This window comes from Saccostrea cucullata, unplaced genomic scaffold, assembly GCF_032062105.1.
Source record: "Saccostrea cucullata isolate Sc308-1 unplaced genomic scaffold, CSIRO_AGI_Scuc_v1 ctg1948, whole genome shotgun sequence".
Classification (NCBI taxonomy): domain Eukaryota; kingdom Metazoa; phylum Mollusca; class Bivalvia; order Ostreida; family Ostreidae; genus Saccostrea; species Saccostrea cuccullata.
This window is the reverse complement of record NW_026920396.1, coordinates 7,136-79,224: the sequence shown is the minus strand read 5'-3', so window position 1 is coordinate 79,224 and position 72,089 is coordinate 7,136. Positions and strand designations below refer to the sequence as shown.

General features: G+C 32.5%; 1 protein-coding gene across 1 annotated transcript; it reads left to right on the top strand.

Moving 5' to 3' along the window:
* Window positions 1-15,290: 15,290 nt before the first annotated feature.
* On the top strand, window positions 15,291-69,406 carry LOC134248198 (uncharacterized). Its single transcript, XM_062730622.1, is given in 8 exon segments — window positions 15,291-15,393; window positions 17,151-17,248; window positions 29,489-29,872; window positions 30,327-31,639; window positions 31,859-31,922; window positions 31,999-32,401; window positions 67,566-67,744; window positions 68,136-69,406. Coding segments are annotated over 8 exon segments (3,750 nt in total). The 3' UTR covers window positions 69,342-69,406.
* The last annotated feature ends 2,683 nt before the right edge of the window (window positions 69,407-72,089 follow it).

The window sequence follows — 72,089 nt, the reverse complement described above, 5'->3', positions numbered from 1 at the left end:
AGGTATATTTTCTTTGTTGAAATAAAGAGATGAATCATATCCTTCAAAAAATGTGAATTACAACATTTTCACACGAAGACTTTTTTAAATATTACCTGTTCTGGATGTTGGAATTGTATAAGATACGACAAAAAAAACGGGGTGATACTTATATTGTGCTCAAAGATAATTTTTCATGCAAGATGATTACAATGAATTCACATTCATTTTAAAGATACAAGTCATTTAAATTAAGGATGTACAACACAGCTACCCCAAAAATTCCTGTTGTTTAATTTTCGTTATTTTTGTATATTTAGTACATGACTATATCTACTGCATGTATGCATATTTTGGACAAAATCGTTAGAGTGGTTTTTGGACAGGAAATTCCAAAAGTTACCCCCCTTTAGTTGTTTACAAGGAGAGAAAAATTCTAATCAATGAACAACTTAAACCTTGATTTTCAAAAAGGCCAGGTAAGATATAACTGTCAAATTTCATTGACTTAATCGTTTAACCATTTAACAAAAAACAAAGTCATCTTTTTCATAAACATATGATCAAAACAATTTTTGAAGACCTTAAAATGAAAAACTATGAATTATTTAAGCCTTGAAAATTGTGTGTTTTTCAAATTCAAAATTTTTTTGTGAAAGAACCTATCATTTAATCTTTGGTAAAAAACTTTCTTTAGGTAGCTGGTAGTAGAAATAATCTTCATAAATTTTTCTGTAATTTTTGTACGACCAGTTTTGATTTAAAAGCGGAAAATTACCCCCTCCCCCTTTCTCAATAGATCACGTTCCCGTGCGTCTTTCAGACGTGGGTCGCTCACTTTGCTATAAATCTACAAATACACATTTTAATAAAAACAAATTGGAATATTGCTTTTGCTTCAAAAATATATTAACTAACATATTTAAAAGTTCTCATATGTAAAGCGTATTTGAATTACATTTTAGGCAATTTTTTAATACCCCTACCAACCCCACCCCTTCCTTTTTTGCTTGACAGTCTATTAGCAGTTGACGAAAAGTCGTTTATATGCAGTGTATTTTGTCATTTGAATCCCAGAGGAATGCATTAGTGTTTGAATTCATGAATGCAGAATAAATATTGACTACTGGTTTTATATGTACATGTATCAGGAAAAAAATAATGAAGGATTTTATTGTTTAGCCCATATATGTATGCGTTATGCATTCCATATCACATGAAACCTGGATTCGAATTCAAGTTATGTTGCATAATATGTTGAAATTTCACACGAAGACATTTCGGACATAGGACCACCCTTAATAGGAACAAAATGCAACCTTGATCTATACCTCACCAAGGTAAACTCACTAAGTGTAACCAGCTCAATACTCGAAGCGTATAAAAAAGTAAGGAACCTTGTACAAATTCAATCAAAATATTATTGAAAATACGCCTGGGTTTGCAACGCATCAAGAAACTACTCATACAGAATTAAGATCCGCTCAATGTCTGCATGTAAAAACAAAAAGGAGTGCTAAAAACCGATTAGATCAGACTGACATACACTCAAATGGAAAGACAGACAGAAAGACAGGCATAAATAGACAACTAGGCAGATTGATGAGCATACAGACAATAGAGAAATTAAGGCAACCTCCATTAGTAAAATATCTATGTTGCACTGCACAATAATACAGGTAATATACTTATGATCAACTTTTGATTTAGAGTTAATGTATAAAATCCAGTTGATCATGTTTTGTTTTTTATTATCTCTAATAGAAAAAGAGTGTTATTGCTGTTCCACCCCCGTCGTTTTTTTTTTTATTTTTTGTCTTCAAACAACTTTTACTTTTTGATTATTTGAATGTAACGTGTAGCCAGAGATAAAATGGAATGTATCGGCTATAAATGCATGTAACATGTAACGTGCATATTACATAATAATAAATATATTTAAAACGCACGATACATTCCGTCAAGGTGATCAGGTCTTTAAACTATCACTTGAATTTCACGCATTTCCCAGTAATATGTTTATAAAGAATTCTTATGTCGTTTTGCAAAAAAAAAAAATCAGTTTCCAATACATGTATACTTAAAAAAGAAAATGATGTGATCAGTCAATTAACAAGAATTGTATGTTTCCGTCACACTGACAGATGGTAGGACGCTGACTGAGATGTACCATCGATTCTACATTTCTGACGAAGCGGAAAATTATCAACTATTTCTAAAAGCAAACGTACTTTAAAGAAATAAATGCAAAATTTCTAGAGGGTATAATAAATTATATTAATTTTAAGTGTAACATTTTTGCAACTTAAAAGAAATAATATTTACAGCTTTGCAATGTTACTTGTGTCACACTTGTTTGTGTATTTTAATTTTATATCAAACCCTCATTCAATTTATTAAATACCTAATAGACCCACAGGTCCCCCAAGAAAGAGTTTAAAAACCTTTTAATTTTGTATTTAGCGACTTGGAATTTGAGCCATTCTTTGTAACTAAGTATTCGCTATGGGATCTGAAACCTGTAGCCCAAAACTTTAACCAGATATGTCAAGAATTTCCGTGTCAAGGATTACATTGCAACATGTCCTAAAATTTGAAATATTGCGTTTTTAAACATGTTTAGAACACAATAGCTAACGTTTGCAGCAATTTAATTTTCAAAATTTGGATTTATTTTTTAACAAGAAAATAGATGGTTGAAGTGGAAATTATATTATGGAAAATATTTATGAAATGCTAAAATGTTTGTTTCCTTTGATATGTATCTATAAAATTTTGTAGATCCTATTTTTTTCAATTGATATATATTAATGAATCACCTTACTCTATTAAGGCTCAATAATAATTCAGAGGAACTAAAAAGCTCCAATTGTCCAACTTTTTTTTGTCTGTTACCATAGCACAAACGACACATAGCTACAAAACTTTGTTTGATTTATGCTTTTGATGTAAAGTTGCAAAAATGGTATAATCAAAATCATTGACCATGTGTGACAATGATATTTAAGTGCTTACAAGAAATGAATCGTAACTATCTTTATCGACTCTTTTAATTTATCTTATTTTCATATGTTTATGTTGTAATGCTCTTGAGGCATTCATAAATTAGAGCCTGACTTCCAAAAAACGTAACTTTTTTATTATACAGTGCCCACTGTCCAATCCGACAACTGTGCAATCCGGCACACTGGCACTTCCGACGTAAATCTTTATTCCCAAAAAAATCTTTATATAACTTATATAGAAAAATACTTTACAATCCGACCACTGTACATTCCGAATTCCGACACCTCTTTGTAAACATAGCCTATTAATTGCATTGCAGTTTAACCTGTGTTATCCGACATAATTTCACGGCTGGTTAAACCCCAGTGGTGAAGCCTTTGTTTACACTGTATGACACATTGAGTATGATAATGAGGGGATTAATTACGGCTGAACTCACGCAGTCACCTTACCTGTGTTAATAATTGACCCACTAGATTGATATGTTTTGATACAGTTATGATGATCAGCTTGGTTTTAAATTACTTTTCAGTGATATAATCGATAATTATGATAATTGTTTGCAATTTTTTCAAAGGTTAGATTTTTAGATAAGCTTGTGTGTGACAATTTGTTAGGACATTGAAATGAATCAAAGTAACAGGACCATTGACTTGAGAATTGTAACAAACAATATGAAATACATAACCATATCAAAGAAACAAATAAAGCAAAACAATTTTTTTTTGTTTAATATTACATACTATTTATCCGGGGGGAAATAAATTACGGAATAAAGTCAGGCTTTTAGTCTACTTCCGTTTTCAAAATGGCGGCCATCGAAGAAGGAATGTAAACATGTGCTGATTAAAAATGGCAATAACTAATAAAAAACAATTTTTATAAGTCATTTTATTAGAAAAATGTTATCACATTAAATTCATAAGTAAATTCAACAATTTAATTTAGGAGAATAGCCAGGTAAAGTGATCAAACGAAACGAAAGTGTAAGTTTGAAATTTGCTACGATGTATTGTCAATACATGTAGCTCTATACATCTTTGTTTGGACTTGAAATGTGACAGAAATAGCCAACACTGAGTAATCCGACACACTGTTTAATCCGACATAAATTTAATTTCCCATGGCATGTCGGATAAGACAGGTTTCACTGTAATACTAAAGCGTTCAAAGGTTGCATATTGAATAACAATATGTTGGTGATGAAGTAGATTATATTATAGTTTACAACTGAAAATAAGGAGTATGACGTAAAACAAGAAAGATATTGAGACTTTAGTTTCAGCCATTCAGAGCGAAGTGCACGTGCATGTATTTGGAAGATAATGTAATTTTGATACTCATACATTTGATTCGCAGGGCATAAGATTAATAAAGCCTGATATTCTTCTAAGCCGAAAAAAAACTTAGGCCTTGGCGATCAGATGACTTTAATTTTTTTGGTTTCACAAAGACAAAATATTAGTACATGATTGTGTATGTATGTCCATAACCCGGAACTCCATCAACAATTTCTAGAATGTATTGTCTTGTCGGTTTATATCATATTTGTTGCAATTTACAGTTCATAAAGTGTGAAAATTTCAGATTTTAAATTCTGATGCTTTTTTGGATGAAACCTCAAGAACAGAGGTTTTCGTAATATTTACAATAAGCTGTTGTTATCAAAGCCTGAACTACTCACTGAACCTAAGTTCTAGGTTTAAAGTTCTAGGTCTTCTTCGGTAGATGGTGATTTCTTATCAGCAGTATGTGTAAAAACTTTTCGACTGGTTGTTTATCATTTCATCAATTAATATATTACAGAATATGTAGCTGCCTTGCTTTTCTACATTTACGAATAATTCTTTTTCGATATCTACATTCTTTGACTTAGAGAATAAGAAAATTTGAACCATCATGAAATATTTCTGAAAGGTTTGTAAGAGGTTCAAGAATGACTTAATTGGTTATCCATAACAATGACGACAAACTAAAAAAATAAGAAGCATGACGTCATATACTGTAAACGTATTTTATCCTGTAACTACCCCTTGCGTTGACCTAATAAAGGTAACCTAATTAACCAAAGTTTTATCCGGTCACTGCCCTAATAAAGCCTCGTGCATGTATTCCGACGTTCTAAATGCATTATGATGTCGCGTATATTCAGCGTTAACGCCATGGCGTCATAGTTTCAACTGCAGCGATGTGCCTAAATCTGTCTGAAATAGCTTGATTTGGACCTTCAAATCTAAAATTTTGTTGCAGGATAAACAAAATACATGATAACTGTCTCGAAATATAAGCGATATTTGGGCTCGGGTCGAAAACGTAAGAGGGCTCGGCAAGCCTCGCCCTCTATCACGTTTACTTACCCTCGCCCAAATATCGCTTTTATTTCAAGACAGTAACCATGTATTTTATATATATTTGGCTGTGTATTCTTTTTAGCGCCTTTCGCGGAAAGCAGCCTCCGCTAAATCAAGTTCATCGCTAAATGCTTTGTGTATAAAGGTTTATGTAACGCATATTCAAAAAACGCTAACTCAAATCTACGCCAACTTGTTGAAGATTCAATTTCCGCCAAATATCGTACACGCCAAATATAATACATTTGAGGTATACATACAGCCTTCCCTAGAAAAATATTATCAGGCCAATAAAAGGAGCACAATTTTGATGGAAGCGATAGATTCTTCTCAGACCAAAGCGTTCCAATACTTGTAAAACAAATCTTCGGGCTTTTTTTATAATTTGAGCACTCCATGAAAGAACAGTAACGAAATTTTAAATTCAGAAATATTTTGTTTTCTTTTTTATTCTTTCTTGTATCTTAAATAGTTTAAATTCTGTATCATATTTATAAATGTCCTCCAAAATGTTCGAAGTGTTTTCCACAGGACACGTCAAGGGTTTCTAACATTTCATACATGAAAACAGATAAGCAACCCAACTATTGTTTGGCTGCATTCCATGCAAATTACATGCAGGTACCATGACCGTTCTTGGAAATAACTGTTGGCTCTGTCTCTCAACACACAAGTATAATTGCCGGAATCCTCTGCAGTCACAGCTGATACAAACAAAAATAGAAAACAATTTATGTTTTACTGAGCATGACATTCATATTTAAATCGAAATATACTTAAGACCTCATTTATAATCATTTTCTTTTTTCATTAAAAAATATACTCCAAATATACTCCAAATTCTACAAAAAGTTGATAAAAATCTCCAACTGATTATTGAGCAAAGTTATGAAGTTTCAGAACCTACTATATGTATGGTTCTTTGGGATTTCAAAAATATTAAAAACTGACAGTCTTGATGTTATTATATAATTATGCCTTTTATCATATTCGCACTAAACTGTTCTCTGTTCTTTGAAAACTTTAAGAAGTCTATCTGTAAAAGTCAATATTGTCAATATTTTGAATATAAGACATCAGAATACAAGATCGGATCTGTAATTATGGATATCGCATATTATAAACTCTTTAGTCCACCATGTTAGGTTAAACATTCTGTGTTTTTTTTAATTTCAATTTACAACCAGGAAATTAGACTAGTTAATATAAGAAATATCTATCATCAATATCTTGTATTCTATCAAATTTCAAGTTAAAATCGTCTACCTTTTTTGATTTATGATAAAAATAACCAATTGTTGCAATTTTTTTAAATCATTAAACAATATAAAATACCCAGATATCGAGCATTTGAACATCATCCTTCAGGACGTTAATAGTAACATGCCAACTTTTCAATTGTCACATTCCTTTGCTTATCTTATCTACGATGTATACCCTATCATCTGCAATTGTTTATGTCTCTTACTTAAAAAAGAACGAAACAGGTTTTTGCCCAAAAAATTAATGAAACAAAGATATCAACAGTCCCTTTTGATGTCAATGTTCCACTATATTTATTTTTGTCGTTTTTTAAGCGAATATAACCTGATATTATAAAAAATGATAACTGCATGACTTTTACTTACAAAATGTTAAAATATTTTTACCCGTAAACAAAATTGTGTAGACACCACCCCCTCTGTTTTCGTCAGATCTTGACAAAAACATGTAACACACAGCTAATGCAACCTGTTAGCATTGCAATTGGATGCCTACTTCTCCGTGGGACCTGATCCCTCCTGTTGTGATTGTTCGACCTGCCTTGGTCCTGATCCCGATTTATTTTGTCTTAAAGACTTCAATCGTCATTCCTTGGCTGACTCCACTACGCTCCGTTCAAACCTCGGATGTGATTAGTGGAGGAATATGCAACAGATCTTTACATTTCTCAGCCTGAAACTGTCTTATCACTTATTTCATATTTCGCTCTGCATAACGTTCTTGGAAAATGTATCTTAATTTGTACTTTATCGTTAACAGGTTTTAATTATATCCTCATGTTAACAGGCTTAGAAAGCAAGAAAAAACTGTTGGGTGCGCAACAAAATTACTTTGATTTCAAAAAAAAAAATTCAAATAAGATCACATGACTGAATCATCAAAATAGTAGATCACCGTTGACGTCCCAGATGATATAGTCGGGATTTCAATAGATAAGAAATTGAAGGTTGTTTGAGACACCATTTTCATTTGCGATCTTCCATTGTTAAAAGTAAAAAAAAATCTCCACATTACTGTTTGGTACCTCCGTGTTTTCCTTTCCGAGTTTCGCTATGTGTAAGACGTCCAGATGTTAAAAAATAATCCTGAAATAGGTTTGAATAATTGTTTTCCTGCTCAGATACGTAGCTCGCTGCGGCCGTTGCAACCATTGTTTACAACGTTGTTCGATGTTTTGATTGTGACGTCACAATGCCGTTGCACGCGCATTGAATCTCCGGCCTAAAATCCGAGGCCTGTTCAGCAGAGCGAGCGTTCGCGAGCGCTCGCCAAATTTCCTTATACCTCCAATAGTAATTTTCGCGAGCGCTAGCGAACGCTTGCTCTGCTGAACAGGTCTCCGGTGAATATGTAGTGTTATGAAATTTTTGCGTTTGTATAGATTATTAAGGGACTATAAATAGACTATATAATAATGTTTGATATCTTCGTACATGTATTTCTGATTTTAATACTCGCATCGCTATTTTTGACAAACAAAAAGGTAAGATTTGAAACATGCACAATACTTAGGGAAGGATAAACAAAATTTTGCTAAAATCAATTATATCAACGAACGCATGGAAAGTTCATACGTGGTTAGAGAATTTGATCTTTACATTGGGGATTGAAACCCTCCATGGGGCATAGAGATTGGTCCTTTTATGAGACCGTAAAATCAAGGCTTTGGAAATATAAATGAATGTTCTTGCATACATTTTTTTTTCGAAAAAAGATTCTGTTTTTACACACAATAACTTTGATTTTCATATTTTCAAAAAAAGATATGCCTTAAATCAAAAGTATGTCTCCTTCTCAATGCTTGACAATAAAAACAGGACATACACCTTTTTCGTAAAAAAAAAGCTATTTGTATTTTATTCCTTCATTTATTAATCATTGTTTATTTAGTTACGTTTTGCAAGTTATGTTCAAATCATCAACATTGATCGAACATATTAAACAAGTTAAAATATGAATTCAGGTCTATTGATTACGTTAAATAATCAATAAAATTTGGTTGGAAGGTAAACATTTTTGTTCGTTTTCGGGTTAATAAATTTCATATTCAATTTGTGCAGGATATGGTATACACCTAAAGAAGATAAAGTACGGATAACGCATTACAGCTAAAAATACGTTTTAGGTTTGGTTTCTTGTTATCATTTTTTATTTGTTCATGCTTGCAGATGTTGAATAATATACAATTATGGACTCTTTTGGCTTCGCCTCGGTCAATATGAATATTTTTCTGGTGAATAACAAACCATAATCAACACCAAAGGAGTCCATAATTGTTTTATTATATAGTCCGAATTCGAATAGATAAGACATTGAATGCTGAATGACGACGCCACTTTAATTTACGAACTTCCATTGTTGAAAATAAAAAAAGTCTCCATATTACTGTTTCTAACCTCCGTATTTTCCTTTCTGAGTTTTGCTATGCGTAACTCAGTCTAGATGTCAAAAAATAATCCTGAAATAGGTTTGAATAATTGTTTTCCTGCTCAGATACGTAGCTCGCTGCGGCCGTTGCAACCATTGTTTACAACGTTGTTTGATATTTTGATTGTGACGTCACAATGCCGTTGCACGCACATTGCCCCTCTGGTGAATACGGCCTAAAATCCGGTGAATATGTAGTGTTATGAACTGTTTGCGTTTGTATAGATTATATAGGGAATATAAATAGACTATATAATAAAGTCCTTTATTGACTGGCTAAGACGTTTGCTAGCTGTTATTTTAGGATAATATTTTAAAGAGATATTTTTTTCTTATCCTTCTTCCTTATTTTGATAAAGCGTGTTTAGTTTTGGTAAAAACAATGTCTGCACTCTATTCAATGTGACTCCTGAACGTTCATTAAATGACTAAAACCAAAAGGTATCTGCATAACAAGTACGTGTGTTGCATTACTATATTACATTTGTACTTAATTTCATCAATCTTTCTGTTTTTATTTCTTGTTTCTGTTTGAATGTTTTTAGAAAAGTTTAAGCCTGCAAAGAACGGAAGTAGCATTAGCTGTATTGGCTTAATAAATCATGATTAAGTGCACCCTTGCTAACAAATATATATACACTAGTTTTGGGGATTGGATCCCTTTTTTGCACACAAATATCAATTTGGTAATGGAGTTTCTGTACATTTATGTATTTTAAATTGAACCTGAAAACGTCAAACAAATTACGATTTCGTACAATTTAAATTCATATTTGGAATAAAAGTTCATCCATTTACTTTGCTTTTCAGTTTAACTTACTTACTGCAAATATCAATTAGCTTTTGTTTGGTGAATCATATACACGTCTTCTGATTTCCAGTTGCGTGTACCCTATTCCCGGTTTCGGTTTCATACCCTATTGCAAAATTTCACATAATTGCTCATTCAGCATTTTTTGTGAAATGTGATTGGATAGAATGAAAAGGGTAACCATAACAATCATTGATCCATACGAAAAATTACGGCTTAAAATACATTAAAAGAAGTTACGAGGGTGATTTAACGCAAAGGGTACATTTTGATAGGTAGGTCAACATCTTTAAATATAAAATTGTGCTTTACGCTCAAGAATTTTGAATATTTTATTTATTTATTATATATAAGACATTTCTTTCAATTTCTTCTTTTTAATAGGTTAAATATTTTGCATTGATAGATAGCCTATTAATAAATGCACTTGATAACGTTTTTGAAAGAGTGCAGAAATACTTTAATTTGTGAGGGCATATATAGTATGTATATAAAGAATTGAAACAAAGAAATGATTAAGAAGAATACTGATGCATATGCATAAAATTTAAAATGTTTGAATTCTACGTATTTCACATTAACGTTTTTTATTTGATATCCTACATGAAAACTTTTTTATTGTGGTAAAATATGATGATTTTTTTTCAAGAAAGATTGATTGTTTATTTGTTTAAGTCTTAGGTCATCGAGGAACGAATGTTTGAAATTAAAACAGAGAAAAAGTATCAATAGAGTAAATGATAAATTAATTGAAATGTGGAGTTATAAAAAGAAATCAAATATTAGGAGAATGTAATTTATGTGTTCGATTTTATATTTATTAAAATCGATATTTAAAAAAAGTTTTGCAATAATAAATAAATTTATTGTTTTGAAATTACTTAATAAATTAATAAACTCATTTATTTTTTTATTCATATATTTATCAATTTATTTATTTTTTATTTATTGAATATATCTTTTTATTATAAATACGCTTACGTTACTTGTACTGTATGAAGTATTAGTTTATTCTTCACATTTTTACCTTATTTTTTGCATCAAATATATTGTTTTCAAAAACAATAAAAGATAACAAAATATAAATAATTTTATATTTAAAAAGATGGTATTTTTATTTCATGAATTAAAGCAACATTCCGCTACAAAATTCACAGGAATATAATGTCCTGTTCTAATGAAACAAAAAAATCGCTGTCTTTTTTCTTCGGGGGAGGGGGGAAAAATTTTTAGTTTTCAAAGATTGACTTTTACATTATTAATAATTTGAATTAATTCATGGTAAATTGTCAGTATTTTTTTTTCTAAATGCAGCGGTAAGTATATATATATCTCAGTGTCAAACTTAATATTCGGTCTTCAATGATTGTTATTTTAAAATTGATTTTCAGAAGAAAAGCCGATCAGCCAACCAGATTTATACACAAATTAACAGTGTCCACCACTCCCGGGTTAACTTAAACAGGAAACTATACATACATAACGTATACTGACAGATTTTGATGATCAATTATTTTTACAAAAGTTAAATTAGACGGAACCATATAACATATTAAAAATTATAATTCATTGTAAAAGGACAATTAATTTGATACCCGTTATGATACAAAAATAATTTTAACTGAATATGATATTCTAAAAAAAATTTTTGTAAACGCAACCAGGTAACTCTTACCGTATGCAAGGATTGTCAATAAATTTTAGACACAAAAACCGTTAATAACCGCAGCATATTTAAAAATAGTAGGATCTGGGTTTTTTTATCTTTCTCCTTCAATGATAGATTTTTGTGTTTTATTGCACCCCAGAGGACCGGGCTGCTCTATACATATAAGTTTAAGTGTTGGTGTATGGGGATTTGGGTTGGAGTAGTTATTAAGAATTAAAGGTTTTCTAAACATTGAAAAAAATGTTAATCAGAATGTACTTTCCGTTTATAAATTACGAGATTCATTATAAATTTACTTCTATAAAATGAATCTGCGAAAATATATGTTTTCCATATTGAACATATTAAGTTGCTTATCATTTACTGTCAAAAAAAAACGACAGGTCCCTTTTTTTAGAACATCGAATTTAACTTATCCCAAAAAACGTACTCTGCACACGCAGTTCGTGTTTTATATTCTAAAATTAAAAATTAATACATTTTTGAATATAGGTGGTGCATGTGTCAAACTTCAATTTATATTTCATATTTTATGCAGCCAACATTTACTTGAGGAATTGATCAAGTTAAAAATGGTATGGTTTTTTTTTTAATTTATATCCGACTATAATTTTTGAAAATATTCGCGATTTTTGTCTCCATCAATTAGACGCATGCCTTTTCACACATATCGAAGCGGGTTGATGATCATGTTTACTTTATATTTTTCCCGGGCGACAATTGATGGTTACATCAATGTTTTCTTGTCTATAATTAATTTAGTTCCGATCATAATTCAAAGCATAAATCTTCGAATAACAGGGAGAAAAATTCATTTCATCGATATAAATGCGGAACTGAACGGTTTAGAAATATCAATGTAATATAAAAGCCTTTTAAAAAGATCTATAAACAAAATTATTTATCTTTTGATTAATAAATGAATTCAAAACTTTGGTAACGTACAACAAAAGAAATACTTTTAAAAGTCCAATGTCCAAATTTTGGAAAATAAAGGTTTAATATTTTCATATAAAAATATAAGCGCTGATATCTCAATGGTTAAGGCGTTCGCCACCTACTCTGAAGGTCAAGGATTCGCGCCTTGCTTGTGGCTATTTATTTTTTTAATTTTGTTATTTTTTTCTTTATTTTTACCAAATCAGAATGTGCGTAAACTGTACATTTATAATTTTGATAATATATCACTATGAAAATAATTTTTCACCCATACAAACAATATAATCGACTGCGTAATGGTTGCTTAATGTTAGCTTAATGGTAGCTTAATGAAGTTTGACACCTGTAAGTTTGGCTTAATAGTAGCTTAATGGTGACTAAATGGTGGTCTAAATGCTACCATTAAGGACCTGTTAGCCACCATTAAGCTACCATTAAGTTACATTTAAGCACCCATTAAGGAGTTTGAGATGACTTAGTGGTAACTTAATGGTGGTGTAAATGTTACTTAAAGGTGCTTAATGGTGACTTAAAGACAACCATTAAACCATCATTAAGGACCAGGCTTAAAGGCTGTGTTTCATCTTGTGTAAACTGCGTGGTATTGTAGTTCTGTTAGCGTTTTTATTAATGGAAATTTCGCTATTAATAGAAGTCACTTGATGCCGTGGTGGTGGTGCACGTCGTTGCTTTAGACACCCTTTTAGCTTATTCAATAGATAATGATACTTTACGTTTATCAGCGGTTTTTGTCAATTATCAAACTTAATTTTCTATAGAAAGTCTAAAGACCTAAAGCCACGATGTACCTAAATCCGCCCTGCCACAAAAATAATGAAATTTTATTCCGTGAAAATTTAGAATTTGTGGGTTATGACACAATTTATTTTTTAATCATAATTTTTTAATAATAGCTTTCCACATTGCAATGCATAAAAGAAAGGGAGGTCAACATTACCGCTACATTGCCAAAAATTTCAACTTCATCAGATGATGAAGGTTAATTGCTGAATAAGTAAGGGAAGTAAGGGAAGTTGACGATGAAAAAGTTAAAGCGATCACGTTTGTCATAGAACTTATTTGTTAGATTACCATTAACGTCTTTTCCCAGTAAAAATATTTATACACTGTAAAGAAGGAGGACGACGAACAATTTAATTTTACATATTACAATTCTTATTAAATAAAAAAACACGCGCCCACTACAGCTGTAATGCTTGAATTAAACTTCCTTTTGAGTCTGGTAATTTCATACATGAATGAGAGTTTGTTCCACGTAATAGTAAGATCATATGAAAAAAAATCTTCGTCATGAAGAATGGGCGGAGAAGATTTCTCTTCATATGATCTAAATGACTTTGAACAGAACCTCAGCCAAACAAATGAATGGATTAAAAATAAACTCCTCCACAACTTGCCCGCTCATTGTACATATCGAGCACGCTATCACTATCGAACACACTCGGTTTCAGAATGGACTCCAACCCATTCAGGTTAGCACGGGATTATATGAAATAGCTTGATTCAGGAACGTAGCGGAGGGGGGGGGGGGGTCCAGACATAACTTTTAAATTTACTATCGAAAATGTTCTTTGAATGTTCATTGAAAGGCTGACCTGCCCCCCCCCCCCCACACACACACACACAAACACACACACACACACACTTTTTACTACAGTACATGTATATGAATATGAAGGCATTGTTTTGTACGGGGGAAAATGGAACTGGAAAAAATTGGTATTGAAAAAAAGTCCAAAAACGATGGTATGGGGAAGATATTAAAGCTACTGAACTAATGAATACTCTTGTAACAAGAACCTATATTTTTGAAAAATAATTGTATTAAGATGACAAGACCCTTGTCAGCAGGAGTGGGTATCGCTGTTTAGGGTCAAATACAAATTTGATAAAAATTGTGACTTAAATCTGCAATCAAAGACAAGGTTCATCTTTGATGTACATGACGATGGTTGTATTTTCTGTATGTACCGAAATGTGAAAAAAAAAATAATATTCAGAAAGACAACAAAAGATTACACTGGAAAAATATTGTAGAAATGCCTAGAAAGTTTAAATATCATTGTAAACAGCACGTGGCTTTGAATAATTTCTTTTTGTGTGCTAAACAAAAACCAATGAAAGCACACCCATATAACTGTCAACGTAACCAATCAGACACCGTTAAATATTTCAGAAATAGAAGAATTCTTCACCATGAAGAATCGATTCTTCAAGAGAAATGGAAGCATTTGATTGGCTGAATAAGTAGGTTATGTTCTAACTGGATTATGAACCGGTTTTGTAGGCCTTTTGTTAACTTCAAAACAAGGTCGCATAAGGTCAGTCAAACGTGTTGTAAACAAATCGATCGATACATCTATACTTGACTTTGACTCCGACGGATTTTTTTGTAAGCATGATGCAAGATCTTCAGAATTCTCAATTAAAGCTGACCTGGCTTGGGAAAACAAATTCTGGTTCCAGACGAACTGCAAAGAAATTTGGTTTTCACTCTCACTATGCACAATCGAGTTACATATAATATTTTTTTATTTAAATCTAAGATGAAGAGGCGCATGATCTGAATACATGTTAAAATTTGCAACAATAAACTGATCAATTTGTGGAAATACATCAGGAGTAGTTATAACATAATCTACAACACTAAACACGCCCAATCAAAATTCTCAGCCCACTACTTTTACAAAGTGATAATAATTTGTTACCCAAATCATTAACGACCAAATCAGGGTTTGTTCTACTTTGAATACGTGTGTCTACGCCATAAAATAAAACTTCGCTTACTTCTTTCAAAACATCATTATGTAATTTATCATGCATTATGGAATCATTTGCGCTTGCTGTCCTTGCATTACTGTCAGAATCAGAAGCGGCCAGAAGAAGTTGTAAAAATAAAGAACAGTTAGGGTTAGAACAGATTGGAAGTAATCCTTTTGAATTCTTGGTGTAGTAAATCTAAAGAAAATTGGGAGACCGGGTTATAATATTTCTTTACCTTGGCCAGAAACTTTAGCGAACGCCTATGACAAAGCAAAATGCAGTGGGACGACCATTTACATATCTTTTAAATAGGCATGTGGAATAATATTATGTGAACATGATATAAATATAATATAAATTGCATATACGAGGGGCATTTCAAAAGTTCTGGCAACTGTTTAATAAAAGATTTACCCTTTTACGGAAATTATTGAGTTTGATATCATTGGAAAGATCAGAAAAATATACACATATTGTGACGTCAATTTATAATTTTTATGACGTAATAAATCCGAAAATGACTTCAGAATATAGAATGTTTACCATACTGACAATAAAAATGACGTAACAAAAGACACAATTTGATCAAATCAAAATTTTCAAGAAAACTTTTGCTCATTACTCGGACGCAAGCCGAACGCAAGTGCCAGTTGGTGGAATGTTTACATAGACTACAATTTATCATATGGTATTCTACTTCGGAGATCTTCTTGTTCTGAAATGGTTTTAGCGAGTGTCAAAATTAGCATGGTTTTATCGAATCTCGCTCAAACTTTTGCGTAAAGGCGACCTAAATGTGAGAAAAAGACAAAGTTGACAATCAAAGAAAAATAGGCGATCGTGTTACAAACTTAGATGGCATAAATTCGTCAGGTGTTTTAACCAGATTTGTGGGATCGATGAAGGCTCAAGAGAAGTTAAGTTTAGTGTGCCCAATATTTTCTCGTAAAATCCAAAATGGCGGCGGCGCCGTTGTAACCCCACCGTACCTCCACATATTCGCAAATTTTAATGCATGGAAAAGAAACCAGACTTTACATGTCTGAGTAACTTATATTCATTTTTTGGATTCAAAAGTCAAAAGCAGTAGTGAGTTTTGGGCCGCCGAAGTTGAATTTATATGAAAAAATACGCACAGAATCCAGTCGGGGACAAGATTTAGTACAGTTTATTCGTAAACGATAAGAGTCCTGTAACTCAAAATATATTTGATGAAAACTGCATTAATATACTTCAGTTTAATACAGAACATGTTTTATTTCAAACAATGGAGAGCTATATAAAAGACCGAAAAGTCAGCTGTATCATGTAAATAAAAATTTTTAATGAATGTCTATGATAGCAAAACCGGACATAAACTGTGCTCGTAAACAAACCATACAATGAATAATGGAATTGCTGATAAACAATATCATAGTCCTACTCTACCTCTTTTCAAATTAAAATTTTCTTTGAAATATTTTTTCAAATAAGCCTTTGACAGAATTTTTACGATCGTCTCATGTGGATAAAAACGCGACTTTTCAGTATGCTTTACATTCTATATTCTGACGTCATTTTCGGAGTTATTACGTCATAAAAATTATAAAGTGACGTCACAATAAGTGTATATTTTTCTGATCTTTTCAATGACATCAAAATCAATAATTTCCGTAAAACGGTTAATCTTTTATTAAACAGTTGCCAGAACTTTTGAAATGCCCCTCGTATGTTTGAAATGGTAATTTTGATTTAATAATTTCTGAAATATATTATTAGTTAGAAGTCCTTGTTTTTCTTTGACTACTATAGTAAATGTACTTAAAGAATTTATTTAGAAAATATTTATTGTTGTTTATTTTCGTTTTCTTAGATAAATCACCGACATATATGTATGCCATTTAAACAGAGATTGTAATTGATATGCTCATTTTTTTTACAGGAAAACTTTTACATCTCCGAATTAGAATGGATGAAGTGATTTGTGACAACCCTCTTGATAAAGATACAAGCGATGACAGTGATGTACAAAAAGAAAAGGTAAAATTTAATTGTAATCATTAAAAAAATACTGCAAGGTTTCATGGGTAACATGTTTCAATTCTCTAAATTAAAATCACAGCGATACTTCATTTAGCACAAAACATAGTTTTCCCTTAAACATTAATGTCAGGATAAAATATAACCTAGCCTGCTACATAGCTGCTACACGAGTCGCATATCACAGTGATAAAGTTTTCTTTAAGAAATGACAAAATATATTTTATAAATGCCTTACTATTTGAACTGAAACGGAAAGTATCATTGAAAAGAACGATAATCTTAAAATAAAAACAAAAAACACTCTGCCCATTGAACGAGGGCATTACATTCATGAATAATAAACTTCATATTTATTTGTTTCATGATACACGTAGATGTATTATTTAGCGATAGTTACATTGTTTGACATCTTTTTGGTTAACGTTAGTTACATATGTAAGTTTTTCGCTGATTTGTAAGCTAAATGAATGATGTAAGTATTCTTTAAGGTATTCAATGTGTAATGAAGAGATTTTGAACGATTTTAAATAATTGTAATCAAGTTAAGGACGTTGGATCTTGGATTTTTAAGTGAATTTTGGTCATGTCCATTATTTATAAAATTCTGCATCATTTTTAAGTTCTAACATTTAATATGAATTCTACAATGTTAATTGAACAATATTCAATGAAAAAACTGCGGTTAAATCCATTTAAGTAGAATTAAACTAGGGACTATATTTTGTGGCGGAAGTGATCAGTTTTTTCCCCTTTTGAACTACAACAGTACTTTTAATTTTGGATTCCTATTGCTCCATGCTGGTTGCACACAAAGCTGTTTTTTGCAAGGAAATGTGTTAAGCTAGTTCTGAAATAGCTATTGAATTATTTCGTATGAATTCTTTCAACAAAGTGTGACATATATAGTAAATACATTCTGAAAACCCGGGAAAAAAATTAGTCAATTTTAACGTAAAATTGACACTTTTTTAGTAATATCTGAAAATTTACATCATATAACCCTACTTTTGACGTTCTTTTCTAAATATTCAAGATACCTTCGACCTATTTGCTTAAATTCAGAAAAAAGTTTAAGACTTCAAAATAATTTTCTTGATTATTAAATTTTCAATGCCGGAAAAATCACATTTAATTACTGCAGAAAGGTAAAATAATTGATTATGCAAAGCAATTTAAAACTTTTTCTTACTCACAATTTTAAAGTGTCTTTTTTTAAACAAAATAAAGTTCATTTTGTTCATGCTTTAACTGGATCAAAAAATGGAGGGAAAACATCAAAAAATTAATTTTTAATTACGACACAAATTTCAGTGCAAAAAGGGTCATTTAAACGCCAAAAGAAGCGTATTGACCCCCCCATTTTTTGATTTAAATTTTAATTAAGCTATTTATGTAGAAACTAAGAATATACTTGGCAAAAAAAAGGTTTAGACTTTAAATATCAGGATCGAACGTCGTCTAAAACACATAGCTAGATTACCATAAAATTGAAATGAAACACATTCGCAAAACTGATAATATGTAGAAAGACATTAAAAGTTTTGCACGTTAAAAGGTTTTGAAGAATTATCTACCCTTGATGAAAAGAAAGCAATTTTTAATTTTTCCTTAGTAAATAATTTATTTTATTTCATATTTGAATAAAGACGGAATTAATGCATAATTTCACAATGAGATTATTTTGAAAAATTCAAATTACATTTTAGCTCACCTGAGCCGAAGGCTCAAGTGAGCTTTTCTGATCACATTTTGTCCGGCGTCCGTGTGTCCGTCTGGTCTGTCTGTCTGTAAACTTTTCACACTTTCGACTTCTTCTCAAGAACCCCTGGGCCAGTTTCAACCAAACTTGCCACAAAGCACCCTTAGAGGAAGGAAATTCAACTTTGTTCAAATGAAGGGCCATGCCCTCATTCAAAGGGAGAAAGTTTGGAATTTATCAAAATTTGGTGGTATGTTTTAAAAATCTTCTTTTGAAGAACCGCTGTGCCAGGAAAGATAAAACTTATGGTGAAACATCCTCATTGTAGATTCAAGTTTGTTCAAATCAGGACCCCTGGATGTACGGCGGGGTCACAATGGCGGACCAATGTTAAACAAAGAAATATATAGGAAAATTCTTAAAAAATCTTCTCAAGAATAACAAAGCCATGATTGATCATATTTATATGGAAGCATCCTCAGGTAGTTGTTATTCAAGTTTGTTCAAATCATGACCCCCGGGGGTAGGGCGGGGCCACAATGGCCGACTAAAGTTTTACATAGAAATATATAGGAATATTCTTTAAAAATCTTCTTCTCGAGAATAATAAAGCCATGATTGATCATATTTATATGGAAGCATCTTCAGGTAGTTGTGATTCAAGTTTGTTCAAATCATGACCCCCGGGGGTGGGGGGGGGGCACAATGGCCGACCAAAGTTTTACATAGAAATATATAGGAATATTCTTTAAAAATCTTCTTCTCAAGAATAACAAAGTCATGATTGATCATATTTATATGGAAGCATCCTCAGATAGTTGTGATTCAAGTTTGTTCAAATCATAACCCCCCGTGGGTAGAGCGGGGCCACAATGGCCGACCAAATTTTTACATAGAAATATATAGGAAAATTCTTTAAAAATCATCTTGACAAGAATAGCCAAAACAATAACAGTTCAAAGGTTTACTTTTGGATTTAAAATTATCAATAATAAACCAATTTCTACTTTTTCCTAGCCATAGTGCTCAGGTGAGTGATTTGGCCCATGGGCCTCTTGTTACAATATATGATAAAAGTATACGCTGCCTATAGATGTCAATATAAAATTCAAGGTGCAATAAATTGGACAATAATCACAATCTTGTAAATTCCTTTCGTAGAGACGTTTTATTTGATAACATATTCAAAATGCTACCATGATTAACAATATCGGATCATTCATTTATTTGATACAAATATGGTTGTTATAAATTGAATACCTTAACCTGGGATAATCTCACATTTCAATCGTTTTGTAAATATTTCACGAAGACGCCAAGATATTTAATTTTCTTATTTAAAATACCTTTCCATGGAAAAACCACGACAGAACTTGGATCCGAATGCACTCAATATAATTATCCTTGGCTTTGTAAACTTAGACAATGTATTTTTCCACAAGAGAAATCAAATACTCGTAGGTTTAAAAGTGTTTATTCATGCAAAAGTGCTTTGTATGAGTTATATGTGTAATTCTAGATGCCCCAAAGAAGTAACAAAAGCGAAAAAAAAATATCTGTCCAGTTTAAATTCCACTTACTTAAAATTACAAACAAGTACATGTAAGACAAAGATCAGTTATAAAATAAAGTTTCAATAACATAATTTTAAATTTCGTATCCAATGCAGATTATCTAGTCCATTTTTTGACCACTGAGAATATTTTCCACTCCTTCCATTCGGAAGTGAACAATAAAGTGTTTGCTTTCATAATTTAAGTACGGGTCTCTGTAAGAATCAGACAATATGTGTATAAAAGTGAATCATGAGGGTTCTTAGAATTCGATGATTTTACACACATAGGTTTCTCTTACCCTATGAACCACGTATGTAAAATGAAAATTATTTTGGGTCCTGGTTACTATGGAAACATGGCCAAAGAAATTTTCCCTAGCAACCGGTCAATTTTCCATGTTTATGGACAAATATATCACTAAACTTAGAGGCTTGAAATTGAATGTGAATATTACCAGAGGAGTTCTTAAATAATGTTATCATAAAGATAAACATTTCAAGTGATAAAATCATGTAATACATACAATTTTTATTTTAAGATATTTCTTTTACGGGAAATGGAAGATATGCATGTTTTGCATTTTTTGCTGATTCAGCATTTTTGTTAATTTGGGCAATTTTCAAGGCCATATATCTCAAACTTCTTGCACAATACAAGAGTATGGTATATTTTACATAACGGCAGAGGAATATCCTTTTTGGAATTTAAATTCAAAAACGTGTGTTTTTTAATATTTACAATCGGTTGCCTAGCAACAAAAATGGATGTTTTGATTAAGAGAAAGAGACAAATTGACAAATATGCGAGCTATTTATGGAATTAAATCTTATCGGTGGATACCAAAATCAATTTTTAAAGTAAAAACATATTCCTGAGACTTCTATATGAATCCAGGAATATTTTGCAAGTACTTATCGCCATAGTAACAGAAAATTCCCCATAGCAACAAAGAAAATAAATCCACTTTTGACATGCACTCATATATGTTAGTAAAGATTATTCAGTGTTTGACAGACCACAGAGATTTAAGAGCATCAGTACATTTTTTGTACTTTATTAGTCCCCAACCCGTGAAACTGGAGGGGGCTAAAGGTTTCCTCTGAGTCTGTCCGCCGGTCTAGCTGTACCTATGTCTGTCTGTAAGTCTGTTCTACTTGGGTTTCCACACTTATTTTCTAAATGCTTGCAGATATTGAGCTGAATTTCGGCATGTTAGTGTATCTTGGTGAGTCACAGATCAAGTTTGAATGTCGTTACGCTTCATTGATTTTTGATAGATTTAAGGCGTTTTAATTTTTTTTTCATAATGGTTTAAGATCGGGTTCGTGCTGCGCTAAATTCCAAAGGTCAACATGGTAAACATGAACTATGATGAAGCCAAAAGAAGATGTTAAAAAAATGAGTTGAATTTCCGTCTTTATATTTTTTAGATTAAAGGCATGCATAACCTCAAAATTTTAACATCAGACACTTTTACCATGGTCATAACTTTTGCATATTATAAAATGACATTCTAGAGAAAAGGGGGAAACAGGTAGGGGGCATGCCACAGGCACCTGAAGTATGGATAATACCCCCCCCCCCCCTTTTTTAATGAAAAAAAAATGTAAGAGTGTATAATACCTCAAAAATATAAAATTTCCCCGTCAAACACATCTATATGTCGTTATATGCAAGCAGATTGTACTTTTTCTCACGTTTAAAGAATGGCCCTATTCGGTATAATAAAGAAACAAAAGTTGTAAACAAACGGGGGTTCCCCACTTCGAGACAAGATTTCCAAGGTAATAACAGTGTTACCTATCATAATTTTGCAAACACTTTGTCTGGGAGATGTTCTTTTACTAGTCTCATAAAACTAAACCCCGCCATTGATGGTTAATATGCCGTAATCATACGATTTATTAATCGGATACATAAAATATTCTCCATTGGCAGCGTTGGAGGAGGTTTTGGAGCTGCTTTTCTGTTTCGCCTTATCTGATTGGTTAATTGTAATAGAGTTTAAATATCTAACCAATCAGATAAGGCGAAACAGAAAAGCAGCTTCAAAACCTCCTCCAACGCTGCCAATGGAGAAAAGTTTATGTATCCGATTAATAAATCGTATGATTACGGCATATTAACCATCAATGGCGAGGTTTAGTTTTAAGAGACTAGTAAAAGAACATCTCCCAGACAAAGTGTTTGCAAAATTATGATAGGTAACACTGTTATTACCTTGGAAATCTTGTCTCGAAGTGGGGAACCCCCGTTTGTTTACAACTTTTGTTTCTTACCTTGTGTATTTTTATTATACCGAATAGGGCCATTCTTTAAACGTGAGAAAAAGTACAATCTGCTTGCATATAACGACATATAGATGTGTTTGACGGGGAAATTTTATATTTTTGAGGTATTATACACTCTTACATTTTTTTTTCATTAAAAAAAGGGGGGGGTATTATCCATACTTCAGGTGCCTGTGGGGCATGCATTGCTTTAGTCCGAAAAATCTGACGTTTTCCTGGCATGTAAAATATCAAAATCGTAAAAAAAGCCAAGAAAACGTCAGATTTTTCGGACTAGCATTGCTTATGCAATAATTTCAGAATGTTTTTAACGTTTACCCATGGCAATAACAATGAGCATGTAGCAATCATGAAAAGTTATTAAGCGCCATATGGCATTTTTTAACATGTTTAGAGTGTACACGTTATAGTTAACATTTGTACCTATAAACAAACAAGTGGCAAGGTTCCAGGCCATAAAAGTTAGACGAGTTTTCTTTCGATCTCACAGTTACATGTAAAGGGGTTGAAATAAATGTACAACAAAATATTAGAGAAAAGAGCCTTGAAACATTTTCCAGGGACGAAACCAAAGCAAGCCTTCAACTGTAAAATAATATAAAGACATTGTTTTGGTCATAATTAATATAGATTTTCACATCTCAAAATTTTCAAACTTTATTCTTCCAAAAAGAGCAGTGCTAGGGAATTAAGCAGAAAAAAATATGCATTAATTAAAATTTGAAACATAAGGCCCAGGGACCACATCTCTCACCTGAGCACCGTAGCAGGGATCAAAGCAAAAATCAGTTCAGCCTTGGAAAGATTAAATGTATTTGTGGTCCCGACCTACCCCTAAAAGGGAAAGGGTACAATGTCTTATTTCTTAAGTGATACATGTATCCAATGTAACTTAAGTTCTTCCAGAAAAGTACTATTTAAGGTGAGTCAAATAACAAGTTTCTTGATTAAAGCTGAACACTACTCGTAAAAAAGGCATAGTCTGCAATATTTCCTATTCTTCAACGCTCTCCCTACAACCCATATATAAGGAGCACATCGCTTATCAGTTCAATGTATTTTACTGTAGAGGACGTACATCTTACAAAGTTACATAGCCGTGCTACTCGGTCGCGATGAAATTATCAAAGTTAACGTACTTTTTCCAAAATAGGACAAAAGTATCATGAAAAATATAGGTCGATACATCATTTACAAACAGAAAATGCACATAAAAACAAGGAATAAAGTAACGCAAAAAATCTAAGACCACGCAAGGAGTACTACACGTTGGCCACGAATTTTGAGTGTGCAATCGGGTGTCACAAAATCGAACTGTTTATATACCCTTCTGACAGTGCCTATTTATGAGAACATGTAAATAGTACTCACGAAAGCAAATTCCAAAAGCAGCAAGATATTACTTTAAACCACTGGTACTTTGTTTCCGTGGTTACACGGAAAAGAAGAAAATGATCAAATTTTCTTATATTGTTGGTGTTGTGATGTTGCAAGGTCCTAGGGATGTATACATGTCAGAAATGCGGATCCAGTGCCGGTGTGCCGGTCATCCCCCCCCCCCTCCCGTTTGAAGATTTTGTACATGTACACTGATGTATATAAAATTTATTTGTCCACTATCCTAAAATCAAGGAAAAAACATCTTTCATTTGTGGACCCCCACTAGTCCCATGCCCTAAACCCAATGGGGACTTCAGTGCAGCCTTGGACCCCCTGCCTTCTACTGCCCCCCACCCCCAACCCAACCCCACCCCATAACAAAATTGCTTGATCGACTTTCTTGAATTTTCCTGTTTTTTTTTCTCTCAAGATAGGAGCACTAGCCCAATTTCAGTAATTAAAAGTAAACAGATAGCTAATGAAACATGCAAATTTATGCTGAAGTCTAGTCGGTACTTGTATTCTAAATACTGCACGAAGTAGAAATCAGATTTTGCAAATATAAAAAAAAAACATTTTTATTTTATTAAATTCAAACATTTGAAAATGAATGTATTCTTTGAAAATTAAGGTACATTGATGGCATTAGGAATTCTATTTATTCTATCTCAGCTTAGTTCAGTTTATTGAAGATAAAGAGACATATATCTCACAATTATACATTTTTATAACAAATATAATGATGAGCTTAACATGCAACATGTACAGTACATATTATATTTTCTATAATGTATAAACAAGTGAAAGGCACTATTCTTGATGCACTCGCTAGTTGCACAAATTTTCCTAGATTACATAATTATTTTTTATTCTGTGTAATAACATGACTACGGTAAGTAACTGTACTAATTTGAGGACACTTGGTCTTCGGGAGTATAGTACATATATACACTGTGTTACAGTTTCTATCGAACATGTACAATTTTGCAAAGCCTAGCCAATGAAATTCATTTGTAATATTTACAATGCAGTCATCATTATTTTCTGTCCTTTTTTGGAGACATGCTTGAAGAATACAATTATCACTACTTTAAAAGAAAAAAAAACCAACATTTAAGGATTTTCTTTTCCCTGACCAGTTTAAGAGGAAATTCACCTAATTCACAATATATTACCATAATGTTATATGTATTCTGAAAAGGGTACATAGTGCGGGGTGCAGATATAATTATGTTTTGTTGTACAATTTTTAGTGTATTGATGTATACGGGTATACCTATTGAATACATCAAAACATCCCTCCTTTTAATTAATATTATATATCATTGTAAGTTACAAAAACAATTTGAATAATCTTTTGAAATTAATGTTTTTCAAGTTTAAAAAAAATACCACACAAAATTAAAGAGAATTTGTACACTTCGATTGATTGATTGTGTATATTGTTAAACGTCTCTCTCTCTCTCGAGAATTTTTCACTCACATGGAGACGCCACCACTTGCCGGTGGAGAGCTGGAAATTTTGTCATATACTTGGCACTGAGGGCCATTGAGCAGGGAGGGATCTTTTTTCGTGCATGTATCTACTGCGACACGGGACCTTGATTTATACGGTCTCATCCGAAGTACCGGTCTCCACGTCCCACAGTGGGATTCGAACCCTGGACGTAAGGATTGACTCCTTTGCGACTCTCGAGCAGACGCTTTAACCACTGCGCCACGCGGGCGACTGTAGACTTCGAAAGATGTATGTTGATTTTCGAAATCCATTGCTTGGTAAAAATATATCATCTCATGCAAAGTGATCAATAATGCTATGAACGCTAGGGATAGAAATTTACAGTACAAAATTTTAGGCTATAATTTTTTTTGTCCAACATTTATATGGCAAGTATTGACTTTGGACAATTGCAGGCACTTTTTCTGTATTTGTCCTGCTTAGGGCATTGATTCCCTATTGATGTATTGTAGTTTTATTAAACCCAATTTTGACAATTGTTTCTAACAAGGGATGTAGCAACAGGGGGCCCAAGGGGTGGGGGCTGCCCCCCCCCCCCAGTTTTTTCGAACGCAACTTATCACTGTAGGAAATGTTTATTAGAAGACACCCCCCCTAAATTTACAGTTACAGTTAAGGGAAATAAAAGAAATGTATTATCGCATTAAAATAAAATTTGGTGCTAGCTGAAGGTGTGCTTTTATTGTAAAAAAAAATTAAATAAAAATATCATATACCAATTATACAAACAATGCTATTTCAATAAATATTTTTTAAACTCCGGGAGCGAGCCCCTGCGCACCAAGATTCATTTTTTAACTTCATAAAAAGATTGCTCATGAGGAAAACTTAGTGTGGTAAAAATTGTAAATCATGCTAGTTTGAACGTCTAACCGTCTAAGCAAGCTACTCTAAGTATATATACACTGTACAGTGTTACATAGAGACTGTTTCTGTCACTGTCTGACCTGACATATATCTACATTGTCTCTCATCAACGTGTTTTTACATGTAATGTAATATTCTTATTGCGAAATGTACCGGGGTCGGGGGAGAGTCAGGGCAGAGGCCCCCTCAGGTGTCACAATTTTCAAAGCAGAGGAATATCGGTTAAATGCATGAAAGCCAAAAAACGGAAAGAAAAAAGCACAGGGGCTTGCTCCCGGCGTGTAATAATTATTTATTTAAAAATCATTTAAGAGAGTAATCCAAGGGAAGTAATTGGGAAGTAAAAATGCTTCAAAATGCAGAAAAAATTAATATTCACCTTTAAAATTCTTTTATGCATATCATTTGCCCACCGAATTAAATGCTTAATATAATAAAATGTTGACCTTCCTTTTTCTATGCTTAATTTGTAAATGATTGTATTTTTTTGTCTTAATTGTCTTAAGCATTTAACCAGAAGTCTCTGTCGAGACTGAAGCTCTACTGGTTTGTACTTATAGCAAAGGAAGAGAAAAGTACTTAAGCAGTTGGGAATTGAAACTTTACAACAGCAATAAATAGAATAATGATCCTTGATAAAGTCTCTTTATGTTCCTAGTGTAGTCTACTTGTGTGACAAGTTATATTGAAATCAGACGAAAACTGTAGGAGGAGTAGCATTTTGAAACAATTCTATAAACATTTTTATTTTCAGTAACCACCATTCCTGGAAATCAAAAACCGATAAATCTAATTATGTATCCTAGTGCAGTCTACTTGCGTGCCAAGTTATATTGAAATCAGACCAAAACTATAGGAGGAGTAGCATTTTGAAACCATTTTAATGAAATTTCTATTTTTAGTAACCACGACAACACCGTTTATCGAAATCAAAAACCGATACACAGAATTATGTATCTTAGTGTAGTCTACTTGTTTGCCAAGTTATATTGAAATCAGACCAAAACTGTAGGAGGAGTAGCATTTTGAAAAATTGTTTCAAGACAGACGGACAGACAGTCAGACAGACAGACAGCTAGACGGACGGACGGACACCGGACGCATTACTATCGCATAAGCTCTTCTGGTCTCTGACCAGTAGAGCTAAAAACAGCAAGATTTACCATATTTTGATATTTTCGAGTACCTAGCATGACCACTAACAAGTGTGAAATTAAAATTGAACCGTAAACATTGTTGTTTGAATCTCTAGCATTGGTTTAAAAAAATTATACACAAATTTAATTATCTCCTTTCATTTCTGAACATCTTCATGAAAAGAGCAGATTTTCATGATTTACAGAAATGAGAAAGTCTGTATCCCGTTTCCATGGCAACGGTTAACCGAGGTTATAATTCAAAAATACTTCTACATTTCACAATCAATCACACATTTGTTTATAATTATGACAGAAAAAATTCAAATCTGTAATTACGCGTTGCCAACCAATTTTGATAATTACGGAGAATTGGTCTTAAAATGCTTATGTACAGAGACTTTAGAGAATAACTTTAGCTCCTTGTAATATATAATTTTATTAACGTTATAAGCTCAGTAATATTGCTATGCATTAATTAAGATAAAAAATTACTATTGTTAAAGTTCAACACTATTTTTTAATATTTAACAAATCATCATTACTAGACAAAAATAATCAAATCTGTGAATGAGTGCATGTCAAAAGTGGATTTATTTTCTTTGTTGCTATGGGGAATTTTCTGTTGCTATGGCAATTAGTATATGCAAAATATTCCTGGATTCATGAAGAAGTCTCAGAAACATGTTTTTATTTTAAAAATTGATTTTGGTATCCACCGATAAGATTTAATTCCATAAATAACTCGCATATTTGACAATTTGTCTCTTTCTCTTAATCAAAACATCCATTTTTGTTGCTAGGCAACCGATTGTAAATATTAAAAAACACACGTTTTTGAATTTAAATTCCAAAAAGGATATTCCTCTGCCTTTATGTAAAATATACCATACTCTTGTATTGTGCAAGAAGTTTGAGATATATGGCCTTGAAAATTGCCCAAATTAACAAAAATGCTGAATCAGCAAAAAATGCAAAACATACTTATCTTCCTTTGCCCATAAAAGAAATATCTTAAAATAAAAATTGTATGTATTACATGGTTTTATCACTTGAAATGTTTATCTTTATGATAACATTATTTAAGAACTCCTCTGGTAATATTCACATTCAATTTCAAGCCTCTAAGTTTAGTGATATATTTGTCCATAAACATGGAAAATTGACCGGTTGCTAGGGAAAATTTCTTTGGCCATGTTTCCATAGTAACCAGGACCCAAAATAATTTTCATTTTACATACGTGGTTCATAGGGTAAGAGAAACCTATGTGTGTAAAATCATCGAATTCTGAGAACCCTCATGATTCACCTTTTGTCTGATTCTTACAGAGACCTGTACTTAATAATGATCAATTTTGTATTTAAAAAAATGGGTTCTTTGTTATTATAAAATGATGTCTACACTCATCACCATGAATTACGTTTTTGTCTATATTACCCGGTCAAACAAATTTAAGGTCAGACGATACGTTCCTCAAAAATATATGATTTTTAAAATTTAAGAATTTTGTTATTGATGTAAAGGTATTTAAGCAATTTTTTCACAAAAATTTAGGGTAACTTACAGGCGTTTGGACAAGATGCCACAGGGTCATATTTCCTGAGATAACCCTTATGGGTAATATATTGAATAGACAATATCACAATTTTGGGTGCACCTATATTTAAATAATTTTTGATATAATACCAAGAGAAACAGGACATGTATTTGAGGAACGTCTGATCTTAAAACGTGACAAATGTATTAAAAAGATAAAAAAAAATGTGCGTTAAATTATCATTTTTACAGTTAAAAACTGATGATAGTTGCCCAGCAAGGCATTGCGATCTTTGCCATGATATAGGGGAATCAGCATATGCCACTTTGGTTTGTAAGCAGGAACAGCTATACCTTTGTAAGCCTTGCGGAAAGCGTCATAACATTCAGCGTTCGACCCAGTCACATGTTGTCATTGATATTAAAGATTATGAAGAGAACAAGTTATTCTGCGAAATTTGTGAGAGTCAAAATGAAAAGGTACCAGTCTATGGATTCTGTGAAACATGCGAAGATCCAGAATATCTGTGCCAACCTTGTTCAAGAAGACATACAGCATCGAAATTTTTCAAAAATCACTCAATCTGCACCAACCTAGATAAACTGAATTATGTTCTGAACTCAAAATCTGCACAGGTATGTCCTATCTTTATTTATTAAGCTTTATATTTTGGATGATTAATCCTCCAAGTTAGCAATCTCATCTATGTTTTGGAGGTCCATGTTGCATTTGGTTATAATATGTAATGTTTAAATTGACTTCTGAGGTTGCCAATTTTTCGTTCATAAAACGAACATCATTTCTTCATAAAAGATATCTCTGACTCTTTACAAGATCAAAAAATTTCCTACAATTTATCGCATTTTTGTCTTTTTAAGAGGTATTTTGTTTATTTAATAAATGACATTAAAGCTGAAGCAGTTGATAAAAAAATATCTAAACAACGAATTTTGCAAATTGTGGCAGTACAAGTGCCATCTGCAGTTTCGTACATTATGAACATAATTTTGAAAACAAATCTGAGCAATAGATAAATAACGCTAACAAATATGATCATTACACGCCGAAACAAGATGAATTTTTTTCCAGGACGCAAAGAATGACAAGGATAGAGATACGAAAACAATGAATTGTAGCCTTTGCACTGATATCGGGGAATATCGAGTAGCATCCTGCTTCTGTTCATCTTGTGACATACCTGAACCATTGTGTGATGAATGCAGTCGACATCACACCCGACAAAGGAATATGCGCGACCATTCACTGTCCACTGATATGCAAGCTTTTGTTTCTATTCTAAAACACAAAACAATTAAATGCGAGTTGTGTCTACTTGATGGCGAGCACAAGCCTGCTAGTTCCTTTTGTCTAACATGCGAAGAACCAGAGGCACTATGCGATGGATGTTCCTCCCAACATATTAGACAAAGAACATTCAGAAATCATCAGATAAGCAATGATATAGCAAAGTTACCTAAAAAGAAAAAAATCTTGTGCGAACCTTGTACTATTGAGGGGGTTAGATCTCCCGCCAATTTTTTTTGTAAAGACTGTGATGATCCAGAACCTTTATGCAAGGATTGCGCACGTCAGCACACAAGGCAACGCCAGTTCAGGGAACATTCAATATGCGATGATATAAATAAAATGACCCTGAAATCAGGAATAGTATCTCGTGTTTTATGCGCTGTATGCAAGGAAGAAGACACAGATTCTGAAGCTTCTTGTTTTTGTCAAGATTGCAGTGATCAAGAACCTTTTTGCCCAGAGTGTGCCAGACAGCATATTAGACAGAAAAGCTTCCGAAGTCATAAACTGTGTAAAGATTTATCACTTTTACAAGACTCAGGAAAGGAAAAAGTTTTTTGCAATATTTGCAAAAAAGACAGCAAGAATATTCCTGCTGATGTATATTGTAAAGATTGTTTAAAGCCTGAGCCATTGTGTAACAGTTGCGCCCGTCAACATGTAAAGCAAAAACAATTTCGAAATCATGGAATGTGCAAAGATATAGCGCATTTTATCAAATATCAAAAGCTAGATGAAAAGGCTTGTGACATTTGCAAGATTGATGGAAAACATTCAAAAGCAACGAAATATTGCCGTGACTGTGAGGAGCTTTTGTGCAAAAAGTGTGAAGATACACATCTCAAATTTAGCTTTGATCATGTACTTACTGACAATTTAGGCAGCAGTGCACTTTGTGAGCCATGTAAAAGGGGAAATAAAAAATCATCAGCGAATTCATTTTGCGAAAATTGCGAGGAACCAATGTGCAAAACATGTTCAGAACAACACCTGAAACAAAAACCTTCTAGAGACCATGTCATTTGCAACAATATTTTAAAATTTCTCAAACCAAAATCAGAAAAAGAAACTGGCGAAAAAAATCCAATGGAAAGGTGATTTTTTTTAACATCTTCAGTACAAGAAGAAAGACACAATAATTAATATTTCTTTTGTGACTGATTTTTAATTGATGTTATGTAAATTTTTTGCATCATTACCTTCTTTTGGATAATTTTAAATTCATCGTAATATTTGAGTTTGTTTTTATTTATTTTTTTATAAGTATGAAAATTTTGTATCTTCTTTGCAATTGTTATTTTTTTTAATTATAGCTTGGAGTTGGAGGATAGCTCAGAAAGAAACAAAAAAGGAAGTAGGATTGAAACTAAAATCAAGGTAATTAAAGATAAAACATAAAACTGTGTTTTGTAATTTTTTTTATTTAATCTTTAAATCATCTGTTTCATTCTAGATACGTAACAAACCAACTATACTAAATAGGAAGTCCGATTCAATTGAGTTGTTTTGGGAAGTAATAGAGGAGGAAATTGATTTTTATCAAATAAGATATAAAAGCCCAAAAGGAAATGACAAATGGAAGTTCTGTGAAACGAATGATTCAACCAACACATTCGTGGTAAGTGGACTTAAGGCAAATACTGCCTATATTTTTCAAGTTCGAAGTGTGGCCAATGACATAGAAGGATTTTACAGTGAACAAAGCGATCCTATTTACACAACCAAGTCCTTAGCAACAAAGATGCTCGATTTCTCTGTCATAATACCAAATACAGATCCAGTAAAGTACCAATTAGCAGCAGAGGAAAATATACATGCCCGTAATAGTCATGCAAAGACAAGGCAACTTATTCTAGGTAGGTTAATAAAGTGAGGATATTAAATAAAAGGAAATCAGCAGATTAAATTCAAATTTATATCATGCACTTTTTTGTAAATACTATTTTATGGTTTGTTGCTATTTATCTCCATTTAATTGTGAACATAGTTCATGATTTTAGGAGCTAATTTTTAAAATAATTTTTATAATTGTTATCATTATTTTTATAACTTTGTCTAATTTCAGATTCTTAATTATGCTCTAATTATTGCATATTTTTATCTTTATTTTTAATGTTTAAGCGCTTTAGAGTAATTTTAATTATATTTAGCGCTACATAATTTAATAACAATAATAATAATAATTAAAATAATAATAATAATAATAATAATAATAATAATAACGTCATATTGATTAGGAAAACAACAAATTGGGTCGTCGTGGGAAAAAACCATGATGCTTGTTGGTGCAACAGGTTCTGGAAAGAGCACACTGGTGGATGGCATTATCAATTATATATTGGGTGTCAGCTTTGAAGACCCCTTTCGGTTTACGCTGGTTAACCTAGAGCAAGACGAAAAGAAGACTCACAATCAGGTACATTTTTATCATTATTTTTAATTTCAAAGTTAATGGAGATTTACTTTATTTATCTTTATTCAGCCCTATTGGTATTAACAAATTAGATTAGTTCACCAGAATGAACGTGAAGTAGATCCATTTTGTGATGGTAACAAACAAGATCATTCTCTACATATAGTGCAAAGAACAACCAACACAAATATTTATTACTTACAATGTTGTTTTCTACTTCTTCTATCCGATAAACAATCTTAATGCATGTCAAATTCTATAATACATGTGTAGATTCAAAACATTGTTTCAATTTCACTTCCATATTATCTTTAGCGCTTGCTGTGTGCTCGGTCGTTCGCTAGTTTTTTCGGCCGCGCCTGACTTAGGTTGATAAAAAATTGGTATCATGTTCCTTCACAAGCACTATGTACTTTGCAGTAAAAGTAGCAAGTCCCTTGAAGGGGACCTTGAAAACCGAAAAACAACAGGCATTGGCACGATAAAGATCCCTCACTGCTCAATGACCCTGAGTGCCGAGTATAGGTCGGATTTTGAAGCCCCTCACGGGTATATGATAACGTCTCTTAATGAGTGAAATATTCGCAAATGGGACGTACAACAAGATACAATTTATAAATCAAGCTTTAGTATCTTTTTTGTTTTGTGCCGCTATTTTTAGAGATACTGACAATGTACGATTTACTGATTGAAATAATTAATTTAATAATTCTCACAAGAGTACACTGGTTATTATATTCGTTAAAAAAAACATGATACACTGTGAATATGTAACGTTTGGTAGATAAGAAGTTTAACTAGTTTTTTTTCTTTTTGTTTCTCATTTTCCTTTGTTTATTTTTTTTTTGACAGATGTGTATTGTATTTCCTAATTTACTAAGTTGTTTAAGGGAGAAATGATTACAAAAGCAAAGAAAATCACGAATTCAAATGTCAAATTGAAAATGAATATGTTAAAATGTAAACCACTCTCTTTGACACAAGTAAAAAATAATGCAATTTACATTATACATTTAATTACCTCTTTTGAGGTCAACATGGTGAAATAAGGACCCGAGACCTGGTCCACGAGGTGACCTGACCTGACCAAGACTGTGTAGCGACCGAGGTCAGGGCAGGTCATCGAGTGGGCCGGGTCGAGGGTCCTTATTTCACCATGTTGACCTCAAAAGGGGTAATCAATTGTTTTATTATACCGAGATATTGAATAAAAACTCTCCTGTATGACCCAAAATGTAATATTACCACTGTCTTAACAATAAAAAATACATGATCATTGAAAAAGAGAGGAAGTAAATTGAAGTCATTTTGTGCATGGATGGAATTCTCAGTTTATTACCTGTAGTTAAACAAATATTAGTTCTTATTTAGAGTAATTGTTTTTCATTTTACTTTATTTATTTACTAACGCCTGGGCGCAAGGAGTGTACACATCAAATTTATTATCATCATGGTCATCTTCTACAAAAATTAAAAAGAACTTAGGCCATCTTCAAAAAAAAGTTATTGGTTGCCCTCTCCTGACCTACTGGTTATAATTGATCCGAGTTGAAAGGGTTCTTAACACAAACAAAAAATTGATACATGGATTGATGTATATTTTTTGACTTATTTTGATTTCAAATGACATAAATAATAAATCCCTGAAATATAAAGAAATCGTAGGTTTTCCTCGGTACCTAGATATGAGACTTTGTTTTTGCTTCCTATATAATTTCGTATAGAATTTTGTACAAATTTTTAACCTTATGACAAAATCTTACAGAATTTTCCCCATACACCTGGTAAACATTATTCTGGTTACCAATTTCTATGTAAATTTATGAGAAATATTGCTGAATTTCTTAAACATGTTTGTTTGTGTTATTAATCCTTTAAAAAATAAACCTCTAGGAAGAATTTAGTTTTTACAATTCTCAGAGAATAGATTTTGAAAATTAAGCATTGGTTTCAAGTTTTTGTAAAAATACAATTTCCCCCCACCTACCTAACCACCAGAAGTTTTCATTCTGAGTCGGGAGAGATCAAAAACATTACTCTAAATTTGGCCCTATTATACCAAATGTACAATCAGTTCTACATATATTCACATTTTAGGACGAGCACTTATTATTCCACTACAACGTGGAAACTAATGGACGACAATTTAACACTTGCACAACCGAAAGGATGTATATATTGTTGAGATGACAGTCCATGAAAGTAAATTAGCATACCTGTTTGATAAACTTCAAATCTGCATGAATTTACATAATATTCACGATATTTGCTTCTTAACCCCCTTTTACATGTTTTTGTACTTGATGTCTGAGCAATTTTCTCATTACACAACATGATCAATTCTCAGGTTCCATGTTAACCAGTAATGGCAACATCGATAAGAGATTTTATTCAAAAAGACTGATACAGTACAGTAAAACAAAAACAGCTTTGCTTCTATATGCATGTTTCTATTCATTTTTAGACGTTAAATCACCACATATTCTGACAAATCTGTTTCATATTTGTTTTTTACTAAAAAAAGGCCAATGGTAATCTAACAAGCAAGCTCTGTGATGAATGTGATTATTTTAATTTTTCTATCGTCAACTTCCCTTACTTTTGTAGCAAGATACATTCGTCACCGGTATACGGAGTTTAAATATATCAGTTAATTCAATACGCAAGGGCATGCTCCACGTATGAAAACTTTCTAAAACGAGGTTAATTATTGACAAATAAATTGATGAAACAAGAATATCAGCAGTCTCGTTTTAAGTCATTAATTCGTACGTTTTATCGTCACAAAACAAAATTTATTATTGAGTCAAATTCTGAGTGACTTTTTATTTAAATAATAATTGTTAGTCCATTATTTATACAATGAATGGACCATTAATTTTTTAGACATATTCTTGTCACTCTTGGTGAGTGATCTTTTTCGTGCCAGTACTGTAACACGGTACTTCAGTTTATACTGTATCAATTGAAGGACTAGTCTTCACGTCGCACAATAAGTTAGAACCTGCAACGTAAAAATGCACTCCTTATGCCCTAGGTCTTGAGCAGAGGCTCTAACCACTACGACCAATTTGTAAAAATTAAAATTGTTTTGACCCCAATTCACCTGCCTAAATTAGCAATTAGCTCTCTAATTTGAGGTTTATTATTTTCATTTTGCATACTAGTTTTATATTCTGCGAGTCATTATTAAGATAAGATCCATCCACCCATTTTGCTTACAAATCAACTTTGTCTTTACACTAAAAGGACATTTTGAATTAAGTCTAAACATGCAGTATAAAAGAATGTTTAAATTCGGGAGCTTTTGGATTTATAGAAACGTTGTACATGTATGATAAAGATGAGTTCTACAGAGAACATATCTTTTTTTTTACATTTTCTCGACGAAACTGTTTTTAGCTAACTTTCACAATGCCAACTTTGACTGAAATCAGTTTCTTTAAATTTTAAGTATCCAGTATGAGACCTAGACCCTTATAATAAGATTTTATTACAGTGAAACCTGTCTAATCCGACATGCACTGGGAGACAAATTTTGTGTCGGAATAGACAGGGTGTCGGATTGCACAGTGTTTAAAAAACAGAAAATACTAAAATGGGAAAGAAATTTAACGTCAGAATTCACAGTGTGTCGGATTATTCAGGTGTCGGATTAGACAGTTTTCACTGTACATACATGTATCTCTTTTCTTTGTTTTCTATGTTAAACAGTGCTAAAAAATTCTATTTCAAACGAAAGTAAATAAAAAACCTGTTTGTCTGAAATCTATGCTTTACAATTTCTTGTTAATTTTAGTATCAATGATTTATTTTGAATTTCTTTAGTATTTACAATTACGAGTGATAGGCTTGGTCAAGGTACAAAATGACTCTTGTTAGATATCTTCAAGGGTGAAATGAAATCTGAAGTTTTAGAATAGATTCCCAAGTCCAATTAAACGATGCATATTCTGAGTAGAGCAAACACAGACCTTTGAAAAAAGAGTAGAGATCAGGATCCATTGAGGGGGTTAATCGCCTGTCGGTCGTTGATTTGCCCCTCGCCATGCTCGAGTGAATGCAAAAATCCGTTGTCAATTCATTGTACAAAATAAAGACTAAGGCATTTAAAGAAAAGACTATATTTTAAAAAAAAATCAATATATCTTCCACACAGTTTGCATTGTAGACTAACTTAACATGCCATGACAAAGAGCACAACGAGTATGTGACCTGTCGACAAAAGTTGCTCAATTGTCAATGACACCTGATCTTACCTCAGTTTTCAGAAGTCTTTGTTTGCTCTTGTCACACTTTCTATTGTTTACTTGAATTTTTATCATGATAACAGTTCCTTATCCTTTAAAAAATCTTATCATGATGAAAAATCAATGATATGTTTTTCATACTAGTCTTTGATACAAAACTGTTTTAGGCGGAGTCTCAAACAGAGTGGATCACCGTCTACAAAATCGCTCCACAGGAAGGAGGTCGACTGGACTACACGCTTAATGTTATAGATACACCTGGGTTTGGAGACACCCGAGGAATTCACAGAGACAAAGCTATTGTTGATCAAATAAGGCATTTATTTTCAGCTGAAGGCAAGCAAGGTGTAACATTCATAGACGCCGTATGTTTTATTGTCAAAGCCCCTGATGCACGCCTCACAGCTACCCAGACCTATATTTTTCATTCGATCATGTCACTATTTGGAAAAGATATTGAGTCAAATATTTGTACACTGATAACCTTTGCTGATGGAGCAGAACCTCCCGTACTTTCTTGTCTGAAAGCAGCAAACCTTCCTTATGGGTCATGGTTTCCGTTCAATAATTCTGCATTATTTGCCAGCAATAAGAGTTTGCAGAACACCTCTCTTTCACCTATGTTCTGGGACATGGGTTGTAAAAGTTTTCACAATTTCTTCAAGAAAATGGTCAAATTTACCACGAAAAGCCTAATGCAAACCAAAGATGTTCTTAAACAAAGAGAACATCTTCATTCCGTTTTAACAAACATTCAACCCCAGGTAAATGCAGGTCTAATGAAGATCAATGAATTGCAAAATACATTATACCTTTTCAAAAAACATCAGAATGATATTGAAAATAACAAAGATTTTACATGTGAAATAGATTTTACAAAACAAATTCAGATCGAATTACCGATAGGGCAACATGTAACAAATTGTTTGAATTGCAATATTTCATGTCATGACGACTGTAAATTTGCTGATGATAATGATAAAAGTCGCTGCTCAGCAATGGATTCAGAGGGTAATTGTAAAGTTTGCACTTCTAAATGCCACTGGAGCCAGCACAAAAACGCAAAATATATTTTTAAATATGTCACCGAAAAGAAAACAGAAACTTATCAAAAAAAGAAAAGACTTTATGAAAAGGCAAAAGGAATGCAAATGACAAATGAGAAGTACTTAAAAGAAATTGAAGCTGATATAGATTGTCTATATGCAACGGTAAAAAGAATGATGGACGAGATGACAAGGTGCAAAAATAGGCTGAAAGAAATTGCCTTGAGACCTGACCCTCTTTCAACGGTTGAACACATTGATCAAATGATACAAGCTGAAGAACTTAATAAAGAAGTAGGTTTTGAACAAAGAATCAAAATGCTCAATGAGTTCAAACAATTTGCCCAAACTGATCAAAGAGTCGAAAGCTTTGAACAAACTGTTCAAAAAGCAAAGGATGAGGTATCTAAAACAACTGGAAGGAATACAGAGGGAAAAAAAGGAAAAGATATTTCGAAAGGAACTGGTCATGAAACAGAACAAGGTTTATTTGAAAGATTTAAATCCATTTTCAAATAGATCTAAACACCGGAAACCACCTATGGGATTTCCAGGATGTATGTTATGCCTTGTTTACAAAATTATTTAAACTTTACCGAATTTGTATGGATTTTACGATTTTTTTTTTCTTTACAACGAACTTTACTATTTTCATTCCAGTTTCTTCTTTCTCATGATTTTTCAATTTTTTGTTATGTTTTCAATTCTTGTTTGTTATCTGCATACCCCCAGAATCAAAGACTCGGGGACATTTTGCCCTGTATAACTCTTTGTCCAAAGGAGATAAATATTGTCCATAACAGTTGTTTGGTTGGAGGAGTGACTTCTATATTTCATGTTTTTTATATTTCCTTGTGGCTAGTTTTTTTTTCTTTTGAAAACTACACATTTGAACTCTTGACCTTTGAGTTTGACCTTCTTTTGCAATGATATATAAAAGCTTTAACCTGACCATTACTGAAGAGTTACAGCTAGAACTTTTATTCTTCACATATTTAATCATTGTTACAAGACCTTTCAACCGATTTTTCTTTTTGACTTTTTGAACGTCACATTTGATTTTGCCCCACTTTTAAAGAACTTAAAACTTTTGAACAGCTGCTTCTAGAGCTTTCTGGTTTCGCATGTACTGTAAAACAATTTTTTTCGAGTAATCTTTTTTTCCTCTATGCATAAGATTGAGATCAATCCGTTACGATTAATTTTCGCGACAGAGGAAACAGTCTCTTTAAATAAAAAGTTAAATTAATGGCTCGCTAAGATTAATATATGCGACTAAAAATAGGTCGCGAAACTCGTAAATATTTCTTGCAAGGGAATAAAAGTTGGCTTACAGTATATCATTGTGATATGGCATTTCATGGATTTTTTTTTTATTTTGACTTTGACCTTTCAGTTTAACGTTAACTTTAACCTTCGACATAACTTTTTAAGAGTTAGTAACAAGGTTTTGATAATTCACAGGTGTATTTCCTTCGAGGGGACTTCTTTTAGATACCAACAATTTTGACCTTGATTTAGGAGTTTGACCTACTTTTGGAAAATTTTAATTTCCCCTGAGTATCTTTATTTGAATCTTTACCCTGAAAGTTGACCCCACATTTAGGACAATTTAAACCATTGCCATAACTTCGAAAGCTACCAAAGTGGGGCATCAGTGTTTCAGAGACACATCTTGTTTTCTTTCTTTATGTTTTCATGAATGTATACTAGTATATGGCATATATTTAAACTTTTTTACATAAATACTGAATAAGCAGGTATGCTATCCCTTGTCATGTATGTTGTCCATTCATTTCTTTTGTTTTATTTCAATTATGATTTTAACAAAAATCCAGATAAAAGTCCTGTTTTTTCTATTAAAATAAAAAAGGATACAACAGCTATATATTTTCAGAGTATGAGGAAATTGACGTCATAAGGCATTGACTAGCCATTTTAGATAGATACTCAGTCACTAAAAATCTAAGTAATATTGAATGCTTTGTTAAATTAAACTATGAAGTTTCAGTTTTTCAGAAATTTACATGGCCAAATAAGGCAAAAGTGAACTTTTGTTTTTTATAGAATAAAAATGGAAATATTGCAACTTTTGACATGCCATACATTTATGTATTTTGGAAATATTTATTCAGTACAAAAATATTTAAACGATAAAAAATATCTTATGCTTGGTTTATTGATGGGGCAATGCTTCATTGTCATTTACTTTAAATTATTTACGATAGTCATTTTTGGGGTAATATGTCTTTTTAATAACTATATATTCCTGCCTCCAGATCAGGTACATAGACTAAACACACGTTTTTTTTGTTTTTTTTTTTTTTGCTTTGTTTTCTTGTTTGTTGGACAAGTATTTTCACAATTTTTGTAAGTATATGCGCCTATATGAATGTACATGTATATATGTTCGAGGGTTTTTCAAAAAGTTCATTGACTTGCCCCATAAAATGCAAACCGCTTTAGGTACATCAATGAATATAAGAATATTTAGTAAGCCTTATCTGTTCCATCAATAAGATAATTCACAATTCATTAGACAAGTTTTAATTTCCAATAAATTAGCAATTTTTTTGTAGGTAATTGTATGTCCAGGCTTTGCAACCCGAACACGACGATTTTTCCACCTGAGTGTAAATGAGAAAACAAACTATTTTGATAAGAGCATTTTGTATCCAAAAATCCCATTTTTCAGGCCTGTGATGAGACACAATTGTACTGTACAATAAGTTAGTTTTGTCTCATTTTGTGAGTTCTATGAAATAATATCGTGCATTTCGTGGTGTCTAAATAATTATGGGCTTGCAAATGACATCAAAAATGGGGACGGAGTTCCTTTTTACAACATTATATAAAGTTTAACACCCACCTGACAAAAAATGGTATTGAACCAGGAACAAATTAAGCCCGCTAGAGAGAAATGAAATGCAACAAGAGTACTTTTTATTGTACAAAAAGAGATTCAGATTGATAAGAGGTCAATAGTAAATTTCAATCTGTTGTCAAGGTGTTAAAAATCAATCACGTCAAAAAATGAATTGATCATGGGTGATAGATATTGAACTCAAACACGCAACTGATGCTACCAAAATCGAAGAAGGATTTTCCCTATATATACAGATTCATTTTCAATTTTCATTTTACTTAACTTCAGGAAATCAAATCAAGATAAATTTATTGAGACTAGGGAAAGGAAGCAGACACTGAGAAATAATAATCTTGTCGGACGTATGAAACTAAGCGACTATGGATGATCTTTTTAATTAGGTCTCAGGTGACCTATTGCTATCTGTTTTCGTCACTCGTCTTATATCGTCCGTCATGTGTTAAAATTTGAAGATTTTCAGCTTCTTCTCTTCAACCGCTGAACCAATTTCAAACAATTTTGGCACAAAATTGGTAAAGGGAAACGAATAATGTAAATTTCATTATCCCTGACCCCCTGAGGCCCGAGAGTTTGGGCTAAAACCACTCAAATTAATGCAATTTTTAAGAATCTTCCTCTTTACTCCTAGATATCAAAAAGTCAAACTAGTGGCATGATTGTAGTCAGCATTGAGTCTCTATCAAACTAGTGAAACTCATGGCCCCAGGGTCAGGGGTTAAAGTGCTAGGGTGGGTCTAAAAAGATTATATTGTGAAAATGCATTATTTCCTTGAAAATCCTCTTCTCTGCTCCTAGCCATAAATAAACTAACCCCAAAACAAGGTTATGTTGAATAAGGTTGCCTTTTCTAAAATTGTCAGTTTCATGGTCCCAGGGTCAGGCGTTCTGGTGTTTGGGCGGGGCTCTATTGATTAGATTTATTGATTTCTATATTGTTTAACGTCCCTCTCGAGAATTTTTCACTCATATGAAGACGTCACCGTTTACCAGTGAAGGGCTTCAAATTTAGACCTATACTCGACACTCAGGGTCATTGAGCAGTGTGGGTTTATCGTGCCAGCGCCTACCGTGACACGGGACCTACGTTTTTAAGGTCATATCCGAAAGACTCGTGACTCTCACTTCTGATACCGAGCGCTTGGCGGAGGAACAGTCACTACCTATTTTTACGTCCTAGGTTAGACGCAGCGCCGGGAACGAGAATCAAACCCGGGCCTCCAGATCACGAAGCGAACGCTCTACCACTAGGCTACCGATTATATGTTAGTGGAATTTCATAGATTCTCTGAATTTTTTTCTCTGCTCCTGAGCATTAAAAAACCAACCAAGTACACATTTTTGATGAGTAAGAATTCTCTTCCAAAATTGTAAATTTCATGGTCCCAGGGTAAGGGTTTCTGTTGTTATGGCGGGACTATATTGATTTAATAGTGACATAGTATAAATTCTCTGAAAATCTTGGTCTCTCCTGCTGAGTATTAAATAAACTAACCAAGTACAAAGTTATGATGAGCAAAAATGTCTCTTCCAAAATTTTGAATTCTTTGAACATCGTTTTCATGCCAATGATCTAAGTATATATTGCTGATGTAAGATGCCTCTCCTAAAATAGTTAATTTTAAGGACTCTGGGTCAGGGGTAATGGGGAATGGGGGTACTTAGTCTGAAAATTAATCATCAGTGCTTTGAAATCTGCTTTTTGGTATTAATCAACCATTTATGATGAAATAACACTTATGATAAAATTTCCAAAGTTTTGATATATGTGGCCCTAAGGTCAGTGGTTCCTGTAGGGGGGGGGGGGGGGTGCACAACTGGTGGTTATAGAGTGGAAATGCATTTTCACCTTGTTACTCTGATCTTCTACACTTGAGTAAGCAAGTGTATACTTTTGATAAACATTGGTGCCTCTTACAAAATTGAATTTGATTAATTTTGGTCTAAAAGCAGAAACCAAATTCAACTCTTGGAAAGGTGTTACATGATACTCAGGTGACCTATAAGGCATTTTGATCTCTTGTTCTATAACTGTTTTCAATTCGGCAAATTATCAATGCATAAAGTTTACATATTCAACACTTCTTAAACGCCAGTAAAATATCAAACGGTTCAAACTGTATTTATTCTCTGAACTGCCAAGATATGACGTCACAATAGAATATGACGTCAAGTATCTGCATAATTCAGCTGACATTACAGGGAAAGTGTCGTTATTCTTACACTCTTTTCATATGGTGTATTGCATTGTTTTTTTTTTCCCTATATTTTTGTTTAATTCAAGTGTAGGGATTGTTTTTATGATCCAGTGTGCTGCTATTGCTGTTGAACATTTGAAATTTAAATATCCTAATTCATTTTGTTTGCCCAGTGTGCACATATTGAAAGAATAAGGAAAATGAAATGTTAATGATGATAATAAAAACGTCCGTAGACAAAGTTAAAATTTTTAAATGGTGTTTATATTTGACTGGTACGGGGGATAAACAAGGTTAAGTTGAAGATTCTCCGTGTGAATCTATCAGATAAGTATGTCCTTTAACTGAATTTTGATGAGAATCTGTGTATTGTTTATCCATCTTTTGGATAAATTGCGAGAAATTGCGCATAGTATACTGATTAGTTGAATTTAGCAAAAATTATTTTCTTAAAAATTCAAACCAAACTTGCTCCACATCATATATATACCAGAGATCATGATGAATTGATTAATATTACACAGACACTTGATTTTCTCATTTCTACTTGTGCCAATTCGATTTTATGCAACATTTAAGGATATCATAATTGTCCGTTACGTGATCAACAAAGTCATGTGACGTCACAAAAATGCTTTATTATAAAACCTTATTTATCAATTTCTTTTCACAAGTTGACTGCAAATTCAAACAAGGATTACATATTGCAATTAAAATATAGCTTAAAATAAAATGTATATATTTTATACATTTTAAGCCTTTGGACAGCCTTGCATGTATCAGAACTGCCAACTTTTGATTTCTAAATTTTCTTATAAATTTTGTAAACACAGAAAAGAAGGAATTGATTTTATCGCATTAGTCCAAGGACTTTTTGATAAACCCTCTTATATTTATAATTTTTGTATATATCATTTTGTATATTCCATAGGAATATTAATATTAATAACTTTTTTTCCTTCTTAACAATCAAAGACTCGTTTAATAAATTTCTTAGATAGTTTTTATTTGTGTGTGTTTTTTTTTATCTTATAAATAGAAATCATTTGAATCAGAACTGAGAGAGTTCAAGATAACGAGGATTGGTCGAATAAAAATATCCCCTAATGACAAAAAATTCTGTCAATAGATACGGTAAAATTACAGAAGCCCGGAAAATACAGAGATGAATAAGGTGCTTCAGGGAGTAGGTATTGCATTACGTATCGAATAAGTGGGGAGACATCAATACCACTGTTAGGTGATAGTAGAAAATTACTACAAAAATATGAAGTTTTACGCACATTTGTCTGACAGCCAACAACGACCTCCGCTGAAATCTTGCCAGGTTGTTTGAGACATGTATGTGGAACAACTCCTATGGAAATAGTTGGGTGTAAACCGGAGAGAGGGATTGGTATCCTCAAATCCTATTTCTCGAATAACTTTTCCGACATATTTCATACAAAAGGACACCAAATCAAACTACTGATATATTTCCCTATCAAAAACGTCATTTGTGCAATGTTAGTTCGCATAATTTCTGGTTAATTAGTTATTTTAAAATTCCCTGGCAAGCATTCAAAGTGACATGGTAAATTATGCCGATCACTTAATGATTTTTTAGTCTACAAGACTTGAGTTCATAGAGCCTACTTATTGCACTGTCTCTAAACTTGATAAAGATTTTTTTTTGCTTATTAAACCGAAATTGTCCTTTTGAAATTTAGTTTAAAATTTAGATTTTTATGGACCGTGTTTAGTCAGAGGTATGTGAGCGTTTCCTTCAGAATTTTTGACGTTATTATGTCTTCATGGCCGCACTGATATTTACTCTGCCAAAAATAAAATATGCAGAAGGATATGGAGAAAACGAACAGTATCCAATCTCATAGTCCATAGAAGAGCAACACACACCTCCGAAACATCGGAGGTGGGATCAGGTGCCATGGGGGAGTATGCATCCCTGCTGACCGTTCTAACCCCCCCCCCTCTTGTGTTCCTTGTAATGATCTTGAAATAACAGGAATATCCTTCGTCAAAGCAGTGTTTGAATAATGGACTAACAATAAGTATGAATAACGTCAGTCTGCATTTGACTCAATGATAAACAGTATTTGCCGACAACGTCAATGTATCGACCATAGATTTTACAAAATGAAGAGATCAACACAGAATATTTTAACACAAAAATGTTAAAATACACTTTTTTGAATGGTTTGTATAAACAATGGTCTAACAATTAGTATGGAAAAGGTCAGTCAACATTTGTCTGACAAGGTCATCGAATCTACCATAGAACTTACAAAGTGATTATATTCTTGTTTGACGTCTGTTCGTTAATTGTCTAATGTCAATTTCGAGAATTTCTCATTAATATTGAGATAGTACCATACGCCGTTGGAAGACTGCAAACTTGTGCCTTTACTCGAAACTCGGGGCCATTAAAATTTTTATTGTCAAAACTTACTTCGACATGGGGACTCGATTGTGATTGTGGGTAATTGGTCAGTTTGTGCACTGTTATGAAAATGAATACATTTCTGTATGTTTCTACCACAGACTGGACTCAAATATTTTTACAAATTATAATAACTGAATACTAGTATTAAAATATACAAGTAAATTCATGCATAAAAATTCTAATAGTATTAGATGCACAGTTCGTTTTTTACATTCTAAAATTAAAAATTACATTTTGAATACAGGTGATGCATCATGTGTCTAACTTCAGTTTATATTTAATGCAGCCAACATTTACTTTAGGAACTGATCAAGTTTAAAATGCTATCTTGTTTAGTTTGATTTTTATCAGACTATAATTTTTCAAAATAATCGCTACTATCGTCTCCATCAATTAAATGCATGCCTTTTCACGCATATCGAAGCTGTTTGATGACCAAGACTCATTTCCATAGTTTACTTTATATATTTCCTGGCGACAATTGATGTTAACATCAATGTTCTCTTGTCGTTTAATTCGTGGTTACTATTTTTTTTTTCCATACACACGAATTTTATTTCGTTCCCATCAACTTTTATTTAGCACCAAAGAATGTTATTTCGTACACACCGCGTTTTAATTAGGTACCAACGAATTTGTATTTTGTACCCACAAATTTTATTTTTTGTCCACAAATCTTGACATCATTCCCAAATTTTAAATTTTGGCCAACTAATTTTATTTCGTTTCCATGATTTTAATTTTGATTTTGTGATTTTTTTTCTTGTTCAAACGAATCTTAATTTTGTGGCCACGAATTTTATTTTGTTCTCACAATTTTTTGTTCCCACGAATTTGATTTTTTGACCACGAATTAATTAAAAAAGTATACCCTGTCCGATACCATACACTGTACAAAAGTAAAGACGCACCTTGTGTCGATTTTATGAATTATGAATTATTTTCATTACTTGTCTGATAAAATCGATTTGTTGAAAAATTATTTATACTTACAAATGATTACACCTATTACAGCTATAGAAAAATGATAAAATTAAAAAAACGTTCATTTTTTTCGAACACAAATAAGGTTAGAATAAAGTACATGTATTGGGTTCAGATTCACTTTTTGGCCGCGTGGCTGGGTGCCTAGTATGTCCGCTATAGAGTCGGAGAAAAATGAAGGGTTCGTATTCCAGGTAGGAGGTGGAGACCAGTTCTTCAAATCGAGGCCCCAAGGCGCAGTAGGTATTGGATTTCATCAATCACACATGGTATATGCAAGTTGAATGCTATTAAACTTCCAATTGTTGTTTATTTACATGAAATCTCCCTACGTTTCACTTTCACCCAGCTAAAAACGATCATTAGTTCTTACGTCATGCGTATGGAATTAAATTTCCGTGACAAATACATGGCTATGTATACCACTCAGAAGCGACAGGAATTTGTCGATATTCAGTTCCTTTTCATGTTTCAATTCATTTCTGCGACCTCAAATCAATTTTAACGAGAGGCAAATTTAGTAAATCGTCCTTAAAAATAGGTATTTTAACTTCAACAAGAAGTAATTTTAGTGATATTAAAAAGCTCACTAAAGAAGCCATTACAATTGAAAGGCAATTAATTTTAGCGATATTCAATTTTAGATATGTCAGCAACTTCGCTTGTATTGCCAAGATTAAATCCTCCCTAAAAAATATGTTCATACTGTTTAAATCTTAAGAAATGGTTATATCTCTTATATTTCAAGTGCATGAAATATAGTTTACTCTGACGTCATATTGCACACGCTAGTTGAATATTTAGTTGCAGTCATCACTTACCCGCGTAGATGAAAAATTAATCTCAGTGAAACTAGATCAATCTGTGGAAAAAAAAGCATGAAAACTGATTTTAACATGATATCTAAATATAAATATTTATCATTTAGACTAAAGCTGAAACAGAGTGGATCACCGTATATAAAATTGTGCCACAAGAAGGAAGTCGACTTGACTTTACACTCAATATCATAGACATACCTGGGTTTGGAGATGCACGTGGAATCCAGAGAGCCGAGCCTCTAGTAGACCAGATAAGACACTTCTTTTCAGCTGAAGGTGAACAAGGTGTAGCATTCATAGATGCTGTGTGTTTTATTGTTAAAGCCCCAGAAACACGTTTGACAGCAACACAGACGTATATTTTTCATTCAATAATGTCTCTATTTGGAAAAGATATTGAATCAAATATTTGTACACTGATAACATTTGCCGATGGTGCAGAGCCTCCAGTGATCTCTTCTCTAAAGGCAATCAATCTCCCTTTAGGACCTTGGATTGCTTTTAATAATTCTGCGTTATTTGCCAGCAATAAGAATTTGCTGAATAATTCTGTTTTTCCCATGTTTTGGCACATGGGATTTAAAGGTTTAACTACTTTTTTTGAAAAAATGAAATCATTTACTACAAAGAGCCTTATGCAAACAAAAGACGTTCTGAAAGTAACGGACAATCTGCAGTCAGTTTTAACACATCTACAACACCACGTTAACGCAGGTTTATCAAAACTTAATGAATTAAAAAGTACATTATCGCTTTTAAAAAAGCATCAGAATGATATGGAGATATTTACATATGAAGCAGAAATCACAAAACAAGTTGAAAGGAATGAAATACCCATAGGCCAACATGTTACTAACTGTCTCATTTGCAACATTTCTTGCCATGATAATTGTGAATTGGCCGATGAGGATCAAAAGAACCGTTGCTCTGCGATGGATTCTGCGGGTAATTGTAAGGTTTGTGGCTGTCACTGGAAACGGCACAGAAATGGGAAATATGTTTATAAGAATGTCACCGATAAAAAAATGCAGACTTATCAAGAAAAGGAAAGTCTTTACGAGAAGGCAAAGTTGGAGAAAATAAGGCTTGAAAGATATCTTAAGGAACTTGAAGCTGAAGTAGATTGTCTTTTTAATACAATAAGCAAAATGATAGACGAAATGTCAATATGCAAAAAAAGGTTGGAGGAAATTGCTTTGAGGCCTAATCCTCTTTCAATTGTTGAACATATTGAGCATATGATAAAAGCTGAAGAGATAAATAAACGAGTAGGGTATAAAATAAGAATAAAGATGCTTAATGATTTGAAACAATTTGCCCAAATTGATAAGAGTGTCGAAAAGTTTGAAAAGACATTACAATTAGTTAAAGACGACTTATTTGAAACAACTAGGTGGAAAACTGGGAGGAAAACACAACATAAAGAAATTGTGCAAGAAGTGAGCATATCCAAATCCTTTTGTTTCATTTAAAAGCAATAATCATTGTTTTTAATTAAAGTATCCACTTAAAATTTAGTACTAAGTTTGTTAGTTAAATTCGGGAGAAGGGGACTTTTCGAATGATTTATGCTTAAAAATTTCAGTTTCAACATTTGGATATCTTCCGTATTTATTTCTTTTCTTACCCCTGTTGAAAAGTGGAAGGATATACAATGTAAAGTGATCAGGACTTCCCTCCGTCCATCGGTCCTTTCTCGTGTCTGTACATCCAACCGTCTCTCTGTACGTCCGTTCGTCAGTTTAGTATTGGGATACCCAATTCATATTCCAAACACCCCCTATACTTCTGAATGAAATTTAATGAAACCTTCACATACTCTTTATTATACCACCCGCTTGAAAAGTAGGAGGGTATACTTATACTCCCAACTTGAAAAATGGGATGGTATATAGTAATCGGGATGTCCGACAATTCGTCTAGACAGATCTGTCTGTACGTCCATCTGCTTCGCTTTGGGATACCAATCTCTTATCTGCCACTCCTCTTATTTCAATCAATGAAATTTGATGAGACCTTTATAGAATATTTATAACACATTGCCATTGTTCACCTTCCTATTCTACTTTTCAATTTTAGGTTTCCCAGAGCAAAATATATACACTTTCATTATATTCATATAGGTGACGGGGTTATCATTTAATGAGTTCATTGCTCGACGTACTAGTATCTCTATTATTTTTATACCTCATTATAATTATTCTACACAAAGCGTTATCTGACTTGTTCTAGATTAACACATGATCGGGCCATAAAACTTCATATTCCCCAGTCGTTGGCATGTTTTTCGTCATATTCCACCTCTTCGGACACCCAGTGTATTTTTCCCGCAATAAAGTTATCGATCGTTCGTTTACAGAAAACTCCCGAGAGTAGTCAATGTCGTAATAGACTGGTTAACGTCACACAACTGCTGATTAGAAATCTGTCAAAAGGTTTCAGGAACATTTACGTTAAAAATGAAAGTGAATTTAAGAGCGTTGCCGAATTCAAAAGATTGATTATATTTCAAAGTTTTTGTATCTTTCGGTATAATATAAACAATTCATTGCATGAGTTTCGGCAAAGCCCTCGGGGAATATGATTTTTTCTTGGCTGAATAAGTATTTATATTTCCCTCACTATTATGCAATAAATGTATAATATTGTACCATTGTATACTTTTTTCAGGACGTTTTGATCTGATTTTTTTTTTATATCTGTCAAAGCAAGTCTCCGCCAAATTAATCTTATAGGAGGAAGGGGTATAATTAAGTGCACTCGTTGCTCATAGTTCCTTTTTTGATAATAACGCGCCAGGTAAAAACTTTTGAAATTGAAGTTTGATTTCTTAAATCTTCATATTTCATACAAGGAGTTAGGATTGGGTATTAATGCATTTCCTTACCCTCTGGCTTATTTTACCGTAATCTTAAAAGGTGCTTAATCACAGATTTGGAGTTAATATTTTCTCAGTTTTGTTTGCATAATATCACTACTATAAATTGCAATACCATTCAAACACAAATATAATTAAAAACATGTCATTGTTTTATTTGGAAAGTATTGGAAATACGAATTCATGGACCCGATTGATTAACACATCCTTGCACCTCCACAACTATTAACTTTAAACCCAAATATCTAATATTTAAAAAAAAGATTTTTCTAAAAGAAAAAAATTGTTCTGTACTAATGCAAAATATAACATCTATAAGACTTTGTATAATCCAGAAGATTTCAAGTAGAAATTTGCGAAAGCTAATCCCCTTAATATTTTAGTAACCCTGTGCTAAGTATTGTGAACAGAGTTTAACAAATTAAATTTACCCATAAAACTTAAACTGTTTTGAAAGTAAGGAACGAGCTCTCTGATTGTATATGTTAATGTTTTCGATTCACCGGGTGTGTTCAATTGTTAAAGGCTGCACACGCCACGAGCACACGAGCACGGACTCACAACATAATGAGTGGGTCTTGCTTTTGAACATTTCTTCATTATAATTTCTTAATACTTTTCATCAATATACAACAAAATTGCCACTTAACATTTTTGTAAGTACCAAGATACATGTGTCAATCATACACGTCCAGAAATTTGAAGTTTCAATAAATTCGAAAAGTTTTTTTTTATTTTAGTAAGACAACATATAAGTCATTGAATTAAACACAAAATTGAGAAGATTTTAACCCTAAATCTGTGTCCAAGTAGCTTTAATATATAAAATAATTGCAAACCATTTCCATTTACCTTTAAAGAATTATGAGAATTCCTGTCGTTTGTTCTCGGGGAAAAAATCAATATCAATGTATACCGGAATTTTGTAAATCATTTTCAATAACAAAAAGGGGATTGAAAAAACTTGCTAGCTTTATTATAGAATTTCACAATCTGCTTTGAAAGCCTAATCAAATTATAAAATCAAATTGTGAAATGGAAAATTGTTGAAGTTATATTTCAATTGAAGAAAACAGGTCTGTTGTGCGGTGAGGGGGGCACTTTTTTCTGAGTATAGTATTTGATACAGTTAGTATCCCTTCAAATGCTGGATGCCTGCTCCTTTTGTTTCGCCCTAGTTCGGGCACTGGGAATTTCCAGAATTTAGACATTTTTTTATTTGCTTGTAAGATTATTTCGGAAAGTTGCCTCCAAAAGCAAAGATGGAAGATTGTCAAAACTTATTACATAATTTGGTTTTGATGAAATATTAAACTGTTTGAATATACATGCAGTACATGTGGAATACACTTACTGAATTATATATGTAATGAATATTTCTGAACACTCGTGTAATTTTTTTTCTTTTACATATTTTTATATTATATTTTAAATATAGTGACTCTTGTTTGAAGACATTTTTTTGTAGATTTAAATTCCTATTTAATTTAGAGATATGAACACATGTGTTGTTGTATTCTTTTTTCTTGTAAAAACTTTTTGCTTTACGTATTTGTACATAAATTTCTTTGTTTGAAATATTAACATTAACTCGTATTGTCCTATAATTGAATACATTCTTAAATGTATGTCAATCATCTTAATGGGTGTTTTTATTATATTAAATAAATAATCATGTTTAAATTGTCTTATGCACGATTGTCACTTTTGTCCGAAAAAATGAATATGTGGTAATCAGATAGACTTATTTTTCCCTTGGTTAGATTGCAACACCTGTGAAGATTTCAGTTGATATAGGTTGGCATTTAATAACCCTTACTGTTTCTTTTGATAATTGGTACAACGGCATTGACTGGAAGTGATATTTGAAGACCTTACAGATTTGGTGAAGATCAAGCCAATGTTTGCAGCATTGGGAAAAGTTTACTGTGAAGTACCAGAAAATGAAATAATTTGCAACTTTAAACTGTATTTACATAATAAACAACAATAAAACTTATCAATGTATTTAAAAAGTTGCTAGTTTAATCCCATACAACTGGTTATAAAGAAACCCCTGTCTCGATGAACCTGCCAATCATGACGACATTTTGATCAAATGGCGTATTTTATTTGCTGTGAGAGGCTTATTGAGGATTTTCTTAACAATGAAAAATGCGTACTATTATAAAACAGAATATTATTTACAGGTTTTAAATAGGCTATTAATACCAACGTATATCCATTGTTTAGTATGATAACATGTATTCAATAACTATCGATATAATCGATATAATGTATATATTTCAATAATTTTGTCGAGTTTTATGTTCAGGTTAGGTTTAGTTTACATCGAGGTGCCCCATAAAATCATTATTCGCAAGTGCATACACTAAATAAATCTAAACCATTTTTGGTATATAAATAAAGGATATGTTTCTTTCCTTGAAAAGTGCTTCTGCTTTCTTTAAATCGAGAGCGTGGATGTAAACAAAATATTTGGTAAAAGTCAAACATATTTAGACATTGCCCTATTTACTTGAAATTTCTGGGAGTTGAACTATGTTCAATCTCCCATGGGCATCACGTATTTAACATGCGCAGTAATTTGTGTTGATTATATAGAGCCGAAAGCGAGGTTACTGTGTCGGCTGATTTACTCCTATGATATTCAACAGAAAACATGCATAAACATCCGCCACAAATAGTTCCTGTCATTTTCTCCTAAATTGATCTAATTTTCATAATATAAGTAAATGTAATGATAAAGTAATCTTATTTTGAATATTACATTTCGTTCAAAGTGAACTAAATCATAAAGAACCTCGAAAGTTTTTCGAAATGGAACTCATTTTTAGTGTAGCGTCATACAATGAAAGAGATACGAACGACAACTCTGACGGCAATAGGTAAATCTAGTCTTCTCGACGCCCGACGGTCCCAGATTTTTAGCAATTTATTTTTTACCGGTGCACAGAATTTATTCAAACTTTTCATGAACAATTTCTTCGTTTAAATGAATGCATTAATGCATAAAAACTTTAGAAAACATGAGGATTTATTACTAAATCAGCAGTATCACCTGCCAAAAGCGATAAAACGAGTACTCTGTCATAAATGTTAAAACCAAAAGTGGACACCGATGTTTTCGTAAAATCGCCATTAAAAACAACAAAATGAAACATATTTTTTTTAATAAAAGGAAAACCTCATTTGCATACAAGATTATTTGTACGCACAAAAACTCTCACCACTGTTTTTTTTTTATATGTTTGGTCAATATATATTAGTTTTTATTAAAAACTTGGTATTGCATTTTTCTTCACAATATTAAAAAAGATTAAGTTCTGACGTACTCCATGTATAATGTTTGTGTAATTGAAATACATTTATATTCACAGAGAAGTTTTATACAACAAACCTGCTAGTTCTTAAAAGGATGCTGTGTTAAAATCCACATTTTATCAACATTGGTATTATTCCTGCGAAATTGAAATTTTCATATCACATAGTAAAGGTGAAAAGGAAAAATATATAACAAATTTGTAACTGTGAGCAGTGAATTATTTAAATTATCAACTGCCTCTAATATGAATATAATGACAGTGTCCATGTTTTGCAATTGGAAACCCAAAATATGTGTAGGATGAAAAAGTAACAGAAGAATCACAACGGCAATATGTAATAAAGATTCTATGAAAATTTCGTTAAGTGATGTAAGAGGAGTTGCGGATAAGAGATGGGTATACCTAAAGCGTTACAAACAGATGGACGGAAATCCCGATTAATCCCTCCTGTTTTTCAAGCAGGGGGTATAAAAAAAAAAAGGACTAATGTTGGCAGGCAAGCATTATGGCCCATGCATTTTTTTGCTATTCAATGTCTCTGAATGTCTTTCTCAAGACTATTGCAGCTCAAAAAATCTGAAACGGTTGTCTGTATTTGAAATGATAATAATGTTCACTCACTTAACCTCCCGATCAAAGATTTTATTTTAAACCATGTTCAACTCCCACGAGTGCTTTCAGTACTTTGATTACTATAAAACACGAATTCTATTCAAAGCTGCAACACTTTCAAGAAAGTACAAGGTAAACAGAGACAGTTAAAAGCTTGAATTTTTAATTTCAACTAGTGTATGCCCTTGCGATATTGATTTCTTTTAATGACCTACATTCAGTACACGTACAATTCATTCAACACGTGACTATTCATTGATGTGACCAAACTACATACAGTACAGAGTAGGTTATACAATGCTATTTCCATAAGTATTAAAGTTCTGTGATAATAAAACAGCCGAATAACAATAAATCCAGTTTAAAAACAATATCTGTTCTTGCACTTCTATTTTCCGCTGATTTCTCATAGTAAGCCTTAACAGTGCTGTGGTGATGAGTTCAGGTAAAAAGAAATGTAAATGCAGGTAGATTTATTTGTTTTCTTTGATTTATTTTGGTTAAAGGTTGTTGAGACTTATTTTTTGCACTGAATGACTGATTATAAGAGAGTAGCTCTTGGTTGGTAAGGTAAGACTTTGGAACAACTCAAATTTCAAACAGAACAATTTTATTTTGTCTGCTTTATCTCTGATTGACAACAATCAGATTTGACATTTAGATTTAAATCTTATCGAGGAGGTTTATTTTCACAGCAAAACATTATCCCTAGAAGGATGGTAAATGACCTCCTTGCCAAGTTTTAAAAATAATATCAATCTTTCTAAACCTAAAGTCGTTGTCATTTAGTAAAAATATTGATGAAATTTTCAAATGATCTCACGAGTAAAATATGTACAAGCCCTGTCATTGTGACATTGGAATATTTGAAAGTTTAAAATGTGAAAATAATTAAGGCTGCTAAGGGAAAATGCAAGCATAAAGATTATTATATTCTGCTTCTGTAAACAAAGATTAAGCAGTTCGATTGACTGATTGATTGATTGTATATTGTTTAACGTCCCTCTCGAGAATTTTTCACTCATATTGAGACGTCATGGTATCCTGTGAAGGGCTTCAAATTTTGACCTTTTCTCGGCACCCAGGGCCATTGAGCAGTGAGGGATCTTTATCGTGCTAATGGTGGTCTAAATGCTACCATTAGGGACCTGTAAGCCGTCATTAAGCTGCTATTAAGCTACATTTAAGCACGGATTAAGGACTATGATATGGCTTAATGGTTACTTAATGGTGGTGTAATGTAAATGTTACTAAAAGGTGCTTAATGGAGACTTAAAGACAACCATTAATCCATCATTAAGGACCTATATGCCACCATTAAATCGGACTTAAAGAGAGTGTTTCATCTTGTTAATCTACACTCACTAAGGACACTTGCATATTTCTTTGACTACCTGTTGCTTTATGGCCCTTTACATTTGAACTTACATTTTAGCACTGTCCTACCCCACGGGATCAAGATTTGAAAAAAAAAACTTTAATCTACACTAAATGAAAATAAATTTATATGAATATGATTAATCATGGTGTTGTCATTCTTGAAAAGAAGATATTTAAAGAATTTTTCAACATTTTTCTCTGTAAAACTTGGATTCCATGTTGTGGTCCTGTCCTACCCACGGGGGTCATGATTTGAACAAACTTGAATCTACACAAACTAAGGATGCTTCCATATAAATATTGCTAATCATGGCTGTGCTGTTTTTGCGAAGAAGATTTTCCAGAATTTCCCTGTAAATTTTTACTATGTAAAACTCTGATTCGCTATTGAAGCCTCGCCCTAACCGTGGGATTATGATGAGCTGAATCAACACTACCTGAGGATGCTTCCATGTAAATATGTTTATTCATGCCTTTGCTATTCATGAGAAAAAGATTTTACAAGAATTTCCCTATATATTTTTATTTTAAACTTCCATTCACCATTTTTGCCCTGCCCTACCCCCGGAGGTCATGATTTGCACATACTTGAATATACACTACCTGAGGATGCTTCTCTATAAATTCAAGTTTCCCGACACAGTAGTTCTTGAGAAGAAGATCTTTAAAACATACCATTAAATTTCCACTATTTCTAAAAAATATCCCCTTGAATAAGGGTGTGACCCTTTGGTTGAACAAACTTATATCCCCCTTTACCTAAGGATTCTTTGTAGCAAGTTTGGTTGAAATTAGTCCAGTGGTTCTTGAGAAGAAACTGAAAATGTAAAAAGTTTACAACGACGACACAAACGACAACGACGACAGACGACGGACAAATTTTAATTAGAAAAGCTTACATGAGCTTCCAGCTCAATTGAGCTATAAATTCGAAAATATAAAAAAGAGTTATAGAAATAAGTAAAATCGAAAAAAATCAACAAATTAACAAGAAGACAAAAACCACGAACTTTCTTTAAAATTCCATTCTAAGTGGGGCAGGTACGGTACCGACCAGACCCAACCTCATTCATAAGCAGTACGTGAAGCAGTCTCCGAGACTTCTTTCGGAGTGCTCCGGGATTGCTGCTCTAGAAAGCAGACCCTGAGACTGCTTTGTTCATTAATGTGTGAAAAAGGTTTTGGTTGACACAATTGCTCTGCCCCCCTAAGTACTCTGAATTTGCAGGCTCCCTTTTGTTTGTTTACTTGCAGCAGATCTAGAGCGGAGTATTAACTTTAAAAAAGCGAGGATTTCTTAGAATTTTTGAATAAGTAGAGATTAATATAGTTAATTAATATTTTCAGGGAATGTAAATTTTCAAATATTTAATATATTTTATAATAGATTTAAAAATAGCTGTTAATGTTCATTGAAACCCTGATAAGAGAGATAACTCTTAATGACATAAACATATATTATTTCTTCATAGATTTGTCATATTGAAGTGTATATTTTGTTCAATTTTCCCAATTTAGCCTTGCAAGCTATGTCATAGTTTTTTGTTTTTTATGCTTAAAAATGCATTTCTTTTGGAAAATTTTTAAGGTACATTCAACATTTTATATGAGTGAGAGGAGGGTTTATGCACCTTAAATAAGGATTTCAATTTTTATTCCCAAAAATAATCTTCAAGTTTATGAGAGAAAAATCTACATTAAGGCTTATATAATTATTTTATTATTGTAAAATTATGTACAAAAAATTTGCATGTGAATAATCTGAATAATTTTTGGGAATTTTACAATAATTTTATATTTAGTTTTTAAATTAAAATCAAGTTATTAAATTAGTAAATTAAAAAAATCAGTTAAAGATACCGAAATTTGTGATTTACCAGTTTGTTTGTTTGTTTTTTTTTTTCTTTTCTTTTTTTTTGTTTAGTTTTTTTTTTTTTTTGGTTTTCTTTTGTTTTGTTTTTTTTTTTGTTGTCTGGCCTATTAATGTGTTTAAAATGGTACCAGCACCCGCAGTTTCAATCGCCTTTGGGCAGAAAATCAATGCATCTTATTTGGGCACAAATATCACATGATGTGATGTTACATGTACACAGCATTAAACATGCTGGTCAACACTGATCCTAATTTCAATATAGCTATGTAATGCAAAACATTTGTAAATCATATGCGTATAGATTTATTTCAGGATTATTTGATTTTGAACATAATCTTAGGTTTCCATTCATTCTAGTGAATTACAGATGTACACTCGGACATTTACAAATAAAATATGTAAAACTGAGCATGATAGAGCTTGAGAAACTAATGTAACAGGGGTCAAGTGTGTATCCTTCTTTAATAAGTACATGACACCTGCGGGTTCGTTTATATATTGGTTTATTATGGAGTCATCTGATACAAGAAAATCATAGCCCTGAAAATACAATACATATTCAATCATGATATAATAATAGTAATTTCACATTATAACAACTCATAAAACATCAATACATAGCATTTGAAGAATTAACAAGTTATTTCCCTTGAATCAGAAATACATGTAAATCTGAATTAAACATGCATATAGAAAATAGATTCTTTATGTTGACAGTATAATAAATAGAAATTATTATTAAATATCACATTTACAATTCTCAGAATAAAATAGTAAATCTGTACTGCAAAAATATATAAATTGGTACCTATTTGTGGAACAAAGCTTGACTCCTAGCTTCTCTAAGGTGCAGCAGAGTATTTATAAACAGTAAATAAATAAATCTGGACTCTGCAAAATAAATTTATCTCTCACTCCAAAAATCTCTCATTCAGTTTATTAATTTCAGAAATTAGAAAATATGAATATAAAAGGATTTGATTTTAAGTTATGTATTTTAAAAAGTAAATTGTATGATACTTACAGTTTCTTTGAAACAGTCAGTCAGATTTCATAAATTAAAGATCATTTGCAATAGCATGTAAACTCATGCATAGTCGCTGAAAAAGTGTCTTTGTCTATTGTCCAGAATTTGGAGGTAAAAGTCTTGACCAATAGGATTTCAGGAAATTGAATTCTACTCAGGTAGCTTATTACAGGTGTAGAAATAGAAAAGGAGTGGATCTAAAGTTTTAGCTGATTGTTTATTTTATTTCATTTAGGTTGTTTTATTTAGTTATTTAAAAAGTATTTTATTTGATTAATTATTTAAGTGAAAGGTTTCATTATTTAAGTTTAAATTATTTGTTTTGGTCAATATTGATTGACACACAGATTAAATGCATTTAAGGGTTTAAAATCAGTTGTGACTAATCCATAGATGTATAATTATTAAAATATACATTTCAATATCATAATATCTAAAATAGCATAAAACTATCACTATTACACTAATGATAATTAAAATGACATGTCAATAAAAATTATCGTAAGTGAAAAATAATGCTTGGCAAAATTAACAGAGATTTTCTCAAAATGCCTTAAGAGTGCCCAGATAAAGATATTGACCGTGCTCTATAATGAAAAGATCTATTGAAAGTAAAAGTAATTCTGAAAGAAAATAATCTATCTAAGTTTTTTTTTTTTTTTGTATAAAAATAAATATAGGAATCAGTATCAATGGCAGTAAATAAAGAAATTGAATTATTAAAACATCAGAAAATTGTGATTAAATATTCATATTCAGTGTTATCCATACATGTAGCCTTGAAAGCAATATTTTTTCAATAAATATTTTAATATTGTTTCTAAGCACATACTGTTCAAAAACGACCTTCAAATACATGTAAGGATTACAGACTGCTTTTTCTAGTTCCATTTTTATTAGAAATCTCATTTCTGAGTAAGCTTCGCCCATTGAATTAAAACATAGAAGCCCACTGGGACTGTTAAGACTGCTCTCTAAGACCGCTGGGACTGCTGAAACCGCTCTGGTGCTGCTATGGGACTGCTCTAGCAGTCAACATTTCCTGTTTACTTCTCTCAACTGCTGTGAACCCTATGAATTGATAAGGTTGACGGAACGTTCCACAGTCAAATTTATAATGAAATCAATTATTTATGAATGTATTTAATATGCCAGAATAGTGAAACCTTTTAAATATCACAAACCGAAATCTAGAGTAATGTACTTATATTATCATCATAATGTCGGACAAGTCGGCAAATACAGTGTAAACATTATTATAGGAAAATTTGACAAGTCAATCTGATCATCTGACAATACAACAACCGGATGTATTATTTATTAGTCAATTTGCGTTTATTGACTAAGTTTAAATGCAACATGTGTTTTGTCAGACCAAACAACCAAACCGTTTATCAAAAGCCTTTCACCGAGAGTCGACGAAACGCATTTGCCTTCGAATACAGTCAATGGACGTTATGTTATCTTTTTTGCGTAGATGTATCTTTTACTGAATTTCATGATGTAATCAGATGTTCAGTTCGGTCGAATACCACCAAATTCAAATGTGATCAAGCTCAGCCCACAATGTGACGTTACATCTACAAGTCAAATATCTTATTCAGAGGTCAAACATATTTTGATATTCCCGCTCAGTCAAATTTAGAAATGTTAGACGTTTTTCATATACACATAACAAACTTCTAAGTGATTACTCTAATAAATGTACATGTATTTATTTTAAAAGTATCTTATAGAAAGAATGGTATAACATTATAGGGTTATTGAACTTATATTAGTTAATATTGGCACGAATTTGCTATTCAAATGCACGAGCTTGCGAGTGCATCCGAACAGCCAACAATACGCAAGAGCATCTCCTCCGCTTCATTTGATCCCGTGCTTGCTCTGCTTCTATTTTGTATTCTTTCATGGACTTTTGATCTTGAATACTAATCGTTATCTACACATATTTCATTCATATTGTAAGCCTTTGTAAAAATTGCCCACGTTATAAACTAAAGTTCGATCTTTTTGATGATAACATGTATTCATGGTATATTACATTCCTGGGATTTGTAGTTCTACAAAAAGTAATGAGAAATAAGTCAGAAATGATACAGGTTCATTCAAATTCCTGTATACATACAGGAAATTGCTTCCATACATACACAGCATTGTTAAGGCTGAAAAATATAAGGGAAAACTTTACTCTAACGTCACGAAGAAATATGACTTTTATGTATAATTTATAATAGTATACCAGGAAAATGACAAAATTGCAACTTTATTAGAATAAAGAACAACAATAAAAATTATTAATGCATTTAAAAAATTGCTATAGTTTAATTTTTTTTAATTTCATACAACTGGTTTTAAACAAATTGCAGATTTCGATGAACTTCTTTAGATGACGTCATTTTGGTAAAATAACGTATTTCATGTGCTATGTGAGACAGATTGAGGATATTTTTAACAAATTAAGGAAAAGATATTTCCTTAACTTGTAAATTGTTGCTGCTTTCTTGAAATCGAGAGCGTGACTTTAAATTAAAAGCTTATTTTTTTTTCAACTAGGATATGCCCTTGCGATATAAATATTTGTTATTGACCTACATTAGATTGTCTTAAGGCTGTCCGTAAAATATCAAACTGCTTAAAGTGTTTCAACTTCTCTGAACTACCTATATATGACTTCATAATAGTATATGACGTCAAGTCATTGCATCCTTTAGCTGATATGACGGGGAAAGTTAGAATCTGTGAATCGTGTTTACATTAGACTGGCACAAGTGATAAACAAGGACATTTCGTAAATTCTGTGTGAATCTCCAAAGAGAAATATGTCCTCTAACTGAATTTTGCTAGGGAATTGTGTGTACGAGTTTATCCATTTTTGTATAAATCGCGATAAAGAATTAAAAATACCCCTTCTTATGTTGGTAAGTTGAATTTCTCGTAAAATATTTTCTCAACGAGTAACCTGTCCCATGAACTTTCTATGTTCCAGATATTACGATGAAATGATCTATGTAACAAACTTTGCACAATAGTTTTCGTATATCAGTTGTGCTGAAGGGATTTTTGTGCATGAATTAGGAATATCATAAATCTATGTCACGTGATCAACACAGTTACTTCGTTACAATTTTCAAAAGAGGTAATACATATCAAATGACTGTATTTTCGATATGGGTCCTTGAAATAGCTAACTTAGCAAAGAAACATGTCTAGTGATTATGCAAATATTTGACATAATTTATTTGCAAAGCAAAAGACTTAGGGAGGTAGATTTTAGAAGATTCTAAAACGCAGTATTTTGGGTTCCTTTGTTCAAACTGCTATTACAAAACGTTTTCGTGGATTTTTTTCCTGAAATTCTTTTTACGATGGGTTATCAAAACATTCGTAGATTGAGGCTATAGAATTAGTACTATGTAGTCTGTGCTTTCAAAATTTATAAGGAATATAAAACAACAAATAATGAAAAGAAATGTTGAAAATTTTAGCTTCATTGCCAAATCATTATAAAACTGGTGCTAATTGTAACGGGAACCGTTACAGATGTTCCGCAAACGCTCCCCCAACTTCATTTTGGTGCCTCATTCCCCCTAAGCTTCATCAAATAAACTAAACTCTATGCATCTTAAACTTAAACAACGTTTTTCGTAAAGTATACCAAGTATATAGCTAATTGTGCATTGCACGTGCGCACACTTGCATGCATATGCGGAATGACCATAGACTTGCTTCTGATGCTGGATCTGACCTTTATTTTCATTCCCAAGTAACTATAAACCCTACTTGAACCAAACTTGCATTGATGATACATCTAGCGATGGACACTATCAGACTTGCTTCGGATGCTGGATCTGACCTATATTTTCATTCCCAAGAAACTATAAGCCTTGCCTGAACCAAACTTGCATGGATGATACATCATGGGATGGACACTACCAGATTTGCTTCGGATGCTGGATCTGACCTATAATTTCATTCCAAAATAGCTATACTCCCTGCTTAAACCAAACTTGCATGGATGATGCATCTAGGGATAGACACTATAAGACTTGCTTCGGATGCTGGATCTGACCTGCATATTTATCCCCAAGTAACTATAAGCCCTACCTGAACCAAACTGATCAAATTTTATACACATACAAATTTTCATGTTGCTTTATTAATATATCCTCGGTGGGGCATTCATGTCCTATGGACATATTTCTAGTCTTTTAATGCATTGATATGTTTTAATTAACAACGATAAAACATATCAATGCATTAAAAAAATTGCTAGTTAAATCCCCTACAGTTGGTTATACATGTAAACAAAACACTGATCTCGATGAACTTGTCAATCATGACGTCTTTTTGGTAAAAATTTCGTATTTCATGTGCCATGTGTGCTGTGAGAGGCAGATATAGGAATTTTTTAACAATGAAAAAAGCGTTTCCGAATAAAACAGAATATCAATAACAGGTTTTAAATAGGCTATTAATACCAATGTATATCCCTTGTTTAGTGCGATTATTCATTATCTATCGAGAGAATGTATTTAAATATTTTTGTCGTTTTTTATGTTCAGGTTAGGAATATTTTACATCGAGGTGCCTCATAAAATCGTTCTTTCGCAAGGGCATACACTAAATAATTCTAAACCATTTTTTAAATATAGATAAAGGATATTTCCTTACCTTGAAAAGTACTACTGCTTTCCTTAAATGGAGAGCGTGAGCTTATAAGTACACAAAATATTTGGTAAAAGTCAAAAATATTTCGACATACATGTAGGCCAATTTACTTGAAAATTAACTATTCAAAAGCGAGTTCTTTTCAAAGCAGCAGCACTTTCCAAGAAGTACAAAGTATACAGAAACGATTAATAGCTTGAATTTTTAATTTGAAATAGGGTATGCCCTTGCTATATTGAAATTTGTTGATGACCTACATTCAGTACACGTACTATGCATTCATCACCTGACTGTCCATCGAATGGACCAAATTTCATGCCCTACAGATTAGGTCATATTATGCTATTTCCATAAGTATTTAAGATCTGTGATGATAAAACGAGTGAAAAATAATGAATTCAGTTTTAAAATCAATGCCCGTTTTTGAATTTCTATTTTCTGTTGATTTCTCATAGTGAGCCTTAACAGTGCTGCGTTTCTCAACACAAAATGTAACAACGAAAAATGTAGAAATCCAAAATTCGCATTATAATATTTTGCATTACTACATTTTGCATTGATCTCGACACAAAATGTAATAACGCAAAATGTATTAATCCTCAAAAGTAAGTTGTTACATTTTGCTTTATTATACTTTTTGTTGATTTCGATGCAAAATGTAATAACGCAAAATGTATTAATTAGGAATGTCAACGAGTACCCGGTTAACCTGGTACTCGATCGAACGTCCGAGTATCTAATACTAAAATCGGTATTCGGTTACTCGGTTATATTTTCAAATATTTCCGAGCAAGCACCTGCTACCTACCTGGCTTTTCTCACCTTCTACCCTTTAGTTTGCTTTAACTATTTTTCGTTGAACACCGTTTAAGGTCTATTTTGTTTAAATAAATTTTATAATTTTATCAATTCTTTAAAAAGCCTGAATTCTCGGGGAAAGAGGCAGATGGTATTGCACGTGCGATAGTTGATATGGATGCGTTTGATTACATGCCCATTAATGCAAATGGTTGAAGGCAAAGGCTTTTAAAAAACTGATGTCCATCGTTGCATCAAACTACAACATACCATCTCGTAACTTTATAAAATCTAGGATCGAAAAATGTACGACGATCGTAAATCCGCTCTGTTATAGAACTTGATCAAAATGATACTGTACGTGTACAAAAAATAGTGTAGCTCTGACGACTGATCACAGACACTTCGACGTCAAACGCGCATCAAAGAGTTACATTACAATTACGGAACAGATTTTTTTACAACACTGTGAAACATTTATTTCTCGTATTTATTTATCTCATAAATACATTAAACTTAAAAACATTGTTAGATTAAATTTCGTCGGGCACAAAGTATTCATAATTGTTACAACAGAAAAACTTGACGGACAAACCTCCCATCAGGCCATGTGGTTTTATTTCTACAAAAATTTACAAAGTTTTACAGTTATCAATTAACCTATTCATATTTATTAACACTTTAACCGAGTACCCGTGTACTCGATCGGAAAAACATCCGAGTAGCTGAGTATTAAAAATGGACCGATCCGACATCCCTAGTATTAATCCTCAAAAGTAAGTTGTTATATTTTGTATTATTATACTTTGTGTTGATGTTATGTAATGTAATGTAATCAAACAAAATGTACATGTAATAATCCGGGTTTATTCAGTTTGTGTTGTTATTACATTTGGCGTCGTAACATACGATATAAACTAGGGTGCGCCGTCATAAAACTTTGAGAATTCTCCAAAAAATTATCAACTCAACTCTTAAGAATTACTCACCAGTGAGCTGAGAATTTAAGAATAAAGGAGTTTAAGGAATTTTTCTTTTTCTCAACTTTTAATAACAGCCGCTGAGTCTAAGAATATTTGATTTGAGAAAATTCTCAGACTTAAGAGCATTCTTAGACTTAAGTTTGTTCCTATGACAGTGGACCCTGGTTGCCTTTTACGAATTATTAACAGTGAGGCTATTAAGTTATTTTAAGTATTCTTTTACTCAATAATCGTAACTGGAAAAGTTGACTGCCCTTAAAGGTACTCTATAATAGTACGACTTATATATTTTAATTGCATTTCACACAAAAATTAATTAAAAATCTCATTTCATCTAAAAGTTATTAAAATTCTAAATTTTTTGGCGGGTTTGATTGACACATCCTTGCACTTTTAACAGATTTTAACTTTATTCTTAATCCTGGGGAAAAGTGGCAGTCTTGTTGTGTAGTGAAAGGATGTGTCAATCAAACCCGCCAAAAAATTAAAAATTTTAATAACTTTTAAATGGAAAAAGATTTTTAATACATTTTTGTGTGAAATGCAATTAAAATATATAATTCGTGATATTATACAGAAAAAATGAAACTCAAATCTGTGTCCACGTACCCTTAAACATGTTAAAAGAAGCTTAAAGTGTTCAAAATTTAAATTTGACGTCATGCGGTTTGAGACGTTTGTGACGCAATTATTGTGATTTGGCAACCCAAATTTTACTATATAACATTTCATCTAATCAAAGTAAAGCTTAAGGTAGATCGCGGGTTTACTGTCTGCCTGAAAACATACTTTGAAAATTTGTCTGCTGAATCCTCTCGTTTCGAATTTTACTTTCTGAAATTTTTGTGAGATTCGTCTGCGTGGTTATAATGTTATCGTATTTCAAAGGCACTAATGTTGATGAGAACAGGTGACGCTATTACAATGAAATATATAGTAAATGCGCCTTTCTCGCCGGTAAACGTATTTTAAACCATGCCCATAATATGAAAACGGCGCAGACGAATTTTATGTTACTCAACACAATGAATATGAGATAAATTTAGAATAGATTTATTAAAAAAAAATAATATGTGTTCTCGCTCATTTTCTCGCAAAAAAACTTTAAAGTTTAACAAATTTGTAACAAACGTATATAATTTCATTAAGACGTTATGTAACGTTAATGCGACGTCATTATTTTCAGACGCCCCAGAATCACAATGTAATCAACAATTCAATGAAAATAAAACATGTTTTATCCGTATTTTTAATTTTTAATTGATTGATAATAAATGTTCATGTAAACATTATCATAATTTACAAAAATTGTCACACTTTTTTCAATGAAACACTGTCATGTTATTTGTTTTCTCGATAAACTCAAGCACTAACCCTGACATACTAGTAGTAGTATTTGTTATCTTTAGTAAAATGTGCCATGATTTTGAATCGAAAATGTTACAAGTTACAATTAATGAATTAAATGTATACCATGTATACTGAAGATCAGTAAATTAATTTTTGCTAGCACACTATCTATAATAAAGTTAGATAATAAATTAAATGAAATTATATCTATACAAAGAATGATGAATTATTACACTTTACTTTGAAAATAGAATCAATTTTAACCTTTCATTTTTTAACTTTATGTAAACTCTTAATTCTTATTTAGTATTGATTATTTATTGATTAATCCTTTATTTCTTTATTACAAATAAATAAATATTTTTACAGACAAAACAAACTTTAATGTTTGTTTTATTTTATGATGCATACTGATGGAAATACTTTTGTTTGTAGTTTGATACTGTAAATATAGTAAGCTTTTTACGTCGAATCCCATTGTGACGTCAGCAAACCCGCGATCTACCTTAAGAACCGGAAGGAATTTATTTGGAATTTAAAAATCAAGGTAAATTGCAAACTCGAATGATTCTTTTTATCTTATTCTAGATACGGGGTAAACCATGTGTATTGTATGTGAAGTCTGATTCTGTGGAGCTGTATTGGGAGACTTTAGAGGAGGAAATAGATTATTATCAAATAAGATATAAAAGTCTAAACATAAATGATAAATGGAAGTTTTGCAGTACAAATGACACAACGAACAGATTTACTGTAAGTGGGCTTATGGCAAATACCCCATATGTATTCCAAGTCAGAAGTGTTGCCAATGACATGGAAGGGGATTACAGTGAACAAAGTGATCCCATCAATACAGCCAAATCCTTAGCAACAAAAATGCTAAGTTTTTCTATTAAAATTCAAAATACAGATCCCGTAATGTACCAATTAGTAGCCGAGTAAAATAGAGAGGCCTGTAATCCTCATGCAAAGACAAGGCAGCTTATTCTAGGTATATTAACAATTGCCAAGTTTCATGATAACACAATATTGATGTTGTTATTTTTCATTTTATTATCCTAATATAAACATTTTATTGATGAGGAAACCCTTCAATTGGAAGTGCATGTGAAAAAACAATTATGCTTGTTGGTGAGTCAGGCTCGGGAAAGAGTACTCTGGTGGACAGTATTATGAATTATATTTTGGATTTCAGTTTTGAAGACCCTTTTCGATTCACGCTGGTCAAAGTAGATCGTGACGAAAAGAAGATTGATAATCACGTACTAGATATTTTTTTTTCAATAGTAGAAATTTGGTCATTGAAAAAAGGTAATTGTGATTGAGTGTGAAGAAGCACTAATTATTAAGTAATTGGGGTACTGAAACTTATTTGGCAGTCGTCAGTAAGATTAATTTGATAAAGTACATACCAAAAATATATTACTGAATGTCTGATTTTTTAAATAATTCATTAATTCATTAATTCTGCTGGCTAAAACAACTAAGCAACAAAATCACAGATGGCCTATTGGAAGGCATCCTCTTTTCACGTGTGGAGATAATTAATTAAGTTCTTTAAACAAATTATAGAAGTTTAATGTTGAGAGTATTTTATAATATTAAAAACAAAAAATAGAATGTGTATTTATGATTGTTATTATTCTTATGTAGGCAGAGTATGAAACAGAGTGGATCACCATATACAAGATCGCCCCACAGGAAGGAGGTCGACTGGACTACACTCTCAACATCATAGACATACCATGATTCGGAGATACACGTAAAATCCAGAAGAACAAGGCAATTGTTGATCAAATAAGTCATTTATTTTCAACTGAAGGCAAACAAGGCGTATCATTCATAGATGCTGTTTGTTTTATTGTCAAAGCCCCTGACACACGTCTTACATCTACCCAGAGATATATGTTTCATTCAATAATGTCCCTTCTCGGAAAAGACATTGAATCAAATATTTTTACACTGATAACCTTTGCCGATATAGCAGAGCCTCCCGTTCTCTCCTGTCTAAAAGCAGCCAATTTACTTTTTGAGTCCTGGTATCCTTTCAATAATTCTGCTTTATCTACAAGCAATAAGAATTTGCAGAACACTTCTCTATCCCATATGTTTTGGGAATGGGGTTATGTGAGTTTTAAAAATTTCTTTGAAAAAATGAAATCATTTGAAACAAAGAGCCTTATGCAAACCAAAGACGTGATGAAACAAAGAGAGCGTTTACAGTCGGTTTTAACAAAAATTCAGCCCCTGGTCAATGCAGGTCTAATGAAACTTAATGAATTACAAAATACATTAAATCTTTTCAAAAAACATCAGAATGATATTGAAAGTAACAAGGATTTTACATACGAAGCAGAAATCACAAGGCAGATTAAGCTTGAACTGCCCATAGGGCAGCATGTTACCTATTGTCTCATTTGCAACATGTCTTGCCATGAAAACTGTGAATTTGTCGATGATGACCAAAACAGCCGTTGCTCTGCAATGGATTCAGAGGGTAATTGCAAGGTCTGTACCGGCAAATGCCATTGGAAACAGCATAAAAACGGAAAATATATTTTTAAATATATCACCGAGAAAAAAATGAAAACTAATCAAGAAAAGAAAAAACTTTACGAAAAGGCAATGGGAGAGAAAATGGCAAATGAAAAATATTTGAAAGAAATTGAAGCTGACATAGATTGCCTTGATGACACGATTAGTAGAATGATGGACGAAATGGCAATGTGCAAAAATAGGTTGAAAGAAATTGCTTTAAGACCTGACCCTCTCTCAACTGTTGAGCACATTGACCAAATGATACAAGCCGAAGAAATCAATAAGCAAGTAGGCTATGAAAAAAAGAATAAAGATGCTTAATGAATTCAAACAATTTGCCCAAATTAATAAAAGAGTCGAAAACCTTGGACAGAATATGCAGAAAGCTAAGGATGATTTATCGAAAACAACTGGTAGGAAAATGGAAAGAAAAACTATGTTGAGATCTGGAATTGACAGATTTAAATCCATGTTTACCTTTTAACAGCTCTTCTTATGACCTTCACTGGCTGAATTATCTCAAACAACTAGGAAAAATGCACACACTTTTTGTGCGGCGCAGTGTTGATATCTTAAATCCATGTTCAATATATTAGAAATGTGATCATAAGTTTTAAAAGATGAATATCCTATAAAAAAGACCAATAATACTTGTTACGTGACCCGATAGGCTTACGATTTCTAACTCTGCATCTGAGCCAAATGTTCAAGTGACCTTTTCTAGTTAATGTTTTTTTAACTATCTTCCCGTCTACAATTTATAAAAATAAGTTAAGGATCATGGTTTTGAATTGTTTTCCCTAAACAATTATAATATTTTTTTAACGTTATAGTTCAACCGTACTTTCTTTAACAAGTTATCAATACGAAAATGCTACCTGTAGGGTCGTGCAATTCATCCCCAATTCATGCTTTACGGAATGCTGACACAGTGTGAAAAACAAAGTGATTCAGTGTATACATAAAGTTAACGAAACTGTTAATTTGAACACGTGTTTTAAGTTGTGAATATTTCTTAGGTGACCCTGTGACATTTCAAGTCATGAGACGTCACTTAACTAGCTTTGAGGCAGCCCAAGCTGTAGGTATGCTTCAATCTGGCAGTACTCAAATAACTGTTGCTGCACACTTTAATATGTTCCAAAGTGTCATTTCACGATTATGGAATCGATTCCAATATAACTGGTACCGTTGCTGAGAGACCACGTTCTCTTCGTCCGACGACAACCACGGGTCGTCAGGACCGTTATCTGGTCAAGAGTGTGTGTAACACCACAGACAGTTCGAAACAGACTCCATGCGGCTAATATCCGAGCATTCCGACCTGCAGTTCGGCCCAAACTGACCCCAAGACACAGAACATCCAGACTCCAATGGGCACGAAACCATGTCAATTTGCAGCTGCGTCACTGGACCCCTGTTCTTTTTACAGATGAGTCGCGCTTTAGTGAAGACTTTCATAAAGGTCGTAGACGAGTTTGGCGTACGACCGGTGAACGCTATGCAGATTGCTGTGTTACTGAGCATGATCGTTTCGGGGATGGTTCAGTGATGGTTTGGGGTGGTATCAGTATAACTGGAAAACTGAGCTGCACATTGTTGCAGGAAATCTTACAGGGATGAGATATCGAGATGAGATACTGCACCCAGTCCCTATTGTCAGGTTGTATGCAGGTGCTATCGGTGATGACTTTATCTTAATGGACGACAATGCTAGACACACAGGGCTAGCGTCGTAACAGAATACCTTAAAAATGAAATCATTGTGCGAATAGACTGGCCCAGTCTTTCGTCTGATTTGAATCCCATAGAACATGCTTGGGACAAGCTACAGCAAGCCCTTTCAGTGCGCCCAGTACTCCCTAGGAACCGCGAGGAGCTTTCTGCAGCACTCGTCGAGGAATGGGCTAGATTGCCACAAATCTTCTTCCGGAGACTTATCCGCAGTATGCAGAGGCGTTGTCGTGCCGTTATTCAAGCACGGGGTGGCCATACAGCATATTGAACACATCAGAGCACTGTGCAAACGGTTACGTTTGAATTTACCATCCTTTACCAAGGCTGTTTTTCATTCTGTTTTAGGGGTTGTGTGACAATTCATCCCAATGCACGTTAACGCTTCATTGATTTTTGATAAACACAACAAAAATGTTTGTTTAGTTGTTAAAGATTGATATTATATACATGTAGTTATAGTTTAATATATTGTAATTTGTTGTAAATTAAATAATTTATTAATCATGATCCTTAACTTATTTTGTCTAGTGTATTTCCTTTTTGACAACTATGACATCCCCAGACCATATGCAGCAAACCTCGATCAGATTTAGCGCATTTTTTCTTGGGTAAACTACATATTTTCATTTTCTCCTAAGAAGCATATAGTATCGCTGAATAAAAGGCTTTCAAACGTGATCATTTCAAGGACCAATGTAACTTTGAAGGGAAAAGTAATCAAGAAAACTTTAAAAAAAGAAATAGGCAACGTCGTCTTAACCCTTCATCTCAAGAAACAATTAGACATAGAATATAAAGTTTATTTGAAATGTTCTCAATTTTCTTAAATAGTGGTTCCTGCGGTGGGTTGGAATCACTGTAAAGGAATTTAAAATTTATGTTGATTTTTGTTTGAATTTTCTTTTAAATCATCTCAATATCAGCAGAGACATAATTATGTCATTAAACATTCGAATGTCCTCCTTAAGTGACATTAAGTGACGTTTAAGAAGATGTAGTTTTCATCAGAGCACTTAGGGTAGTGAATATTTGTTCAAGAAAATGGTTTTAATTTACACATGGAAATATTTTGAGAAAAGTCTATCAATTTCTTCACATGTGCAAGCCTGAAACCCATTGATTTAAAGAGCTCACCAATGCTTGTCTTTAAGGGTGAGCTAAATAAATATATATATATATATATATATATATATATATATATAGTTTTGTGCCATGCGGATTGTGGGTTATTTTGCGTCTTTCCCACTCACGTTGTGGGTACCATGGATGGTTTATGGGTCATTATATATTGACCCACAAACCATGTGCCTAAAATTTTGTTTATGACAATAA